Source organism: Bubalus kerabau, chromosome 6 (genome assembly GCF_029407905.1).
Source record: "Bubalus kerabau isolate K-KA32 ecotype Philippines breed swamp buffalo chromosome 6, PCC_UOA_SB_1v2, whole genome shotgun sequence".
Lineage (NCBI taxonomy): Eukaryota > Metazoa > Chordata > Mammalia > Artiodactyla > Bovidae > Bubalus > Bubalus kerabau.
Genome location: NC_073629.1, coordinates 111535142 through 111605871, shown reverse-complemented (window position 1 = coordinate 111605871; position 70730 = coordinate 111535142). Strand labels below are relative to the sequence as shown.

At 49.0% G+C, this 70730-nt stretch overlaps 3 protein-coding genes and 1 long non-coding RNA gene across 10 annotated transcripts in view; all 4 read left to right on the top strand.

Annotated features, from left to right (window-relative positions):
- Positions 1–8895: 8895 nt before the first annotated feature.
- On the top strand, positions 8896–11750 carry LOC129656318 (uncharacterized). Its single transcript, XR_008716322.1, has 3 exons — positions 8896–8973; positions 10127–10374; positions 11038–11750. It is a non-coding gene; the product is annotated as an uncharacterized LOC129656318 (long non-coding RNA).
- A 6761-nt stretch (positions 11751–18511) lies between these two features.
- On the top strand, positions 18512–45102 carry GJB5 (gap junction protein beta 5). Of its 6 annotated transcripts, XM_055586458.1 has the most exons (4): positions 18513–18752; positions 22082–22231; positions 27744–27825; positions 43911–45102. In XM_055586458.1, the coding sequence occupies exon 4, from the start codon at positions 43935–43937 to the stop codon at positions 44754–44756; it is 822 nt and encodes a 273-aa protein (XP_055442433.1). In that variant the 5' UTR covers positions 18513–18752; positions 22082–22231; positions 27744–27825; positions 43911–43934; the 3' UTR covers positions 44757–45102. The 6 variants fall into 6 exon arrangements, with proteins under 6 accessions (XP_055442436.1, XP_055442433.1, XP_055442432.1 ...); XM_055586461.1 differs by lacking the exon at positions 22082–22231 and having other exon boundaries at positions 18512–18752; positions 43914–45102; XM_055586457.1 differs by lacking the exon at positions 22082–22231.
- A 1215-nt stretch (positions 45103–46317) lies between these two features.
- GJB4 (gap junction protein beta 4) lies at positions 46318–49064 on the top strand. 2 transcript variants are annotated; one of them, XM_055586465.1, is made up of 2 exons: positions 46318–46433; positions 47966–49064. In XM_055586465.1, exon 2 carries the CDS (start codon positions 48032–48034, stop codon positions 48830–48832), a length of 801 nt encoding a protein of 266 aa, XP_055442440.1. In that variant the 5' UTR covers positions 46318–46433; positions 47966–48031; the 3' UTR covers positions 48833–49064. The 2 variants fall into 2 exon arrangements, with proteins under 2 accessions (XP_055442440.1, XP_055442439.1); XM_055586464.1 differs by having other exon boundaries at positions 46329–46433; positions 47736–49064.
- A 21086-nt stretch (positions 49065–70150) lies between these two features.
- The window catches only part of GJB3 (gap junction protein beta 3), a 5078-nt gene continuing 4498 nt past the window's right edge, over positions 70151–70730 (top strand). The window contains exon 1 of the mRNA XM_055587022.1: positions 70151–70730. This exon is cut by the window's right edge and continues 8 nt beyond it. The gene's annotated coding sequence lies outside the window, so the exon portion shown is untranslated.

Below are 70730 nucleotides of genomic sequence, written 5' to 3'. Positions count from 1 at the left end.
TGTTTCCACTGTTTCCCATGAAGTGATGGGACCAGATGCCATGATCTTCGTTTTCTGAATGTTGAGCTTTAAGCCAGCTTTTTCACTCTCCTCCTTCACTTTCATCCCCCAAAGATGCCCACATTTTAGTCCTCGGGATGTGTGAACGTAACCTTGCAAGGCAAGAGACTTGCAGGTGTGATTCCATTAAGGCTTCTTTCCAGATTATCCTGGGTCTTCTGTGCGGGCCCAATGATATCCTTATATCAGGATTCTGCAGGATCCTTATAAGAAGGGGGCAGGAGAATCAGAGTCAGGGAAAAAGAGATGACAGTGATGACAGAAGCAGAAATTGAAGTGACGCAAGGCCATGAGCCAAGGAATGAGCGAGGCCTGGAGAAGCCAGAAAAGGCAAGAAGACAGATTCCTGCCCTCTCACAGAAGTAACACAACCCACTACCCATGTTCTACTTCTGAACTCTAAAACTGCAAGGCCATATATTTGTTGTTGTCTTCAGCCACAAAGTTTGTGATAATTCATCACAACAAGGATAGGAAATTCATACAGAATCCAGGGACTTCTCTGGTGGTCCAGTGGTAAGACTCCACACTCCCAATGCAGGGGGCCCAGGTTCAATCCTTGGCCAGGTAACTAGATCTCACATGCCGCAACCAAGAGTTCACATACCGCAACAAAGATTGACACTCCCACATGCTGCAGTTAAGACCCAGTGCAGCCAAATAAGTAATTTTTTAAAAAATACAGAATCCATAACTGATAGGAGAGTGATTGATTTAACAAAGATTTATTGAAGTCCTACCCTGTGCCAGGCACTGCCCTGGGCACTGGGGAGATGGACAAAGTCACTCTCCAAAGCTTCTCATTCTAGTGAAAAGAGACAGATAAATAAATGAATAAAAAGTACATAGGGAAAATAAGAAAGGGGGACATGAACGCTACTAGTTACAGAAAGGGGCTCCTGTAGATTGCGTGGTCAGGGAAAAGTGTCATAGGAAGTGGCCAGAATGATGAAGAGCCAGCCATGTACAGATCCAGGAGGAGAGCATCTCAGACAATATGGTTAGCCTTTGCTCTGTAACAAACTACCCCAGAACTCAATAGTATAAAACTACCCTGTATTTGCTCCCAATTTTGCAATTTTGGCAGAGTTCAGTGACAACAGCTCATCTCTGCTCCACGTCGCATCAGTTGAGATGATCCAACTGGGGCTGGAGAGGGTACTTCCAATATGGCTCACCCAGATGTCCCAGCAAGTTGGGAGCCAGACGCGGTGCTAGGCGCTTCCACATCCACTAGCCTCCCTCTATCTTCCCAACAGCAGCGTGATTAAGAATTGGGGGCTTCAAATGCCAGGCAGAATCATTTATACCAGGCACCCAAAGAGCTGCATGATGTGGTCCCTGGTGTGTCACAGACACACAGTCGCCAGTTGTCACCCCTGCTGCTTCTAGAACTCATATCGGAGGAGCCACTTCCTGCATGCCAGGCACACATTCTAAACTTTCCAGATGTGCTACCTCATTATATCCTCACAGTAGCCTTATGAAAAAAGTCCCCACATGACAGATGCGAGCACTGAGACCCAGAGTCACACAGTTAGAAATTGGCAGATTTAGAATTTGAGCCCAGGAAGGTTAACTCCAGGGACCATAACCTATACTGCCACACAGCCAGCATCTGGAATACCCAGATCTAAGGATGGCTTCCCTCTTATGGGGGGAGGCACAGGAGATACCACAGACTTTGCTGGAGAGGGGCACGGACCAAGGCAGCATGATGCTTCAGGAGGAGAACCTGTTTGGAGTAACATACACACACTTACTATATATAAAATAGACAAGCAACAGGACATACTGTATGGCACAAGGAACTACACTCAATATTTTGCAATAACCTCTATGGGAAAAGAATCTGAAAGAGAGCTCAGATACATATGTGTAAAACTGAATCACTTTGCTGTGTACCTGAAACTAACACAACACTGTAAATCAACTATACTTCAATTTAAAAAAAAAAAAAAAAAAGAACCAGCTTGAGAATAAGATCGATGTGAGGCCAAGGTCTGACTGCCACTTCTTAAACCACAGCGAAAAACCTTATATTCACTGAGCCTCCACTTCCTTTCAATAACAGGGAGATCCTCATTTATCCACTCATGCATTCATTCAACCAATAGATATTGTTGCTGTTGCTGTTGCTGCTAAATCACTTCAGTCTTGTCCAACTCTGTGCGACCCCATAGACGGCAGCCCACCAGGCTCCTCCATCCCTGGGATTCTCCAAGCAAGAACACTGGAGTGGATTGCCATTTCCTTCTTCAATGCATGCATGCATGCTAAGTCGCTTCAATCATGTCTGACCCTGTGCGACCCTATGGACAACAGCCCACCAGGCTCCTCTATCCATTGGATCCTCTAGGCAAGAATACTGGAGTGAGTTGCCCTTTCCTTCTCCTGCAATAGATACTGAGAGTCTCTTATATGCCAGGAGCTATGCCACGAGTGCCACACATACACTCTCCCCTGTCCTCGTGAATCTGACATTCTAGCTGGGAAGACAAATGGGAAAACAGGTGAACACACAAAACAGAGTTAAGCCCTAATGAGCACCATGAAGGAAATCAGCAAGGAACGGAGGGGAAAGAGCAGGAAGGGGATCTCCTTTGGATGAGAATGGTCACGGTAAGCATGAGAAGGAGCTGGCCACGCAGAGAGGAGAAGCGAGAACACCCAGGCAGGGGAAAGGGCAGGTGCCAGAACCCCAAAGAAGTTTGAGAACAGCCTAGCAAAGCTGGCGTGCAATGAAGGGATCATCGCGGAAGACGCTCATCACTCTTCCCGGCTTGTCATGAGCTTGAAAAGGGATCCTGCTTGGAAGGCAAGCAGCATGACAACACCTGATACGCGGTAGACACTTAATAAATGTAAGCTCTCTTTTCTCCCTCCGCGAGCCGGGCGCTCTGGGTCCAGAGAGAAAGGCTCCTTCTCGGGGAGGGGGTGGGGGCAAAACTTCTGGGCATCTTCAGCCACGAAGCCCCGATGGCTCCTCGAGGTCCCCGAGCTCCAAGCCTGTTTGCCACCATCCAAGTGCGCACTTTCTCCCTTTGTCTAATTATTCCTAATTGGGAGAAAAATTGTTTGGCAAATCAGCTGGCATCTCCTCCGCTCCGGTGTCCTAGCAACCCAGCTCTCAGGGGTGACACGAGAGAGGAGAAGCTTTGCCGCCTCCGCAACCGCAGGGAGCGCCAAGGCAGGGCGGGTGCCTCCGCGACGCCCCCAGACTGGCGGCTCCCCCGCCCCTGCGTCCCTATCCGCTGCACCCCCGTCCCCTCCCGCGTGCGCACACACCCGCGCACAGACGCGCGCACACTCCCTCCGCCGAGGCCACCCGCTCCGGCCCTCCCCGAAACGTCACCTCAGCCTTTCCGGAAAGCAGAAGGTGTCTCAGAAATAGATTTCTAATTTTCCAGCCACCTGCTCGGCTGAAAGATATTCTGGAGTTTATAATTACTTTTTAGGCACTTACTAGAGTCTAGTTTCTAGGGCAACTCGGTGCACCTCTTAGTACGTGTATGGATAAATCGCAGCTTCCGGCTTAGCTGGGGTGGCCTGAAGGGCCCCAGCCAGGCCGGGGGAGGAGACTGCCTTCCAGCTTCGTTCAGGCTGTTTAAGAAAAGCAACACTGACCTCGAGGGGTGCGGGAAGGCGTGAATGAGATGATGTGGGTACAGCTCCTGGAACAGGCCCCAGGAAGTTCGCCGAGATTATTTAGCAGCTGTAGTAACGGTTTTAATGAAAACAGATGGCGTGGCCTCCACCTTCTGGAAGCATGCAGACTCGGGGGCCAGGCCTCCGAGGCAGAAACGCCTTTGGAAGCCAGAGAGTGTGGTGGCGGGACCAGAGTTCAAATCCCCACCGCACCATTAGCTGGCCATGTGATCATGGCGAGTTATTCACCGCGTCTGTGCCTCAGCCTCCCCTCCCGGGAGGTAGAGATAATAAGGGCTTCCACCTCAGAGGGCTGTGAAGGGGCTTAAAACAGTTAATTCATGGAAAGCGCTTAGCGTGGTACCTAGCTTATGGTGAGCACCAAGTATTCTATTACTGTTACTATTTAAAAAAAAAAATCACAGAACAGCTCCCCAGGGCCAAGAAAGCCCTTTGTGGGTAACAAGAAACACCAGTGGCTTCAGGGAGCTTACAAACCAGAGCAGAGGTCTCCCGGGGGAGGAAAAATACCCACATATTGTAATTTCCTCTTATATTTTTATCTCATCCTTTTTCATTTATATTTCTTGTATGTCTTACAATGAGTATATTATGTATAAATAGCCTCATTTAAGCATGTTTCAAGGACAGGGAAACATGATTTTAAAAAGGTAGGAGAGAGGGTGAGTAAAACAAATTATTTCAAATGGAAGGGGCCCTAGGAGTCATTCAGTCAACCTACAGACACTTTTCACACGTGGAGACACTGAAGGCCAGCAAGGGAACCACACTCAACTCAAAGTCTCACCAGAAACAAGGAGCCAAAGCCCCGAGAAATCCACAGAGAGCCAAAGAAGCTGGAGCCACAGGACTCCTGGGAGACAAGGGCGCCCATGGGCAGTGCAGTCAGGAAGGCTTCCTGGAGGAGGGCATGGGAACCAAACTTGGAGTGAAAGAGCAGGGTCACATCTGGGCAAGCCCAAAACAGAGAGGAGGAGCCATTGCTTACAAAGCCCCCTACAGGGGCTCCCCAAGGGTCATGATGTGGGTGGGCACTCCCCCAGGTCCTGGTCCACTGACCGTGGCAAGCACTCACTCTCAGTTGCCACCTCCTCCCCTCCTCCCCTTAGTCTGCCTGTCTTCTTTGGGTCAATCTCTGTCTTTTCTGAGGTCTGTTGTCTCATTCTCTGACCTGGGGCAAGGGGCCAGGGGGCGAGGGGGTGGGGGTCTCCTCCCTGGATCTGTGCTGTGGGTCCTGTCTCTCTGGGTCTCTCGACCTCCTCAGTCTCTCTGCCTCAGAGCAGAGCAGGCCTATGGGTTGACTGGACTGTCTGTCAGCTCCTGGGCCTGTTTCTCCAAGTCTCTCTCTCTCTCTGCTTCTGAGTATGTATGAATGGGGGCGATACACACCTGGGTTTCTTCATCTCAGAGTCGGTCTGTCCATCAGTCTGTCTGCCTGAGTTCTTTCTGGGCCTCTCTTTAAGCTGGTGATTCTCAGTCGGGAGACCAGTAGCATTTCTTGGGAATTTGATAGAAATATATATTCTCGGCCCCTCCTCCCCACAAAGATTCTTTCTTTGACCAAACTCTATTCACACTCCTTTGAACTTGTACAACTGAGCTCTTTCCCAGTGGTTTCCACGTTCATCTCTGCATTGTCTGATTTTAGCAAGAATCCTGCTAAGTCTGTGTAACCAGAAGCCCTTACTCTCTCGATAGATATCTGATCAGTTTCCTCATCCTCCACCATCCCTCACGGGATGTCTGATCACCCTGGTCTGCCACCAGCAAGAGTCCTGCAAAGTTGATTTAGCCAAAATCTCCCTTCACCCGTGATGTTTCCGCTTAGCAGTTTTTCATCCACTGACCCTGCCCACTCTGCTCTTTGGCTGTAAATTCCCACTAGCCCAGTCTTTCTCCCTCGATGCAAAATCCCATGGCAGCACACTTGGTACCTATCTGGGTATCACCCCCACACCACACCCCAAATAAAGTCTTCCTTACTGTGCTCTAAGAAGCAGCATTGAATGTTTTTTTGCCTTTAACACCCCAGACAGACTGAATCTGAACACTGGAGATGGGCCCAAGCAATCTCTGTTTCTATAAGCTCCCCCACCCCCACCCCCAGGTAGCTGGGGGTGTCAGATAAGTTTAAGCATCAAGTCAATCTTTCTGGTCTGTTCAGAGTGAGGGATGGAGGAGGGCTCCTTACTCTCGGCCTTGTCTGTCACCGTGTCACTGTCCCTCTAGGTCTGTGTCTGTCACATCAGAGGCCACGAGACAGGAAGCATCTGCATCCCCAGGGTGTCCCTCCCTTGCTGCCCGCTGTCCGCAGTGGCTCAGATGCAGACAAAGAGTAGACAGCTGAGAAAAGGAGAGCTGCCCAGTTAGAAGCGCTCAGCAGCTTGTTGACTGACCACAAAGGCTGGGAAGTCTGCTCTGGATTAACTGGGAGAAACATCCACTGCTCCTTCTGCTGGAGAGGGTCACACGGCTCTGGTCAGATCACCTATTCCAGCTGCAGCACACAGTCACCTGGAGCTTTAGAAAAAGCTGCCAATGCAGCAACATGGACGGACCTAGAGACTGTCGTACTGAGCAAAGTAAATCCGCCAGAGAAGGAGAAATAGCTTATGACATCCCTTATATGTGGACGCAAGAGAAACGATACAAATGAACTTATTTACAAAACAGAAACTGGCTCACAGACTTAGTTGCCAGAGGGGAAGAGACAGTTAGGGAGTCTGAGATCAACATGTACACACTGCTGTATTTAAAAATGAGTAACCAACGAGGTCCCACTGTACGGCACAGGGAATTCTGCTCAATGGTAAGTGGCAGCCTGGATGGGAAGGGAGTTTGGTGGAGAAGGGGACCATATATATGTATGGCTGAGTCCCTTTGCTGTCCACCTGAAACTTTCACAAAATCGTTAATCAGGTATACTCCAATATAAAATAAAATTTTAAAAATAAATAAAGCTGCCAGGAAAGACTGCTGGAAATTCTGATACATTTGGTCTGGGTGAAAGCCTGGGCATCAGCATTTTTAAGCACTACCTGGGTGATTCTAATGTGCAGAAAGCAAAGTCGGAATGTAACCCTCGTTACATTCCCCTTAGAGATGGAGATTGAGATCCCCCTTTTACAGATGGAGAAACTGAGGCTCACAGAGGGAAAGGGCTTGAGCAAACTCAGGTAACTACAGTGGCATAGCTGAAGTCTGAACCCAGAGCTGGTCCTCGGTCTTTATCCCCCTGGGTGCTTGCATTTGGCGTGTAACACTGTCATTCCGTGCGACTCGCTCACTTTCAGTCTCCCAGAGTGGTGTATGCTTCTCTTTCCAGCCAAGACAATGGCAGCCCCCACACACGACCACAGTCCTCTGCCCTGGCCCTGGACCACCAGCTCTGCATCTCGGAAACAGCTGACCCCTCCCAGCAAGTGAACTCTCCTCCCTGGGCTGCTTGCAAGATTATTATTTCCCCACCACGGAGATTTCCTTCCTGATAACCCCTGGAGTGCCTTCCTACATCCCTACTCCAAGTAAACACTCTTCCCCAGGCCCAAGCCCCAGAATCTGGCTGGCAGATTTCACCTGATAAAAGGCTGGTGTTTGCTTTCTCTTGGAGTCCAGCACCCCATGCTTTGCAGCTAATAGCAGCGTGATTGCCTGACAAGGGTATCTTAGACCTACCGCAGAAATGCCCCAATCCACAGGAGCGACCCCAGACCTGCGCGGGGGTTGGACCACAGGCCCTCTTAAGCTCAAAATGTCTTTGAAGCCTCATATTTTCTCTTTAAAGCCTTGTCAACTTTGCATTCTACTCCATCATGCATCACAGTTTGTTTCAATATAAAAATCATGCCGACTGATTGAATGCTGACAAGGACCATGTATTACTTTTGTAATGTAAAATATTCAATTAGTAAGTAAATAAAAGGCTTCTAATTCCTTACCATCAAGTAAAGCTGATGATCCAGTGAGATACCAGATTTACTCTGTGGCTTTATGAATTCCCGACACACCTGGGGACATCCCATGATGTATTTATTCTTTCTTTTACTGACTCATTCAACAAATATTCTTAGTAACTACAGAGTCCCAGGCATGGGGCTCAAGTCTGAGGATATGATGGTGCCTAAAACAGAAATGCTCCCTGCCTCCAGGGAGCTTCCAGTCCACTCAGGGAACCAAGATGTTACAACACACACGTACACACACAAATAAAAGTGTAATTAATAACATAATAAATGCACTGTAGAAAAAGCAAAGGATGCACTGAGCAAGATTAATGGAGGGAACTAAACTTAATTCCAAAGGAGTGACATATAAAAGATTGACATGATTTAGGCAGGTAAAAGGGAGCAGTGGGAGAATGTTCCAGACATAGGTAATAGCCCAGGGGAAGAAGGAAAAAGAGATAAACCCAAACCTTTCAAGAGGCTCAGAGATGACTCCTTCATCCTCTGCAGCCAGAGCTCCCAGGCTGGAAGTAGGAGCAGGCCCCTTCACAAGCCCTGGGAGACAGCCAGGCACTCTGCCAGCCACAATCCAGCTGCAGTCTCTGGGCACAAGGCCACCTGTGATCACACAGCCAGCTTCCAGCTCCACACCGGCCCTGAAGGAGAACCTAGAGCCAGGTGGGGTGAGGTCTGCTGAGACCCACGGATTAAGCCCTTGATGGCAAAGCACAGGACTGTGTCAACTCTAGATCAGGGCCAAACCCAAAGAATCCTCTGGGCTTCCCCACATCTTCTCTGAAGTCTGACAACAGTATTTGCAGGGCACATGGATATAGGAGAACAGCCTTTAGGCACCATAGGCCCAGCTGCCCTCTGAGCCCAGGTCTGGTCAGAGGTTCCATCTGTTGCCAAAGTCAGCACCTCACCTTGTGCTCCGAGTGTGGACCTTTGGCCCCCGGTCCTGATTTGCTCCCCTGATGAACGAGTGAAAGGCGCTTAGTCATGTCCCACTCTTTGCGACCCCATGGACTACACAGTCCACGGAATTCTCCAGGCCAGAATCCTGGAGTGGGTAGCCTTTCCCTTCTCCAGAGGATCTTCCCAACCCAGGGATTGAACCCAAGTCTCCCACGGATGGATTACTTGCCAGAGAGAATCCTGGAGTGGGTAGCCTATCCCTTCTCCAATGGATCTTCCCAACCCAGGAATCGAACTGGGGTCTCCTGCATTGCAGATGGATTCTTTACCAACTGAGCTATCAGGAAAGCAGCTCTGATACCCTCCTGGCAAACCAGTCCAGGTACGATTGGGGACTGCCCCCGTCCTGTCTGGGCCAGACCTATGTCCTGAGCACTCAGAAACCACAGCAGTGATGGGTTTCTTCGGGGGACCTAACTGAGCCCAGTTCCTCCCCAGGGTGACTCCCACAGTTACCTAGAGGCCTGGCTGGTTCCCCTCCAGGACCCTCGCCTCCTCCCAGCTGGACTACTGCCCAGCTTCCTGTCTGGACTTTCAGTTTCCATCATCCTGCCTCCCGAAGCCAGAGTGACCTTTCTAAAAACACACATCTGATAGTGTTACTTCCCTGCTTCAGATATTTCTGTGAGCTTTGTATCCTTAGAATAAAGTCCAAGCTCCTTGGTAAAACTCAGGCAAATTCTGCACCCCCAGCCCACCCTTCTTCTCCCATCTTCCAGAAGAAAAAAAAAAAAAAGACTTGTAAAGGAGGAGGGGACATAGGAGAAGGCTGAGGGGAGTGTGTAGGAAAGCATTCAGAGGCAGGAGCACAGGCTGGAACGTCCCAAATCTTGGGCCTGAGCGCCCCTCCACCCACCCAGCTGGCGGCAGAGAATGGCTCCTCTGCGGGCTCTGATGGTGGCCAACCTGGCCCTCTGCTGCCACCCAGAGGCTGAACAGATCAGGACAGGCAGGTGAACTGGCCACAGCGACCCAGAGGGGAGCCCCTCTCCCCAGGACTCCTCAGTGGTGAACAAGGTCGGGTCAAGAAGGGGAGAGGACAAAAGCAATGGTCTCAGACAAGGGTGACAGTGTCAGGATCCAGTTTAAAGGGTCCTAAGCACAGTTCTATTATGCATCTGCCATAATGTTTTGTAATTTACCTATTCCCACATCAGGAAGAGAAAGGGAGGACAGAGGATGAGATAGTTGGATGGCATTACCGACTCAATGCACATGAGTTTGAGCAAGCTCCAGGGGTTGGTGATGGACAGGGAAGTCTGGCATGCTGCAGTCCATGGGGTCGCAAAGAGTCAGACATAACTGAACGACTGAACTGTTCCCACATCTGACTCCCCCACTAGATCCTATAATTTAAGGTCTCTGCTCACAAAATAATCCCCTCCCCTCTGGTCAGCCAGCCTCCCCAGCCTCTCCTGCCCTTACCACTCTGCCTTTTTCTCTCCAAATCCGTGCATCCTGGGGAACCGTCTCAGGACAACTAACTCCAGTCTAGCTTCAGCCTGTCCACACACCACCCCACCACCACCACTCACCTGCCTGAAGTGGTTCCTGCCTCTCTCACCACCACCTGTGGTCCTGTAATTTATTCATTCATGAAATACGGAGAGCCTCCTAGGAACCTGACTACACACTAGACCCTGGAGTGACCATGGTGAGCAGACAGACAAGGCTTCCCCTCTCATGGAGCTTACCTTCCAGCTGGGGCAGACAAATGAAAAAGGTACTTTCCGGTGGTGATACACTGAGTGATGATCAGAGTACTAGGAGTGGCACTGAGGAGATAAACTGTGGTTGGGAAGACCTCCCTGAAGCCAGGTGTAATTTTTTTTGGTGGGGGGATGTATAATTGCTTTGTAATGTTGTGTTAGTTCAACTGTACAACAAAGTGAATCAGCTATATGTAAATATATATCCCCTCCCTCTTGGACCTCTCTTCGAATCCCCCATCACACCCTCTAGGTCTTCACAGAGCACCAGGCTGAGCTTCCTGTGCTTTATACAGGTTCCCACTAGCTATATACACATGGTGGTATAAATATGTCAGTCCTATCTCCCAATCAGTCCCACCCTCCCCTTCCTCCCCTAGGTATACATGTTCGTTCTCTATTCCTGCCCTGCAAATAGCTTCATTTGCACCATTTTTATAGATAAATATCATATGTTAACACATATATGTGGAATCCAGGTGTCATGGTTTTACAGTATGTCCACAAAGCCTATGAAATATTTCCACCCCTTTCAAAAAGTAGAATCTCTTTGGTGACTCATTTCTAACACGAAGAATAAGGCAGAAGAATGTGTTGACCAGGTATGACTTCCAAGATTAAAAGGCACTGTGGATTCCTCCTGACATGACTCTGTCTTGCTCTTGTTTTCATCCTAGGGGACCAGCCAGTCATGAAGATGCTCAGGGAGCCCCGTGGAGAGGCCCAGATGGCTGGGACCTGGGGCCTCCTGCCAGCAACCGTGTGAGCACATCATCTTGGAAGCGTATCCTTCGGGTTCAGTCAAGCCTTTGGATGGCTGAAGCCAGTGCCAATATCCTCTGTGCGGCCACATGAGAGACCCTGAGCCAGAACTACCTGGCTAAGCCACCCTGGGCCAATTCCGCCACTAGACACACAGGCCCAGTGCCCAGGGCCCACAGGACTTCCTAGGACCCACAAAAATGTTTTCATTTCCATTCAAGTTAGGAGAAAGAAAGAAATTTTAGGCCAAAAAAAAAATGCTTTAATATATAATATGAAGGTAACTATCTTTATACCAACACAGTCATAAAATAAAATTTTTAATATTCTTTGAAGAAGGACATGGTCAGCAAAGACAAACATCATAACGTGGTGCTGAAGCTGCCCTCAAATTCCTGACCACAGAAACTTTGAGATAACAAATATTTGCGATTTTAGGCTACTAATTGGGAGGGTAATTTGTTACGTGTCAAGAGAGCACTAATGTACTAGCCTCAGGAAGAGCACTGCAGACAGGAAAGAGCAAACATGAAGGCCCCCGGGGTAGATGTAATCTTGCTCAAAGATCAGATCAGATCAGTCACTCAGTCGTGTCCAACTCTTTGCGACCCCATGAATCACAGCACGCCAGGCCTCCCTGTCCATCACCAACTCCCGGAGCTCACTCAGACTCACGTCCATAGAGTCAGTGATGCCATCCAGCCATCTCATCCTCTGTCGTCCCCTTCTCCTCCTGCCCCCAGTCCCTCCCAGCATCACAGTCTTTTCCAGTGAGTCAACTCTTAGCATGAGGTGGCCAAAGTACTGGAGTTTTAGCTTTAGCATCATTCCTTCCAAAGAAATCCCAGGGCTGATCTCCTTCAGAATGGACTGGTTGGATCTCCTTGCAGTCCAAGGGACTCTCAAGAGTCTTCTCCAACACCACAGTTCAAAAGCATCAATTCTTTGGCGCTCAGCCTTCTTCACAGTCCAATTCTCACATCCATACATGACCACAAGAAAAACCATAGCCTTGACTAGATGAACCTTTGTTGGCAAAGTAATGTCTCTGCTTTTGAATATGCTTATCTAGGTTGGTCATAACTTTCCTTCCAAGGAGTAAGCGTCTTTTAATTTCATGGCTGCAGTCACCATCTGCAGTGATTTTGGAGCCCAGAAAAATAAAGTCTGACACTGTTTCCACTGTTTCCCCATCTATTTCCCATGAAGTGATGGGACCGGATGCCATGATCTTCGTTTTCTGAATGTTGAGCTTTAAGCCAACTTTTTCACTCTCCACTTTCACTTTCATCAAGAGGCTCTTGAGTTCCTCTTCACTTTCTGCCATAAGGGTGGTGTCATCTGCATTATTGATATTTCTGAGGTTATTGATATTTCTCCTGGCAATCTTGATTCCAGTTTGTGTTTCTTCCAGTCCAGCGTTTCTCATGATGTACTCTGCATATAAGTTAAATAAACAGGGTGACAATATACAGCCTTGACAAACTCCTTTTCCTATTTGGAACCAGTCTGTTGTTCCATGTCCAGTTCTAACTGTTGCTTCCTGACCTGCATACAAATTTCTCAAGAGGCAGATCAGGTGGTCTGGTATTCCCATCTCTTTCAGGATTTTCCACAGTTTGTTGTGATCCACACAGTCAAAGGCTTTGGCATAGTCAATAAAGCAGAAATAGATGTTTTTCTGGAACTCTCTTGCTTTTTCCCTGATCCAGCGGATGTTGGCAATTTGATCTCTGGTTCCTCTGCCTTTTCTAAAACCAGCTTGAACATCTGGAAGTTCACGGTTCACATATTGCTGAAGCCTGGCTTGGAGAATTTTGAGCATTACTTTACTAGCGTGTGAGATGAGTGCAATTGTACGGTAGTTTGAACATTCTTTGGCATTGCCTTTCTTTGGGATTGGAATGAAAACTGACCTTTTCCAGTCCTGTGGCCACTGCTGAGTTTTCCACATTTGCTGGCGTATTGAGTGCAGCACTTTCACAGCATCATCTTTCAGGATTTGAAATAGCTCAACTGGAATTCTATCACCTTCACTAGCTTTGTTCGTAGTGATGCTTTCTAAGGCCCACTTGACTTCAAATTCCAGGATGTCTGGCTCTAGGTCAGTGATCACACCATCATGATTATCTGGGTCATGAAGATCTTTTTTGTACAGTTCTTCTGTGTATTCTTGCCATCTCTTCTTAATATCTTCTGCTTCTGTTAAGTCCATACCATTTCTGTCCTTTATCGAGCTCACCTTTGCATGAAATATTCCTTTGGTATCTCTGATTTTCTTGAAGAGATCCCTGTCTTTCCCATTCTGTTGTTTTCCTCTATTTCTTTGCATTGATCGCTGAAGAAGGCTTTCTTATCTCTTCTTGCTATTCTTGGAACTCTGCATTCAGATGTTTATATCTTTCCTTTTCTCCTTTGCTTTTCACTTCTCTTCTTTTCACAGCTATTTGTAAGGCCTCCCCAGACAGCCATTTTGCTCTTTTGCATTTCTTTTCTATGGGAATGGTCTTGATCCCTGTCTCCTGTACAATGTCACAAACCTCATTCCATAGTTCATCAGGCACTCTATCAGATCTAGGCCCTTAAATCTATTTCTCACTTCCACTGTATAATCATAAGGGATTTGATTTAGGTCATACCTGAATGGTCTAGTGGTTTTCCCTACTTTCTTCAATTTAAGTCTGAATTTGGCAATAAGGAGTTCATGGTCTGAGCCACAGTCAGCTCCTGGTCTTGTTTTTGCTGACTGTATAGAGCTTCTCCATCTTTGGCTGCAAAGAATATAATCAGTCTGATTTCGGTGTTGACCATCTGGTGATGTCCATGTATAGAGTCTTCTCTTGTGTTGTTGGAAGAGGGTGTTTGTTATGACCAGTGCATTTTCTTGGCAAAACTCTATTAGTCTTTGCCCTGCTTCATTCTGTATTCCAAGGCCAAATTTGCCTGTTACTCCAGGTGTTTCTTGACTTCCTACTTTTGCATTCCAGTCCCCTATAATGAAAAGGACATCTTTTTTGGGTGTTAGTTCTAAAAGGCCTTGTAGGTCTTCACAGAACCGTTCAACTTCAGCTTCTTCAGCATTATTGGTTGGGGCATAGACTTGGATTACTGTGATATTGAATGGTTTGCCTTGGAAACGAACAGAGATCATTCTGTCGTTTTTGAGATTGCATCCAAGTACTGCATTTCAGACTCTTTTGTTGACCATGATGGCCACTCCATTTCTTCTGAGGGATTCCTGCCCGCAGTAGTAGATATAATGGTCATCTGAGTTAAATTGCTCAAAATGACTTACTTAATCCCTTTTGGCCTCAGTTTTCTCATCTGTAAAATGGGGGTGATATCATCACAGCTCCCCATTAGGCTGTTTTTGGGGATTAAATGAACAGGATCTGGCACAGAGTAAGCCCTCTATGTTTGCTATTATTATTCAGCGTCCTCCTGACCTCTTTTTCTCTTTTCATGTCCTGCTGGCCCCTGATATCTGAAGGCCTGAGCCATCCTCTCACCTCTCACCCAGCCTTCTCCCATCCTGATCTCCACCAACAAACACATCCAACAAAAAGGTTTCCAGATGGGATTTTGAGCTAGGCGAAGTAGCTGTTCCACAGATGGGGATGGGAGACGTTCAAGTTTTACAGCTCAGTCCTTAAATCACCACCTTCTTTGCCCATTACCCGCTTCTTTGTTAACTTTATTAAAAGTAACTTTATAAAAAAATAAAATAAAAAAATAAAAGTAACTTTATGTGTTTACTTATGGCTGTGCTGGGTCTTCGTTGCTGTGACTGCTCGTCTCTAGTTGCCGTGAGCAGAGGCTACTCTGGTTGCGGCTCACAGGCCTCTCGCTGCAGCGGCTTCCCTTGTCGCAGAGCACGGCCCTCGCTCATGGGCTTCAGCAGGACCAGCTCCCAGGCTCCAGGGCACAGGCTCAGTAGTTGCGGTGCATGGGCTTAGTTGCTCCACAGCTTGTGGGATCTTCTGGATCAGGGATCGAACCCATGTCTCCTGCATGGTAAGCAGATTCTTTACCACTGAGCCATCAGGGAAGACCCCACTGGCTAACTTACCCAGATCCACTGAAAGTCTCCTACAACCCTAGAAAATTCCTGATTCTCAGGCAAAGCCCCTGCTTTCTACTAAAACCCCACTGTTCTCCCATGCATCCCCCTGTGCTCTTCCACCACTGTGACAGTGTAAAGGCCAAAGCAGGGCCACAGCCCAGGGTCCCAGACGCAGGGTGGAGAGTGGGTCAAAGTTAACTTACAGGGACTTCCCTGGTGGTCCAGTGGTTAAGACTCCACGCTCCCAGTGCAGAGGACCTGGGATCAATCCCTGGTCAGGGAACTAGATTCCACACACCACAACTAAAGGTGCAGCCAAATAAATTTTTTTAAAAAAATCAGATCAGTTCAGTCACTCAGTTGTGTCTGACTCTTTGCGACCCCATGAATCGCAGCATGCCAGGCCTCCCTGTCCATCACCAAAAAAAATAGAATTGCATAAAAACAAACAAAAAAAAGCAAACAAACCAAAAAAGATTAGATATATTTACATACACTCCTGAAACCAGAAAGAAGGCTGAACTGTCCCTTTGCTTAGGACGAGTCCTTCCCACAGGATCACAAACAGATGAGATGGGAGGTCATTGTCCGTGGTGGACTGGCTGGGTGTGGCAGACATGTCAGTGAGGTTTGCCCCGCTTACTCCCCCTGCTCAGTAAACACACTGTATTCCATCACGGTAATAACAACAGCAATAATACTGATCAGTAGTCAGAGTGCTTCTTCTACACCAGGCACCATCGTACGGCATTTACATGCACTCTGTCCTCACAGCAACCCCATGGGGACTGGACCATTATTACCTCCAGTGATAAACTGAGAGTACAGAAAGGTGAAGTAAGTTGCCCAAAGTCACACAGGGGTCAAGTAGGAATTCAAAGCCAAGCACCCCATCAGCAGAGTGCAGCCTGAGCCATACCGGCCTGCATGCCCCGCCCATCTAGTCCTCAGTGGCTTGGAGCCCAGGGTGGCCAGTCCACAGGAGGAGGAGCCGAGTCCATCAGTCGCTCTGTTAGCTCACCTGGCAGCAGGGGGCACAGAGGTCACAGGAGAAGCTGAGCCTCCAGGATGTAGCGGGGACAGATGACCTTTGGGGCCCGGTGTCAGAGAGGACCAAGCAGCAGGGCAGACAAGAGCCAGGATGGGATGATGTGGGAGCTAGCGGGAGAGGAGCCTGGGACAACCTCAGTTCTGCAGCTCCCAAGTTCCAGGCTGCTGGAGGCCTGGTGGTCGAGTGCTTCTGCACTCGGAGACCTAGAAACCCCGCTGCATCTGAAACAGGAGGGAAGGAGACAGGGCACAACTTCTGAAAGAATGGCACAGCCCACGGACACAGCATAAACCTATTGGAATCAAATGGTTCCAAGATGGCAGACAGGCCAACTTCAACTAGACCTTGATCCTCAATCAGCAAGCTAAGTGACACATCCAGAGACAGTTCCAAGGCACCCTCAGAAGACCAAAAAATAGGCTGTGGCCCAATTCCTGGAAACCTCACCACCTCTCCAAAACAGTTGGAATAATCCTCCCACTCATTAGCCTATGAAATTACTTCAGTTCAGTTCAGTTGCTCAGTCGTGTCCGATTCTTTGCAACTCCATGAACTGCAGCACACCAGGCCTCCCTGTCCATCACCAACTCCTGGAATTCACCCAAACCCATGTCCATTGAGTCGGTGATGCCATCCAACCATATCATCCTCTGTCGTCCCCTTCTCCTCCCGCCTTCGATCTTTCCCAGCATCAGGGTCTTTTCAAATTGAAATTACTTAGCCCATTAGAAGTAACTACCCCACATTTTGGGGCTGCCGCACCCGCCCTCTGCAATGGCCCACACTCTGTCTGCGGAGTATGTTTGTCCCTAAATAAATCCGCTTCTTACCTATCACTTTGTCTCTCACTGAATTCTTTCTGCAATAAGACATCAAGAACCTGAGCTTCATTAGGTCCTGAAACCAGGTACTGTGAGTTTTGGCTGGGTTTGAGTCCCAGCACATGGATTCAAGTCCCAACCTGAGGTAAACAGTTTCACATCTTTAGGAAATCCCCTTCGTGAGGCGAGCTAGGGAAAGTCTCCCATCCTGGCTCTCAGAAGAGCGCTGAACGTACTACGTGACCTTGGGCAAGTTACCTAAACTGTCTGAGCCTCAGACTACTGCGTGGGATGGAATTTTTTGAGAATTCAGATACTGTGTGTGGAGCAATTTATCGCCGCCGGCACGCGATAGGTGTGAAGTAAATGGTAGAGACTTTCAGAAGATTTTGGTGTTTCTCCCCCACCTACTCTCTTTTAGGTCTTCCCTGGTGGTTCAGACAGTAAAGAATCTGTCTGCAATGCGTGAGACTCAGGTTCGATCCCTGGGTTGGGAAGATCCCCTGGAGGAAGGCATGGCAACCCACTCCAGTATTCTTGCCTGCAGAATCCCATGGACAGAGGAGCCAGGTGGGCTACAATCCCTTTTGGTGAACTGAATCCTGGGTGGGCCCAGTTCAGACTTGGGCTGGGGCCCTGGTGACACTCGGCCAATGGGACCCTAAGTGAGCTGTGTGGCCTGACTGTGGTACCCTAGGTGCCACCTCCCATGCCCTGTCTGGGTGAGAACATTGCTGTGGGACACCTGGGTCAACTGTCCACAGCCCAGCTCCTCTCTGGGGCCCTGACCTCTGCCCAGCCATCATCAACTCCCTTCCCTGCCCCAACAGCTGGAATCTGTCCCCATTATTTTCCTTTAATAAACTCGTTTGGAGATGATGTAAAAATTCACACGCAGTTCAGAGAGCTGTTGTATACCCTTTGTGCTTGCGTGCTCAGTCATGTCCATCCCTTTGCAACCCTTTGGGTGCAGCCGACCAGGCTCCTCTGTCCATAGGATTTTTCAGGCAAGAATACTGGAATAGGTTGCCATTTCCTTCTCCAGGGGATCTTCCCGACCCAGGGATCAAACCCACATCCCTTGCATTGCAGGCGGATTCTTTATCCCCGAGCCATCGGGGGAGGCTGCCGTATACCCTTCACCTAGTTTCTTTCCTGTTAACTTCTTACACAACGTGGTGGTATGCTTATCAAAACCCAGCTATTAACATTCACACGGTCTGTATCCCGAACTTCAGATGTATTCAGACTCCAATGTCACTGTCTCTTTTCCACGCAGTGTTTAACTTTACTGAGTGTCCTGTACCAGGATAGAAATGTTCCCAGCCCAGCTCTGCCCTCAAGGAGCGCACAGGCTGGGAAGGTGTGGGCAGGGCAGGGACCAGATATGGAAAAAAGTTGCTGATTAACGGTGGGAGGAAGCGTGCCTTGCCCTTAGCTCCCTCGGACGATGGTCTCAGTCTGAGCCAAGGTTTGAGAGACAAGTAATACCAGCCCCCTTTTCTTTCTTCACTGTCTCCAGAAACCAAAAGCTCTTCCCCAGGTAGTGGCCTGGGGGTTCCTGCAGACCCATTTCCCAGTTACTTCCCAGTGAAGACAAAGGCTTGAACCACAGAGCGATGGAAGACTAGGAGCTCTGGAAGCAGACAGACCGGCCAAAGCCCAGCTCTACCTCACTGCTGTGTGACTGAGCAGGTGACTTAACCTCTCTGAACTTCAGTTTCCTTGCTCTTTCCTTCCCTCTCTCTCTCCATCTCTCTTTCTGACCCTACTTTTGCAGACACTTTCAGACTCAGCGGCTTCCTGTCTCTAGTTCATCTCCCCTCAGTCACCCCCAGCCTTGGCCCTCCCCCATCTCAAACCCCTTGGAGTCCCATTAATTCTGAGAGGCTGTGTGTATGGATTGCCGCCTGGCCCAGTCCTGGGGCTCAGAGAACTGTGTAATTATCCACTTGGAGCCGAGGGGAAGCGATAACCAGTTCTTCCTCCCTCCTTCCCCGCCTGCCTTACGCTCATCCATTTCCCACAAACATCCCCAGGGAAGCTGATTACAGAGAAGCCGGAAGCTGATTACGGGAGAAGCCCGCTGGGCCGGGCGGGGTGGGGTCCTCATTAGGTTGCAGAAGGTCAGAGAAAGTGAGCAGGGGCATCCCTCCCACCTCTACCAGGACTACGGCCCTGTGTCCCTCACCCCTCCACCCCACCCACTCCACCCCCTGCCCTACCCCATCCCCCCTAACCCCCACCACACCACACCCCACTGCCCCCCAAAACCCCAGACTGGGCCATTTGTCTGCTTGTTCATCACAGCTTAATCTTTAGACCATTACCTCCAGCCTGGAGCTTGCCTGTGTTCCAGCCTCACTCAGCCAGCTCTCCCTGGAACATCTCCGCATGTACATTCATTCCACTGGCCCTTAACTCTCCAAATCTGGACACACTGTCTGCCCCTGCTCCTCCTGATGTCCCGAAGCACCAGCCACCCAGGTTCTCAGTAACACATCCGACATCATTCTTGCCTCCCTCCTCTCAGCGAATCCTCAATAACCACCCATTTCTCTGTTTACCACAGACACCAGCACCAGCTTCCATGTCCTAAAAGTCCCCTGGGAACAGACCCCTTTGTCTTGGACAGCCTGGGGTCCCTTCAAATTGGCAATGCTCAGGTCTGACTAGATCATCTTCCCCCTCCCCGCCTCTCCGATCTCTCAGCTTCTATCCATGGCACCCGTTCTTCCCAGTCACTGATCCCAAACCTCTCTGCCTCCTCCTCCTCTCTACCTGCAGCCAAACATCCCCTGTGTTTTGACAGAAGAATGAACTTCGGGGTCAGTAAGAATTGACCTACCATCCCAGCTTCATCATTTCTTAACTGTGTGATCTGGAGCAGATAGTTTCACCTCTGAACCTCCATTTGCTCGTAAAATGGGGCTAAGGGTACCCACCTTGCAAAACTGTTGGGAAGATGAGTTGTAAATGTCCAAAATTACCATCTCAAATGACTGTAGAGCCAGGCAAGTCCCGTACAGGAGTGTAGAGGCCTGGTGGGGTCAGTTCAAACTGGAGCGCAGAGGCCTTGTCAGAGGGGGGCTGTGCTGTGCTTAGTTGCTCGGCTGTGTCTGCCTCTTTGGACCCTATGGACTGCAGCCCACCAGGCTCCTCTGTCCGTGGAATTCTCCAGGCAAGAATACTGGAGCGGGTTGCCATGCCCTCCTCCAGGACATTAAACCTAGGCACAATGAAAATACCGTGCTTAATGTTAATGACTCTTAGACATGTCTATATTAGATTAGCAAACAGACATTAATACTAGATTTTTAATATTGAATATTTCCCAGTTCACGTGAACCTGAAATTCATTTAAGCTAATTTCTCTTGTATTTAGAATACAGAAGCGGGCAGCCATTCGTAACTCCAGCTATTGATGCCACAGGGAATATGGGCCCCATGTTGCTAAACTTCTAGTTTTTCAAGAGCATCCCCCAACCATCTTTTCATGTGGAATCTCCAGATTTGTGTACATTGGCAATTAGTGAAATGTTTCTTTAAGGTCTAGGAAGGCCAAACAAAACATTTGCCTCCAGGTCACCAGTTGGTATTCTCTGATGTGTGCAAGGAGTTAGACCCAGTGCACATTCATAAGTAAGAGTCAATAAACATTAATTTCCTTCCCTGCCCTGCTTATTGATTCTCTCAAAAGGAAGAAAAAAAAAAATAGTAATTCCCAGCTTCTCTTCCCACTCTACTCACATCATCATCATTACCTCCATGCAGTTCTTACTGGCCAGCAGGCCTGTCCAGTCACAGACCCAGCAGGACTCTGCACCCTCACCCAAGATGCCTCCCGTCACCAGCTCTTCCCTCCTAACCCTCACCACCCCTACCCCACCACCCCTACTCCATCCCTGCCAGTCTTCTGGGCAGAAGGGAGCTCTTTGCTTCTTTGCTTAGGTCTGATCCTTCAAAGCCCTCTCCGTTTCATTGTCTCAGTTATCCTTTCAACAATCTATAAAGTAATTATTATTGACCCCAATATGCAAATGAGGAAAATAGGTTCCGGAGAGTGTCTGTCAGTCAGCAAACGCTTTTCCAACACCTGATATCCACCAAACTCTGTTAAATGGCAAACCCAAGGTCACACAGAGTACTCTTGGTTGCAAATGTTGTTATTGTTCGGTTGCTAAGTTAGGTCCAACTCTCTGCGACCCCTATGGACTACAGCACGCCAGGCTCCTCTGTCCTCCACTATCTTTCAAAGTTTGTTCAAACTCATGTCCATTGAGTCAGTGATGCTATCTAATCATCTCATCATCTGCTGCCCTCTTCTCCTTTTGCCTTCAATCTTTCCCAGCATCAGAGTCTTTTCCAATGAGTTAGCTTTTTACATCAGGTGGCCAAAGTATTGGAGCTTCAGCTTCAGCATTTCCTTTAGGACTGACTGGTTTGACTTTTGGACTCCTTGCAGTCCAAGAGTCTCAAGAGTCTTCTCCAGCACCACAGTTCGAAACATCAATTCTTTGGCATTCAGCCTTCTTTATGGTCCAGTTCTCACATCCATTCATGACTACTGGAAAAACGGAACTCTAAACTAAACAGACTTGGGCAAAGGAACCATGTAGTAGGGAACAGGAGAAGGCAATGGCATCCCACTCCAGTACTCTTGCCTGGAAAATCCCATGGATGGAGGAGCCTGGTGGGCCACAGTCCATGGGGTCACTAAGAGTCAGACAAGACTCAGCGACTTCACTTTCACTTTTCACTTTCCTGCATTGGACAAGGAAATGGCAACCCACTCCAGTGTTCTTGCCTGGAGAATCCCAGGGACGGGGGAGCCTGGTGGGCTGCCGTCTATGGGGTCGCACAGAGTCGGACACGACTGAAGCGACTTAGCAGCAGCAGTAGGGAACAACACTGGGTTCCAAAGACAAATGGAGCCAGGGACACAAGTGTCTCCCAAGCATTCACTTGCTCTACTTTTGTTTCTGCTTTCCTCTCTGTCTGTGGATTATCGTCTCACCCAGCAGAGCAGCATTTCCAAACAGCAGGCTGCCAGCTGGTCCAGAGCCTCACTTCTCACAGTGTTCATCCCTGCCCATGTTCAAAAGCCTCAGGGAAGGACCCTTGGTAGATCAGCGTGGGTGACATTGTCACATTGGGCTGACCTACTGAGCAAGGTAAGTGTGACTCATGAGCTCAGTTTCAGGTCAGTTTCACCCTGGGCCAGTCAACAGTCCATAGAAGAGCAAGCTTATGAGGCTTGCTGGTGAGTGTAAGGATGGCAGAATCGAATTGGGCAGGAATGAGGCTGCTGCTTGTTCAACAACAGATGTCTTAGTTTGAGCCCCTCCAAAAGGCAAGTCTGAGATGCAGATTTGCAAGCCAGTTGCTTTTTGGGGAGGTGATCCCAGGAAACATGACCATGGGAATGGGGGGTAAGGCCGAGAATGGAAGGAAAATGGTGAAGGGTATGTAATTGAGTGAGTTTCTGTGAGCAACTGGGCTCGGTCATGCTGGGGATTGAACTCAGTCTGGGGAAGATTAGGATGTGGTTGAGATAGCTATCTCAACCCACCAGGGAGGAGGCTAGAGGAATCATGCCCTGACTTCCACCCATCAATATTTGAGGGCTGCCCCTGGGAAGGCATCAACCCCCTGGTACTTCCAGGCTGCCCCATACACAGACAGAGGGGTCCCAGAAGCCAAGAGAGCCTCAGCCAAGAGGCGGGTGCTGGCCACTGGGCGCTGGGGGCCCTCCTGCTATAAATCACCAGGCTTTACAAAAGTCCCCTCAACCATCAAAACAAAGCGGGTAAAGGAGAAATGGCCTGGTTTCTGACAGCACTCACTACCTGTACTGACCACCGGATGGAACAAAACTTAAATTCAGATCTGTCCAATTGTTTGCAATAAGCCATATGGTCCCCACACTAGGCTATGACTGCACAGAGGTGCTGAGCATCCAGGCCAGAGACCAGAGGGAGGTCCTTGGCCCTGGGATGCCAGCCCTGGAGAATGTGGTGACCAGTGGCCAAAACGGCAAGAACTGTACATCGGCCTCCCCACCCTCTGCAAAGGAGGTCACACAAGCTGCTCAAAGACAGCAGGACACCCGGTGACTGGGGCATCAGTTCAGTCTTACTGTGGGCCTGGCTGGAGGGATGCAGAGCCGTGGAAGCCTTTGGGCCCCAGCTTCAGCTATTGTGGGTCACACTGCTGCCAAGATCCAGTCTGCCCAGAGTCACAGAAATAGTAGAGAGGCCAAGGGGCAAAACCAGCTCCAGCCCCCTTGGCTGAGAATTGGAGCTTAGGGAGAACTGGCAGAGGGGGGCTTCCCCCTGCACTCCAGTGGTTAGGAGTCTGCACTTCCAATGGAAGGAGTGCAGGTTCAATCCCTGGCCTGGAAACTAAGATCCCCCATGCTGTGCAGTGTGGCCAAAAAGTCAAAGTTTGTTTGTTTGTTTGTTTGTTTGTTTCTAATAAAGAAGATGAAGAACCAACTGGCAATGGGTCTAGGGCCCCAAAGGAAGAGCATGGCTATGTGCCCACCTGGGGCCAGCAGAAAATAAGAATGTCCACCCAACCAACCAGATAGCCAGAGTCTACAGAACGGGAAGTAAGAAGGATTGCTGGGCTGGGAATTAAGGCAGCTGAGTTCCATAGCCTGAGCTCTCAAAACTGTATCACTTCAGCACCCTCGTGCCCAAGGATTTGGCAGTGTTGTGGCTTTTTTACTTTTGACAACCAGAATCATTCCTCCATTCATCTTCAAATATCCATAAAGCACTTACTATGTGCCAGGTGCCATGCCCGGTGGTGGAGATGCAGCAACGAGCATGGTTCCCATGGCCCAGCCTCTGGGCCTGGTCCTTGTGAAGATCATAGTCTAAAGGAGAAAAGGACATGAAACACACAAGCACACCGATAACTCTAGGGATGCAGCTGTGATAGGGACACAAGGGAGAAGCACATGCAAAGAGAATAAAAAGCAAAGAACCTGACCTAGTTACAAGGGTTGAGGATGGCTTTTCTGAGAGTGACGTTTATGTCTGGAACTTGATGCTAGCTAGCTTGTTCAGCCACTCAGTCATTTCTGACTCTTTGCAACCCCGTGGACTGCAGCACGCCAGGCTTCCCTATCCTCCACTGTCTCCCAGAGTTTGTTCAAACTCATGTCCATTGAGTCCGTAATGCCATCCAACCACGTCATCCCCTCTCCTGCCTTCATCTTTCCCAGCCGTCAGGGTCTTTTCCAATTGGTTGGCTCTTCACATCAGGTGGCCAAAGTATTGCAGCTTCAGCTTCAGTATCAGTCCTTCCAGTGAATATTCAGGGTTCATTTCCTTTAAGATTGACTGGTTTGATCTCCTTGCTCTGCTAGGGACACTCAAGAATCAAGCACCACAATTCAAAAGCATCAGTTCTTCAGCACTCAGCCTTCTTTATGGTCCAACTCTCACATCTGAACATGACTACTGGAAAAACCATAGTTTTGACTATATGGACTTCCCTGGTGGCTCAGACGGTTAAGCGTCTGTCTACAATGTGGGAGACCCAAGTTTGATCCCTGGCTCGGGAAGATCCCCTGGAGAAGGAAATGGCAATGCACTCCAGTACTATTGCCTGGAAAATCCCATGGACAGAGGAGCCTGGTAGGCTACAGTCCACGGGGTCGCAAAGAGTCGGACGCGACTGAGCAACTTCACTTTCACTTTGCCTATATGGACCTTTGTCAGCAAAGTGATGATGTTTCTGCTTTTTAAGATAGTGTCTAGGTTTGACATGGCTTTTCTTCTAAGGAGCAAGCGTCTTTTAATTTCGGGGCTGCAGTCACCATCCCCAGTGATTTTGGAGCCCAAGAAAATAAAAATCTGTCATTCTTTCCACATTTCCCCCATCTATTTGCCATGAAGTGATGGGATCAGATGCTATGATCTTAGTTTTTTGAATGTTGAGTTTTAAGCCAGCTTTTTCACTCTCCTCTTTCACTTTCATCAAGAGACTCTTTAGTTCCTCTTCACATTCTACCATTAGAATGATTTCCTTGTATATCTGAAGTTGTTGGTATTTCTCCCAGCAATCTTGATTTCAGCTTGGGGTCCATCCAGCCTAGCATTTCACATGATGTACTCCACATAGAAGTTAAATAAGCAGGGGGGCAGTATACAGCCTTGATGTACCCCTTTCCCAATATTGAACCAGTCCGTTGTTCCATGTCTGGTTCTAACTGTTGCTTTTTGACCTGCATGCAGGCCCCTCAGGAGGCAGCTCAGGTGGTGTGGCATGTTGTGACCCACACAGTCAAAGGCTTTAGCATAGTTGAAATTAAGCAGAAGTAGACGTTTTTCTGGAACTCTCTTGCTTTCTCTATGATTCAACAGATGTTGGTAATTTGATCTCTGGTTCCTTTGCCTTTCCTAAAACCAGCTTGTACATCTGGAACTTCTCAGTTCACGTACTGCTGAAGCCCAGATTGAAGGATTTTGAGCATTACCTTGCCAGAATGTGAAATGAGCACAATTGTGCAGTAGTTTGACATTCTTTGACATTGCCTTTCTTTGGGATTGGAATGAAAGCTGACTTTTCCAGTCCAAAATTTGCTGAGTTTTCCAAATTTGCTGACATATTGAGTCCAGCACTTTAACAGCATGATCGTTTAGGATTTGAAATAGGTCAACTGGCATTCCATCACCTCCACTAGCTTTGTTCTTAGTAATGCTTCCTAAGGCCCACTTGACTTCACACTCCAGGATGTCTGGCTCTAGTTGAGTGCCCACACCATCATCATTATCTGGGTCATTAAAACCTTTTTTGTATAGTTGTTCTGTGTATTCTTACCACCTCTTCTTAATCTCATCTGCTTTTGTTAGGTCTTTGCCGTTTCTCCCTTTTATTGTGCCCATCTTTTTGCATGACGTGTTCCCTTGGTATCTCCAATTTTCTTGAAGAGATCTCTAGTCTTTCCCATTCTATTGTTTTCCTCTATTTCTTTGCATTGTTCTCTTAAGAAGTCTTTCTTATCTCCTTGCTATTCTTTGGAACTCTGCATTCTGTTGGGTATGTCTTTTTCCTTTGCCTTTCACGTCTCTTCTTTTCTCAGCTATTTTAAAGTCTCCTCAGACAATCTTTACCCACTCCAGTGTTCTTGCCTGGAGAATCCCAGGGACAGGGGAGCCTGGTGGGCTGCCGTCTGTGGGGTCGCACAGAGTCGGACATGACTGAAGTGACTTAGCAGCAGCATCAGACAATCATTTTGCCTTCTTGCATTTTTTTTTTCTTTGGAATGGTTTTGGTCACTGCCTCCTGTACAATGTTATGAACCTCCATCCATAGTTCTTCAGGCACTCTGTCTACTAGATCTGATCCCTTAAATCTATTGGTCACTTCCACTGTATAATCAAAAGGGAATTTGATTTAGGTCATGCCTGAATGCTCCTGTGGTTTTCCCTACTTTCTTCAATTTAAGTCTGAATTTTTCAATGAGGGGTTCGTGTTCTGAGCCACAGTCAGCTCCAGGTCTTGTTTTTGCTGACTATATAGAGCTTCTCCATCTTTAGCTGCAAAGAATATAATCAGTCTGATTTTGGTGTTGACCATCTGGAGATGTCCATGTGTAGAGTCATCTCTTGTGTTGTTGGAAGAGGGTGTTTGCTATGACCAGTGTGTTCTCTTGGCAAAACTCTGTTATCCTTTGCCCTGCTTCATTTTGTACTCCAAAACCAAACTTGCCTGTTACTCCAGGTATCTCTTGATTTCCTACTTTTACATTCCAGTCCTCTATGGTGAAAAGGACAACTTTTTTGTGTGTTCTATAAATTCTTATAGGTCTTCATAGAACCATTCAACTTCAGCTTCTTCAGCATTAGTGGTTGAGGCATAGACTTGGATTACTGTGATACTGAATGATTTACCTTGAAAACGAAAAGAGATCATTCGATCTTTTTTGAGATCGCACCCAAGTACTGCATTTCAGACTCTTTTGTTAACTATGAGGGCTACTCTATTTCTTCCAAGGGATTCTTGCCCACAGTAGTAGATAAAAGGGTCATGTGAATTAAATTTACCCATTCCCCTTCCATTTTAGTTCACTGTTTCATAAAATGTAAATGTGCAAAATGTAACACATTCATAAAATGTCAGTGTTCACTCTTACCATCTCCTGCTTGACCACGTCCAATTTACCTTGATTCATGGATCTAACTTTCCAGGTTCCTAAGCAACATTGTTCTTTACAATATCCGGCTCGGCTCTTGAGGTACAGCCTGCTCTGTTCCCCTTTGCCTGGCAAAGTAATAAAGCCAGTCTTACTTCTCCTCCATTACTCTGTTTCTGTGTTTCTGTTTGACATGGATGCACAGAAAGCCAAGATTTTGGCAACAAACCTGGGGGCTTGTCCTGGATCTGATCACTGGCAGGCAGCCCCTCAGGGCCACTCAGCTTGATTGGATGCTTGGGGATTTCTCTCTGCACCAGCTTCCTCCAGGGGAGTAGAAGGTTGGAGGATTTCTCTGAGGTCAGATGGTCAGGGTTCCCCTGCTGTAGGGTTGGGCCTTGGTCACACCCCGTCCACCACCTTGGCTGTGGAACTCGAGGCTGCCGTGGAGAACAGGGCAGAGGTTGCCCTAGCAGCTGCCCGGGCTTTCTTTGTCTTGAGGATACTTTCGTTTTCCCTTCTCTGCATTGCCCCAGACTTCCACTCCGAGAAGACGTTACTTCTGGAGGATCAGAAAGAGGGCATTTGGTACCTCGCAACACACCTGCCAGCAATTTGGTAAGTCTCCTGGAGTGCACACCAGGGCTTCCTTGACCTTGCCTGTTTGGGGAAACTTTGATTCCAATTTGGGGAGCTCTCCCTGTGAAAGGCAACTCCATTTGTAAGGTGTGCGTTGGACAAGGTCACATGTCTAGTGGGACTGGGAAGTCACATTTGAGGGCATTTGTGCCATTTGGCTTTTGACTTCTGGGCATCTCTTTGCCATCCATTTTATTTCTAGTGTGACTTCCAGCTGGTGAGGTTCTGCTTCAGTTTGGTTGGCTTGGTTTGGCTCTTTTGGTTTGAGCACACTGACATCTGGTACAAATTGCCTGAGCTGAAACGGGGAGCACTTCCTCTAAGCTCCCACTCACAGCATGAGAAGCCCTTTGGAAACATTTTAAGTGACAGGTGGACATACAGCTATGATCCAATGCCCAAAAAAGAGGCCTAAAAATGACCCTCTTACAATTAGATTTTTATTGCCACAAGATGAGAAAATAGACTGAAGTTCCCTAAGGTTCAGGATTCTTCTATAATTAACAGTCTGGGGCTGATCATACCAAGACCCCACCTCCCCAGAGGAAAAATCCCTGCTGGGACAAGTCTGCTCTTGTTATCAGGGCCAATTTGACCACTGGTCTAAATTTGGGCTGTGAAACTATGACCACAGAAAAAGATGATTTTTTTTTTTTTTTTACTGTATTGCCACAATATTCTTTAGACTCCAGAGAAAACTGGTTAAAATTTTTATGAAATTGTCCTACTAGGAGAAGATGCTTTTCTTTCCTTGTGCCTTGAGACCATGGATCTCAGGGACATTTATCTGAACCATCTTTAATTCCTAAAAATGAAAAGAAAAAAAGAAAAAAAACAGGAAAAGAAGCCTTAAAATTTTTTTCTTATTCCAACTGTTATTTTTAAACTAGTGTTTTATATTATGATATCTGATTCATGACTAAGTTTGGAAAACAAAGTTATGAGATCTCTTGTTGTGTCTGTTTGGATATATGTATATCTCAGTATGTATCTTTGTCTCTTTTTATTGCTTCTGAGATTAATTTGTAAGTGAGCTCTATTTAATTGGCTTAAAGAAAAGTACGTGCATGTTTAGGTGTTCAGTTGTGTCCAATTATATGGGACCCCACGGGCTGTAGCCCACCAGGCTCCTCTGTCCATGGAGCTCTCCAGGCAAGAATACTGGAGTGGGCTGCCATTCCCTTCTCCGGGGGATCTTCCTGACCCAGGGATCCAACCTGTATCTCTTGAGTTTCCTGCATTGGCAGGCAGATTCTTTACCACTGGGAGGTAGGCACTTAAAAATCAAACAATTCTAAGTGCAAGAGAAATTAAGCTAAAGGATTTCAGGTTCATGTGAACTGGGAAATATTCAGTATCAGATTACTACTTGATATTAATGTTTGTTTGTTGATCTATATGTCAGTACTCGTAATGACTGTGGTAAATATTGGTAACAAGACAGGGCTCACACGTGGCAACAGCAGGAAACCCTTCCCCGTTGCTTCAGGCTCTGCCTGTGGCAAAAGAGTGGTTGGGATTTTCCCTCTTTGACCAGCCTTGTTATGGGTAAGATTTGTTCCATCTTGAAGCCACCACCCCTTCAGGGTATTTTTACAAGACTAGGAGATCTTCAACTATGCCCCCATGAAAAACAACTGGTATTTCTCTCCCTGTGCCCAGGCCCTCGGGAGAAAAAAATAGAGTGGGGAATGGGGAAAAGCCTTTTGAACTCAAGAGGAAAAAATTGAGATTTCTCATTCAGTCTTTATGTAAAAGTTAACTTGTAAATGGACTATTTTAATTGACTTGAAAGTAAGCACTTAAAATTAAATCTATAGAAAATTGGCCAAGATAAATTTTAGGACCCATGATCTGGGAAAGATTCAGTACTGAATTGATATCTACTATTGAAAGTGGCTTAAACTTGTTGGTTTGATTAATATAGAAATGTCCTTAGAGTTATCAATGTTAAGTATAGTATTATTGTTGCACCCAGGTGTATTAGAGGTCAAATAAGACCTTATTCCATCTTTTACAGATTTGTCAACAAGAAAAGTAACTCAACGTAAAAAAAAAAAAAAAAACAAAAGAAGAACTTCTAAGAAAAGTAAGATATGTGTTTTTCAGTAGAAGATGTAAGAAATCAGATATTGAATTATGTATGATTAGGATTCTCTGAGATTGGACCCAGTTTAGTTGGATAAATGGATTTTTTGTTAGAAAGGGACTAGAACAAGACTGGATTTGGTTTCTCCCTCAAGTATTCTTGAAACACTGCTTTTGATGAAGGATCATGTGAGTTTCTGTGCCTTTAAGTGATCTGTATGATTTACTTTTGATGACAGATCATGTGAGTTTCTGTGCCTTTAAGTGATCTGTATGATTTACTTTTGATGACAGATCATGTGAGTTTCTGTGCCTTTAAGTGATCTGTATGATTTACCTTTGAGATCTGTGGTCACTTTAAGGAAGTATATTGTCTCACACTGACTGATGATCTTAATCAAGTGTTTTAAAACTTTTTGACAAGCTTCCTAATATCAAATTTTAATTAAAGTTCTTTTGATTTCCAGCTAGCTTTGGGACACATGAGATGGCCCCCAAGTTGTCTTAAAGAGAAACATTTCGCTAGCATTATTTTGTATGTTAAATATGATCATTCATACTTCTGGCTCCTGTAACCCAGTTTCTTTATCAATTAATCAGATGTTTAACCATACCTTTTTGTACTCTGATGCTGTTACAAAAAGTGTTTCATTATCAAGGAAAATGAAAGTGTTAATCACTCAGTCGTGTTTGACTGTGATCTCATGGCCTGTAGCTTGCTTGTCTGTCCATGGAATTCTCCGGTCAAGAATACTGGAGTGGGTTGCCATTCCTTTCTCCAGGGGATTTTCCCAACCCAGGTATCAAACCCAGGTCTCTAGCATCATGGGCAGATTCTTTACCATCTGAGCCACCAGAGAAGCCCTTCATTATCAACACGATTCATAGGAAGGCATAGAAGCAGTTACAATAGCTCCTCATTAAGGTGATGGTTATGCAAGGATTCCAGCCCAAACTGACTAAAATCAGAAACCGCCCCGCCCCTGGGGCCCCCACATCGCAGTCCAGAGATTTTCACTCCCTGACAGGCAGAGTGGACACCCCTGCTCAGCCTTGAAGCAGTTACATAAGATGGACATCACCCTTCTGCTTCCAATAAGAGTATGGGAGTAAAATCTGGGGGTGGGGCATGGGGGATAAAATAGGAGGGAAGGGGCAGGGCACAAACTTTGAAGGAATGAGGTAGCCTGAGGACATGAAATGGATTAATTAGAAGCAAATCAGTCCAAGATAGTGGACTAATACTTGAGCTTCAGTATACATTCTTTATAACACATCAGCAAGCTAAGTGAAGGAGGTCACTTGGTTTTTGAAGGGGGTCGCCATTATCTTCCTTACCTCCACCATAGTTTGGCCTCAGGTCAAACAACAGGGAGGGAACACAGCCCCACCCATCAACAGAAAATTGGATTAAATATGTACTGAGTGTGGCCCTGCCTATCAGAACCAGACCCAATCTCCCCCTCAGTCTATCTCTCCCATCAGAAAGCTTCCATAAGCCTCTTATCCTTATCCATCAGAGGACAGACAGACTGAAAACCACAATCACAGAGAACTAACCAAACTGATCACATGGACCACAGCCTTGTCTAACTCAATGAAACTATGAGCCATGCAGTGTAGGGCCACCCAAGATGGACAGGTCATGGTGGAGAGTTCTGACAAAACGTGGTCCACTGGAGAAGGGAATGCTAAACCACTTCAGTATTCTTGCCTTGAGAACTCCATGAACAGTATGAAAGGGCAAAAAGATAGGACAATGAAAGAGGAACTCTCCAGGTCGGTAGGTGCCCAATATGCTATTTGAGATCAGTGGAGAAATAACTCTAGAAAGAATGAAGAGACAAAGCCAAAGCAAAAACAACACCCAGTTGTGGATGTGACTGGTGATAGAAGCAAGGTCTGATGCTGTAAAGAGCAATATTGCATAGGAACCTGGAATGTTAGGTCCATGAATCAAGGCAAATTGGAAGTGGTCAAACAGGAGATGGCAAGAGTGAACATCGACATTTTAGGAATCAGTGAAACTAACATCCAAAAAACGATGTCCTTTTCATTATAGGAGACTAGAATGCAAAAGTAGGAAGTCAAGTGATACTGGGAATAACAGGCAAACTTGGCCTAGGAGTACAAAATGAAGCAGGGCAAAGGCTAACAGTTTTGCCAAGAGAACACACTGGTCATAGCAAACACCCTCTTCCAACAATACAAGAGAAGACTCTACACATGGACATCACCAGATGGTGATAATTAGATTGATTATATTCTTTGCAGCTAAAGATGGAGAAGCTCTATACAGTCAGCAAAAACACGACCTGGAGCTGACTGTGGCTCAGAACATGAACTCCTTATTGCCAAATTCAGACTTAAATTGAAGAAAGTTGGCAAAACCACTAGACCACTCAGGTATGACCTAAATCAAATACCTTTTGATTATACAGTGGAAGTGACAAATAGATTCAAGGGATTAGATCTGATACACAGAGTCCCTGAAGAACTATGGACAGAGGTTCATGACATTGTACAGGAGGCAGGGATCAAGATCATCCCCAAGAAAAAGAACTGCAAAAAAGGCAAAATGGTTGTCTGAAGATGCCTTAAAAATAGCTCAGAAAAGAAGAGAAGCTAAAGGCAAAGGAGAAAAGGAGAGATATACCGATTTGAATGCAGAGTTCCAAAGAATAGCAAGGAGAGGTAAGAAAGCCTTCCTCAGTGATCAATGCAAAGAAATAGAGGAAAACAATATAATGGGAAAGACTAGAGATCTCTTCAAGAAAATTAGAGATATTAAGGGAACATTTCATGCAAAGATGGGCACAATAAAGGGCAGAAATGGTATGAACCTAACAGAAGCAGAAGATATTAAGAAGAGGTGGCAAGAATATACAGAAGAATGATACAAAAAAGATCTTCATGACCCAGACAATCACGATAGTGTGGTCACTCACCTAGAGCCAGACATCCTGGAATGTGAAGTCAAATGAGCCTTAGAAAGCATCACTATGAACAAAGCTAGTGGAGGTGATGGAATTCCAGTTGAGCTATTTCAAATCCTGAAAGATGATGCTGTGAAAGTGCTGCACTCAATATGCCAGCAAATCTGGAAAACTCAGCAGTGGCCACAGGACTGGAAAAGGTCAGTTTTCACTCCAATCCCAAAGAAAGGCAATGCCAAAGAATGTTCAAACTACCGCACAATTGCACTCATCTCACATGCTAGCAAAGTAATGCTCAAAATTCTCCAAGCCAGGCTTCAATAGTATGTGAACCATGAACTTCCTGATGTTCAAGCTGGATTTAGAAAAGGCAGAGGAACCAGAGATCAAATTGCCAACATCCGCTGGATCGTCGAAAAAGCAAGAAAGTTCCAGAGAAACATCTGCTGCTACTGCTAAGTCACTTCAGTCATGTCCGACTCTGTGCGACCCCATAGACAGTAGCCCACCAGGCTCCCCCATCCCTGGGATTCTCCAGGCAAGAATACTGGAGTGGGTTGCCATTTCCTTCTCCAATGCATGAAAGTGGAAAGTGAAAGTGAAAGTGAAGTCGCTCGGTCGTGTCTGACCCTCAGCAACCAAATGGACTGCAGCCTTCCAGGCTCCTCCTTCCACGGGATTTTCCAGGCAAGAGTACTGCAGTGGGGTGCCATTGCCTTCTCCAGGAAAAAACACCTACTTTTGCTTTAGTGACTAGGCCAAAGCCTTTGACTGTATGCATCACAACTGTGGAAAATTCAAGGGATGGGAATACCAGACCACCTGACCTGCCTCCTGAGAAATCTGTATGCAGGTCAAGAAGCAACAGTTAGAGTTGGACATGGAACATCGGACTTGTTCCAAATAGGGAAAGGAGTACATCAAGGCTGTATATTGTCACCCTGCTTATTTAACTTATATGCAGAGTACATCATGCGAAATGCCAGGCTGGATGAAGCACAAGCTGGAATTAAGATTGCTGGGAGAAATATCAATAACTTCAGATATGCAGATGATATCACCCTTATGGCAGAAAGCAAAGAACTAAAGAGCCTCTTGATGAAACTGAAGGAGGAGAGTGAAAAAATTGGCTTAAAACTCAGCATTCAGAAAACGAAGATCATGGCATCTGGTCCCACCACTTCATGGCAAATAGATGGAGAAACAATGGAAACAGTGACAGACTTTATTTTTCTGGGCTCTAAAATCCTTGCAGATGGTGACTGCAGCCATGAAATTAAAAGACACTTGCTCCTTGGAAGAAAAGCTATGACCAACCTAGACAGCATATGAAAAAGCAGAGATATTACTTTGCCAACAAAGGTCCATTTAGTCAGAGCTATGGTTTTTCCAGTAGTCATGTATGGATGTGAGAGTTGGACTATAAAGAAAGCTGAGCACTGAAGAATGGATGCTTTTGAACTGTGGTGTTGGAGAAGACTCTTGAGAGTCCCTTGGACTGCAAAGAGATCCAACCAGTCCATCCTAAAGGAAATCAATCCTGAATATTCCTTGGAAGGACTGATGCTGAAGCTGAAACTCCAATACTTTGGCCACCTGATGGGAAGAACTAACTCATTTGAAAAGACCCTGATGCTGGGAAAGATTGAAGGCGGGAGGAGAAGGAGATGACAGAGGATGAGATGGTTGGATGTTATCACTGATTCAATGGACATGAGTTTGAGTAAGCTCCAGGATTTGGTGATGGACAGGGAAGCCTGGCGTGCTGCAGTTCATGGGGTCGCAAAGACTTGGATATGACTGAGTGACTGAACTGACTGAAACTGAAAGCTAAATGACACTCCCACCAGTGGGTGGTGGCCCAATTCCATATAAAGAAACTTTTAAGGAAAGAAAATGTAAATGAGGAAGCTTTCAGATAAGCTGTTTAGAATGATTATGCTTTAGAAATATGTCTAAAATATTCTCTCCAGATTTTTGTAACTTGAAATTCTAGAGTTATACTAAATTAAGTGAGGAAAGTTTATTGAATAGCTGGGTCATTCCCAAATAAGATACCAAAACATTAATTACTGAATATTGGCTTCCTCTTACAGAGAAACTAAAGGTATTTGGGCATGCCAGTTGGTTCAGTGGTAAGGAATCTGGCTACAATGCAGGAACCACAGGAGAGGCAATTTCAATCCCTAGATCAGGAAGATCCCCCAGAGGAAGGCATGGAAACCCACTCCAGTATTCTTGCCTGGAGAATCTCATGGACAGAGGAGCCTGATGGGCTACAGTTCATCGATCGCAGAGTCGGACACCACTGAAGCAACTTAGCACACGTGCAACATTGTTATTTACATCATCAGACTTTCCTTTCACCACCAGGCACATCCCTTGTGCTTTGACCCAGCCCCTTCATTCTTTCTGGAGTTATTTCTCTGTTCTTCCCCAGGAGCATATTGGATACCTACCAACCTGGGGTGCTCATCTTCCAATGTCATATCTTTTTGCCTTTTCATTCTGTTCATGGGACTCTCAAGGCAAGAATACTGGAGTGGTTTGCCATCCCTTCTCCAGAGAACTCTCCATTATGACCCGTCCATCTATGGCATGGCTCATAGCTTCATGGGGTTGCACAGGCTGTGATCCACGTGATCATTTTGGTTAGTTTTCTGTGATTATAGTTTTCATTCTGGAGTCTGTGGATTGTAGTTCTTGCTTCTTCTGTCTCATAGATGAGGATAAGAGGCTTGTGCAAGCTTCCTGATGGGAGGGACAGACTAAGGGGAAAACTGGGTCTTGCTCTGGTGCTCTGGGCCATGCTCAGTAAATTTTTAATCCAGTTGTCTGCTGTGCTCCCTCCCTGTTCGTTGTTTGGCCTGAGGCAACCCAATCCTAGGGTCTACAAGCTCTTGTTGTTTTGTTGTTGTTTAGACTCTTTTCGACCCCATGGACTGCAGCACACCAGGATTCCCTGTCCTTCTCTATCTTCCAGAGTTTGCTCAGATTCATGCCTACAGGCTCTATGGGAGGGCTGTTGGCAACCTCCAAGAGGACTTATGCCAACCTCCCAAGACTGCTGCTGCTGGTGCCCTTGGCCCTGCAGCAGGCGACAGCTGACCCATGCCTCCACAGGAGACCCTCAAACACTCACAGGCAGGTCGGCCTCAGTCTGTTGTGGGTCACTGAACCTTTCCTCAGAGAAAATGAAGAAAGAGCATTAAGGTATGTGCAAAGGCCCTGAGATAACGAAGAGATTCCTCCATTCTAAGAACTAAAAGAAGGCCATGGTGCTAAAGCACAAACACGGAAGGAAACAAAGGGTGGCAGAGGCCAGATGGCTCAAGACTTTACAGGCCATATTAGCCAACAGGAGATTTTTCATTTATTTTGGGTTGGGCTTCGTTGCTGCACGGGCTTCTCATCTCGGTGGCCTCTCTCTTTGCGGAGCACAGGCTCTAGAGTATTTGGGCTTCAGTAGTTACAGAACATAGATTTGGTTGCCCCACCACGTGTGTGATCTCCCCAGACCAGGCTTGAACCCATGTCCCCTGTATTGGCAGGCATATTCGTAACCACTGGACCACCAGGGAAGTCCAACAATAAGACATTTTTTATTTCAAGACAATGGGGGGAGACTCTGAAAAACCTGGAACATTTTAAGGCCTGTTTTACCATGTTTTGCATTTTCCAAAGATGACTGCTACAAGTGGGCAACATCTTAGAGAGGGGTGAGGTAGTTCTCTCTCTTAGAGAGAGAAGAGTGGGCAGTGTTACACGCCTGATGTATTTAGAGGGTTTGGCCCAGTTTCTGGCACAGAGGAGGCATCCAGTGATGAAACTGACATTATTACCCAATCACCCAACCTCCCCACCTCCCGAGTGGGAAGTGAAAAGACACCACCTTGGCCCCACAGGCAGACCTAGCTTGTTACTGCAGGACCCAAAGTATGCTCGCTGTTAGGAATAGCAGTTTTAATAGGTAACTGGTAGGGTATCAGGTCCTGGTGCCTGTGCATTCAGAAGGGAGCCTGGGGGGACAACTGGTTGCTGGAAAAGACTCCTGCTCTCACCTACCCTACACCCATTAACTGGGAGAACAGGTAGGGGTCAGTCCAAGCCAGAACATGTCAGAGGTGATGACAAGAGTCGGGAATGCCTGGGCTAAGGACTGGGGGAACACAGAGGGCAGAGAAGGAGCCAGGGAACAAGAAAGAGCAGAGTGCGGAGGGGAGAGGATGGCAGGTCTATTTGCAGGTCAAATGGCTCTGCAGCAGCTCCTTTGACACGTCTGTTCCCATCTCCCCAGAAGGAGCAAGCCCTTCTCCAGCCCTGATTCCCACTGCCTATCTCCCTCACTTGCCGGCTTCCTGAACACGTGCAGTCTGCACTTTCCCCACCCACTGCTCTCTGGCTTCCGTCCCCATCACTCTGCAGAAATCCCTCTAGCAAAAGTCCCCAGGGACCTGACAGCCTCTCTGACACTAGGTCTCCTCCTCTCCGCCCTGTCTTTGCTTTCTCCTCCAACAGCATCTTTCTGATCTGCTTCCTAAAACGTCAGTGCTCCTGAGAGCTCTGCCTGGACCATCATCTCTTCTCACTCCACACACTCTCCCAAAGCCACCCGGTCCACTCCAGTGGCTCCCACCACCTCCTTGGGACTGGGAAGCCCCAAAGTACCTCCCCAGCTATTGCTGCCAACTGCTGGCTATGAACAGTCCACGTGACCGCCCTCCACACCCTCTCATCCAGCACGTGGAACACTGAACCCACTAACTCCCGAACATCCGGGAAGAACCTCCCATCATCTTCCCCTCCCCACCTCCAACAACTTGCTCTCCTCCTGTAAACTGTTTTTTTAAACTCGTCTCACATGCCTCTTCTCTTGCACAGAGGGAGCTTTCTACACATACAAGCATCATTTTTACAGATATTTACAAGCATCATGTTTACAGATTCAATATGGGTGAGTTCATCGAGTCACTAAAATTTACTTGTTTAACCCCAAAATCAATGCCTTCGCTGTCACCTGTGGACAGGCACAGGGCAGTGGAATGCTTGAGTTGCCTGATGTGCAAGGTCCCAGCTGAGGTTGAACAAGCAGATGCTTTGCCTTCCACTTTCAGCTGATACTGTAAACAAATGTCCCATGGGAGGTCAATTGGTTGCTATTTTTTTCACATTTTTGGGCTTGTGGAGGTGATTCTGCTGTTTAAACTGGCCTCCAAGTATGGCACTGAAATTGTCTGGTATTCCCAAGCACAGAAAGGTTGTGGCAGGCCTTGGGGAGAAAATACCAGTGTTAGATGAGTTTTTTGGGGGGATATTTGGGTCCAGTGGTTAAGACACTGTGCTTCTGCTGCAAGGGGGCACAGGTTCAATCCCTGGTTGAGGAACTAAGACCCTGCATGCCCAGGCCAAAAATAAAAAAAGGATAGAAGGATGAGCTTTGTTCAGGAGTGAGTTATAGTGCTGTTGGCTGTGAGTTCAACATTAATAATTCCACACTGTATATAAGTAAGGTATGTTTCAAGAGAAACACACATAAAACATGGTTATATATTGATCAGTTGATGAAAATGTCATGGTCAGAGGCTCGTAGGAACCATCCCCTATATTTCCCCTGCTGAAGTCTCTGGATTTGCTAATTCAGTGTTTGTGGTGACTTACAGAACATCACTACCACAGAGAATGAGAACTGACCATACTCATCTGATCACGTAGCCTCCTTCCTTCCCTGAGGCCTCCCTCTGCACAGGAGATAATCCAGACCACTTAGCAGAGTGTTCCAGATCTTTCTTGGTCCAGAACATCCTTGCTTTTTAGCGCCACCACTGATAGGGCCCACATGGGGTCTTATTGATAAGATGGCTCGTTATGTCGACTTCGCAAGCCAGCAAGCAAAGAATAAATCACAGTGATCTGTGAGACTGACCAAATTGCCCAAATGGCATCCTGTTATCTCACTGGCGCCTGTCTTCTCAAAGCTGCGAGATCACCAGATTCTAGACCTCTGGCTACGTGACATCCTTCCAGAGAGCTTTTCATGGGTGGAGTCTAAGGACTCTGTCAGAAAGGGAGGACACTGGTTCTCCTAAGAGCCAGTCACCCTCTCTCTTCCCTCTAATAAATTTCCTTTTCTTATCTGACTGCCCTGCTCACTCTCTTTTTCTCTGCACTCGCCTTACACCCACCACTCCCTCCTTCAACCCACTCTCCAAAGCTTTTCCATCATCTTTCACTGCAGGCTCTAAGCTCTCTGCCTCAAAGGCCTTTCCTCCTTGTTGCCTCTTGATGAATTCCTACACGTCCTTCAAGACCCAGCTTACATGTCACCTTGTCTGGGTCTTCCTCTGGCAGAACTTGACACTCCCTCTCTGTTCCATGTCTCTTTGGCTCTGATCACAGTGTCATATCCAATCTAGTCACGTGTCTCCTCTCTCCTGTACTCGGTGATAGCGTGGAGGAAGAATGCAGAGGGGGTAGTTGTGTGTGTCTCTCTCTTTGCAGAGTGCATGCGCTTCACACATCATTCATTCCATAAACGTAAACGGAGGCCTAACATGGTACCTAACAGGCCCCATCCTAGGCGTCCAGGGTCCAGCGCTGCCCCACACGTGTGTAGCACTGGGCCAAAGTGTGGCCTGTGTGTAAGAGCGTGTGCGTGTGGGATGTGCCACGCTTGCTGTGGACCTGCAGTGTTTGTGGCTCTCGGACACATCGTCCATTGAATTCAGGCCCAAGTGACCTGCTGATAAAGAACATCTTAGAAGCTAACCCAACAGGCTGCATCCAGGCACTAACGAGAAGCCCTCCAGGGTATGCCCTGCCTACCCTCCCCACTCCCCAACAGGCACTGCCTGACCCAGGTTCTGTCTTTTTGTCCCAAAGACATCATCCATCCCGTGAGATTTTCTCTGGTGAGCTGTCTGTCTCCCATCCTTTCTCTGCCTTCCTTCATCTCAGGGAAGAGGAGGTGAGGAGTAGGGAAAGAGAGGGGAAGCCGTATGGGGACCCACCACATGCCAGACGTGTGCAGGCAGCTCACACGCCAGAGGCAGTGGCAGGAAAGGCCTCCTCTGTGCCGGGCACTGTCTGGCACTGTGCCTTTGTTGGCTGGGCTAATCCTCGTGCCAACCCTCTGAGGTAGGTGGTGCTACCGTCGCACTGCACAGACAGGGAACTGATGCCCAGCAGGGAGAGGCAGCGGCCAGGCCGGATTCAGGCCACAAAGCCACCGCCCTGCACTGCACATGTTGTCCTTACAGGGCACACCTCACGGGCGCAATATGCCTCATTGTGCACCCGAGAGACAGACCTGAACGCACCAGAGGTGAGGTTCAAGTCCAGGGTTGTGAGGTTCCAGATCCAGGGCTGGACCCATATGTAGCGGTGCTTGAGCTCCAGCTGTAGGGGAGTGATACCCAGATGCAGATGTCCCCTGCCGTCAGGCAATTCCTTCATCTGCCTGCCCCATTAGACAGGGAGGCACCTGCTCTGGACAGGACTTGCCCACCCCAAGTCCCTTCTACTGGAGTTCCCCCTCAAGGACATCTTTATACCTGTGTGTCTCTGGGCCCATCTGTGTGCCAGGGGGTGCTAGTGGTAAAGAACCCGCCTGCCAATGCAGGAGACACAAGACGTTAGTTCAGTCCCTGGGTAGGGAAGATCCCCTGGAGGAGGAGGGCGTGGCAACCCACTCCAGTGTTCTTGCCTGGAGAGTCCCATGGACAGAAGAGCCTGGCGGGCTGCAGTCCATGGGGTCACAAAGAGTCAGACACGACTGAAGAGACTGAGCCCACACCCAAGTAGGGAGACCCTGTCAACCGCTCCTGATCCTCTCTTTATCCGTGTAACCTAGCGCCAAACACAGTACCTGGCTCAGAGCCAAATCTCAGGAATGATTCTTGAATTTAAAGAATGGGGTAGAGAGTAGCTCCTCAGGGCCAGGGGTGGAGGGTGAAGGACAGGCACCTGCGCAGGGTTTGGGGAGGGGCTCGGTGTACATATTTTGGGGAGAGATGGGGCTGTGTATGTAGAGGAGAGGTTGACTTTCTGTGTAAGCCCTTATGCGCTCAGTGTCAGGGTGCAAAGACTGAACTAGATTCCAGCAGCAATGGGAGCCTGGCCCTCACGACTGTTCTCTGTCAGGGTGCAAAGACAACTAGATTCCAGCAGCAGTGGGAGCCTGGGCCTTGCGACTGTCCCCTGACATCTGTGCAGTCGTAAGAGGCTGTGCAGCTGGTGCTGGACTTATCAGCTGGTAATTAAGACCAAGTGGGTGAGTTCCTGAGGGTCTGGGGCTGATGTGTTGCATCTTGCTGAGGACAAGCCCCTAAAAAATGTCCATTGGTGAGGACTGATTTGCTCATTCAACAGGTGAGTCCCACCTGGAGCAAGTTCAACTATTTCAATGCCATCCGATGATAATGTGAAAGCTCAGGGCCGTGGAAGCCCTGAGATGAGGCCCTAAGCCATCTGGGGCTGCACAATCAGGGAAAGCTTCTTGGAAGAGTAGGCCAGGCAAGGAGAAAGGTGAGGGAAAGGCATCCAGGTGGGGGCTATAAATAGGCAAAAGCATGTGGGCTGGAGCCAGAATTTGGGACTCAGTTCCACAGGTCACTGAAGCCGTGAGAACGAAAGGCCCTGAGGAGTAACTGGAGAGGGAGGAGAGTCTGGAGCAGCCCACAGAGTTCCAGGAAGAATCAGAAGGAATTTCTGGAGAGGACAGGCCTTGGCTCCTCCCACACAAGGCCAGGGATAGGAAGACAAGCCGGGGGTCAGAGTGGACCTGTGGTTGTCCCCAAGAGGATGCCAGGATTTTTAGGCTCAGCGCCCTGAAAGGAGGGCAACCATAAGTCTCCTGGGCCTCAGGAGAGGCAGTCCTGGGAGGCTGGGGCCCAGCCAATGGCAGTTCCCGGCCCAGCTGCTCCTCCTCCTGGCCCGCGGCACACCCAGGCTGCCTGCCGAAATCTGCGGGCTCTGTCCTAGGTTTTCCCAAACAGCCTCCCTGGTTCTGACATGAGTGCCGGCTGCCCGCCGAGTTGGAGTGCTGGCGGCCAGGACTCGGTGCCCAGAGAGCCCTGAGGAGTAGTCGCTCAGGTAAGGCCAAAGGCCATCTGTGTCCAGAGGTGCCCTCGGTACACCTGGCACACCCAGATGCGGGAAGACTTCGCTGACTGCGAGTCAGGGGAGTGGCCGGGGCACATGGCCATCCTGACGGTGGAGAAGGGAAGGGCGCCTCCCGCTCCTGCTCTGGGTTCTCCCCCTTTCTCCTCAGCTGTGAGCAGAGGTGGGAGCCGGGTACTGAGGGGGAGAGGGGCTCACAGAGGGGCCAGGAGCTGAGCAGGTGGGGCATCCCTGCCTGGGCCTGAGAAACCCCGCCCCTGCTCTGGGTTGGGCTGGGCAGGGAGCCCCTGGGCTGGAGCCTCCTCAGATGCTCCCTGAGAAGCTGCCAGGGGTTCTGCCCACCTCAGGCAGGACTGAGCAGAGACCGGCGGGTGATTCAGAGCAGGGGCCCCACGTTCAAGTTGTAGGTGGTATAGACAGGACAACAGAGAGACAGGGTAGAGGGCAGAGTCACTCCAGCCTCCCTCCCTGGGGATCTGTGGGGCTGGGGCAGGGACTGCGCACAGCAGGCAGCTTCCCAAAACCTGAGGAAAGGGGCCCAGACCCAGAGCGTGGGCCATGAAGCTAGCCTGCCTGGGTTCAAATCCCAGCTCTGCTGCTTACCATCTCTGTCACTGTGGGCAAATGAACTAACCTCTTTGTGCTCCACTTTCCGCATCTGTAAACGGGGAATAAAACCTGTACCCTTTTGCACAGTTGCTGTACTGATTCATGCCAAGTGCTCAGATAATCTGGGGGGCAGGGCGTGAAGGGGAGAACAGCATGGTGACCTCCGATATGGAGCAGACTTGGAAATGGCAGCAGGAACCCCTTAAAGCAGGAGGCTGTGCAGACAGGCTCCCTGAGGTTCTGGGGAGCCCAGGGGGCTAAGACCATGCTGCATGCATCAGTGGACCCCCCAGGAACCTGACAGAGTTTCCAAGAGCACACACAGGCACTCCTCACTCTGAACCATTGTCACGTTGCCTAATTGGAGGTAAATTGGATTCCTGTGTGTTCACAAACTCACCAGTAGAACTGACCAAAATGGCATTTCTCATTTTGGTGTCTTGACAAGGCTGTCCCACAAGATGACAAAAAAAAAGTTTCTGTGATCAGAAGAGTTGGTGCAGTGCTACCTATTCTGACCCCTTACTCATAATGTGAATGTATTCACAGGGTCAAGCAGAGGGACCTGTTTAACTTTGCACTGGACACAGTGCTTGCCTACGTCTCTTAAACATGGAATCCTCTCTTTGCTTCTGTTGCCAGGCCACTGAGCAGGGTTCCAAGGAATGCCAGTTTGGGAAGCACAAGAACACGAGGCTCCTCTATGAAGCCTAACATACAAAGAGAATCAATGTTCCCTCCTTTTTTTAGCTGGTTTGCCATTGGCCTTGCTTCAGATGAGTCACACATGAGCAGGACAACTGTCTGGATATTTCTAATGTTAGACCAGATGGGAGTTTGGGGACAAAGTTCCAACCTTCTCTTTAGCCCCATCTCCCAAGCCGAGTAAAAGGCACAGAACAGGCTCCCCTTGGGAGGAGGCTGCCTAAGGGGAGAGAACCGTGCTCAGAAAGGAAAAAAAAGTCATTCCAAAATCTGGACCACTGAGGAGAGGGAGGGGTCAAGATTAGGACAGAGAGGGAAGGTGGCATTAGCCACCCCCTTAAGCCCTGGGAGGAGCAGGTGGCTTTGCTTACTTTTATGGGGGAGAGTTGGTTCTGGGCTGAATTACCTGTGCTCCAGGCCCACCTCTGCACCTGATCAGGTGACCCTGCATAACCCCTCTGAACCTGAGTTCCCCCATCTGTAAAGGGGACGAGGATAGAGCCCAGCTCTGCCATGGCCATGAGGATCAAAGCTGATGACCCGGTTCTATAAAGCAGGAGAGGGAGTGCTCTCTAAACGTGGGAAATGACCATCATCCTCTCTCCGCAGTAGCTGCGAACACCAGGGGCCACCATGAACTGGGGGATCTTCGAGGGGCTCCTGAGCGGGGCCAACAAGTACTCCACGGCCTTCGGGCGTATCTGGCTGTCCCTGGTCTTCATCTTCCGCGTGCTGGTGTACCTGGTGACAGCCGAGCGAGTGTGGAGCGACGACCACAAGGACTTCGACTGCGACACTCGCCAGCCGGGCTGCTCCAACGTGTGCTTCGACGAGTTCTTCCCCGTGTCCCACGTGCGCCTCTGGGCCCTGCAGCTCATCCTGGTCACGTGCCCCTCACTGCTCGTGGTCATGCACGTGGCCTACCGCCAGGCCCGGGAGAAGAAGCACCAAGAGGCCATTGGGAAGGACGGCGGGCGCCTCTACCTGGACCCCGGCAAGAAGCGGGGAGGGCTCTGGTGGACATACGTCTGCAGCCTGGTGTTCAAGGCCGGCGTGGATGCCACCTTCCTCTACGTGTTCCACTCCATCTACCCCAGATACACCCTCCCCCGTGTGGTCAAGTGCCACGCGGCCCCGTGTCCCAACGTGGTGGACTGCTTCATCTCCAAGCCTGAGGAAAAGAACATCTTCACTCTCTTCATGGTGATCACGGCCCTCATCTGCATCGTCCTCAATCTGGTGGAGCTGGCCTACCTGGTGAGCAAGAGATGCCGGGAGTGCCTGGCAGCCAGGAAAGCCCAGTCTGAGAACCTGGACCACCGCCTGGACTGGGTCACCTCTTCTTCCAAACAGGGCGATCTCCTCTCAGGCGACCTCATCTTTCTGGGCTCAGATGTTCCCCCTCCACTCTTACCAGACCACCCTCAAGACCACGTGAAGAAAACCATGCTGTGAGGGGCTGCCTGATCAGGCCTGGGTTGGAAGGACCCGGAAGCCAAGGTGCAGCCTTGGGGATGGGGGTGCTGAGCTGAGAGTAGGGGCAGACAAGAGGGAGAGTCAGGTAGCCTGGGTTCAAATCCTTTCTCCCCAGGTTCCTGCCACCTGCACCAGCTGTGTGACCTTACGCAAGTTACCACCCGGAGCTGAACCTCGGTTTCCTTTTGTATACAACGGAGATGATGAGCCCTGCTGAACAGGGCCGGCGCTGTGAGGAGGGCTTTAATGAGAGAATATACGTGCACATGCCTCCAAAGTGTGGGGTCCACGGTCAGGGCTTAATAAAATTCAATTCATTCACTGATTCAAGGTGACCTTTGCTCCTTCAACCTTGGTGAGCTTTATTGACTCCTTTCATCAACTTTTTGGCCCCTGAACAGGCTGCACTTGATCTAGCCAGGTAAGGACTGATGTGACTTAGCAGCAGCAGCAGCAGCAAGAGGACCCCCAGCACTCCTGGGGGGTCATGCTCCTTGCTCTGGGTCAAGTCTAGCCTTTATCCCCAGTTGCAGTTTTAGGCCCGTGGATTGTCTGCAAAGAGAATGAAGCTTAGTGAATAAGCAGTTGTGTGTCTCAGGGGAAAGTTCATGGACTTCTAGTCAGAACACTTGACTTTGAACCCAAGTTCCACTGGGACTCTGGGAGAGCAAGTGCAGCTCCTCTCCAAAGTGGGTTAACAACATCGAGCCGGTGGGATGGCTGCGAGGTGGGATGAGCTCCCGGCTTCAGACGAGGTTAACCGGCTGTAAAAGGCCGCATAAACGTTAATCACTGGTATTAGGAAGTGCTCTATAAATGCTTGTGGGAAACGAGACAGAGGAGCCCCTCCCTGGCTGCACATTAACCTTCCCTATCCCAGGCTCAAGGCCCGTCTGCAGCCCCCGCCGGGTCAGGCTTTTACTTCCCCGAAGCCCAGGCCCATGAAGGGTGGACCGGGAGGCCGTGCCTGGCCCCATGCCAGCTGGAGAATCTCATGCTGCAACCTGCATTCCTTGTCTCCACCTGGGCAGCGGTGCCTTACCGAGAGGAACAGAGGGTGGGTGGATGGGTAGGCCCCCCCGCCCACATGTCTCACCACCACTCAGATACGTCCTGCCAGAAGCAGGGAGCAGGAGGAGGGGCAGTGCAATCCTGGGCTGAATCAAGATTGCCCCTTTCCATAGATGTGAGCTGCTGAGGGTCTCACCACCAGGCTTCCAGAGAAATGGGTAGGAGAGAGGCCTAGGGACAAGAGGATAGGGATATTTAGGCAATGGCGTGGGAGGCAGGGGCAGGAAAAATGCCATTTGGTGCTAACCTGGGCCCGAGCATGAACATACCAGGCTCTGGTGCCTGCTCAGGCAGTTTCACCCATATACCTGTCAGCATGGCGAGCCAGACCCAGCCATACCCACTGAGCTGCAGAGAAGGCGTGGGCCTGCGGAGAAGAGCCACAGGTGTTTACCCTGAATGCATGCCCGGGAAGTCCGCCCACCTGTCTGCCTGCCCACCCAGTCACTCCCGTTTGGCTCACTAGTTTGGAAAGCCCCACCCAGCAGGGGAGTGAGGAACAAAACCTGCCTCCGGGAGGTCCCCAGGCAGGTGGGCAGACACGCCAGCCCAGGGCCAGGAGAGCGGCTGCTAGAACCAAGCAAGGTGAGGACCAAATCGGGCAGGAGACTGAGCTGGGAGGCAGAGACCAGGTGGGCTGAGGATCCCAGGGGACCGAGGGCGGTGGGTTGGGCTTTGGGAGATGTAGGGGCAGACAGGATCTCTGGAGAAACTCCAGGGAAGCCTGAAGGAAGGGGAAGGACTGTCCTGCCAGACCAGAGGGAAGACAGGAGACTGGAGATGAGATAAAGTAAGAGGTGGGATAAGGAAGTAGTGGGGTTTCAATTGGGTTGAGGACACACAGAACACACAAACGTCTACTGTGTGTTCACTGGTCCAGGCTCTGTACTGAGTCCTAGGGAATCAGAGATGAATGAGATATAGAGGCTGCCCTCCAGAAGCTGCCAGTCTGGCATGCAAAACAGGTAAATAGACCATTTACGTACCCATGAGGCACTCTGCCAGGACAGATGGAGGGGGTGCTCAGAAAATGTCCCAAAGGCACCAGGTCTGAAGATGGCTGATTCCTGAGTTGGGCAGGGCAGGGGCCAGAGGCAGAGTAGGACAAGATGGCACTCCAGCTAAGGGGTGTGGAGGATGGAGCAAGCAGGACATGGCCTGAATGACACAATGGCCCACATGGGCAGCAAAAAGCCAGCAAGCCGACGGAGAAGGAAGGTGTCTCTGAAAGCAAAGGTAGATGGTGGGGGGAGGACCATGCCAGAATCTTGCCTCTGTCCCTTCCCCAGTGCCTCCCAAAGGCTGGAATGGTTAGAATTCCAGAGAACCCACTGGGGTGAGGACAGTCAGCCCTCAGGCCCAGCACCGAAACAGGAGGTGGCAGGATGATACCAAGCCACCGTGATTCCAAAGAGTCTGTTTGCTTTGGAAGGGAATGTCAGTTGGGGGATGTCCTGGAGCCAGAAAGAAGATGAGGGTAGATATTATCTGAGGTCTGCACAGGGCCTGGCTCAGGCCGGTGCTCACTTGGAGAAAGTTGAAAAGTAAAGATACATTTTCCTCAGACTTCCCCAGTGGTCCAGAGGTTAGGACTCCAGGCTTCCACTGCAGGGGGCATGGGTTCAGTCCCTGACTGGAGAAGTTCTGCATGCTGTATGGTGTATGGTGTGGCAAAAAAAAGAAAAAAAACAGATACACATCCCTCCCCTCCTGCCCGGTCCAGCCCAGCAGCTGACCAAACAGTGGATCATCCAATCCACACTTTTTTACTGTTTCTTTAGAAGTTGTGTGACACGTAGACACATAGAGCTGAAGGCTGGAGTCAGCAAGGTTGGAGGCACATCATTACAGGATGATTATCCTTCACGTGCACCTATTACTTTATAGAATGAAATACGTCCTGATTTTGGAACTGGAAGATGGAAGCTCAAGACCAGCTCTGCCACTTCCAGCCATCCACCTTGGGCGGGTGCCTCTCGGGGCTTGAGCTCCCTCCCTCTGAATCTAGGACAATGGCAATCCCTACCCCACCAAGTCATGGCCAGTGTGGACATGATAACACGATGGTTGTGAAATCATGTGCCCATCACACCCTTAATGAAGGTGCCCATTTCCAGGTTCTTCCAGCCCTGTGACGCCAGGGGCCAAGATCGTCCACTCAGGGAAGCCAGGCCGGGGTCAGCATGAATTGGGCATTCCTGAGGGATGTGCTGAGCGGGGTCAACAAGTACTCCACGGTGCTGGGCCGCATCTGGTTGTCCGTGGTCTTCATCTTCCGCGTGCTGGTCTACGTGGTGGCAGCCGAGGAGGTGTGGGATGACGAGCAGAAGGACTTCATCTGCAACACCAAGCAGCCGGGCTGCCCCAATGTCTGCTATGACCAGTTCTTCCCCGTGTCCCACGTGCGCCTCTGGGCCCTGCAGCTTATCCTGGTCACGTGCCCCTCGCTCCTCGTGGTCATGCACGTGGCCTACCGCCAGGAGCGGGAGCGGAAGCACCGCCGGAAGCACGGGCCCCATGCCCCGTCCCTGTACGACAATCCGGACAAGAAGCGGGGCGGGCTCTGGTGGACCTACCTGCTGAGCCTCCTCTTCAAGGCGGCCGTCGACGTGAGCTTCCTCTACATCTTCCATCGCCTCTACAAGGACTATGACATGCCGCGGGTGGTGGCCTGCTCCGAGTCGCCCTGCCCCAACACCGTGGACTGCTACATCTCCCGGCCCACCGAGAAGAAGATCTTCACCTACTTCATGGTGGCCACGGCCATCCTCTGCATCCTCCTCAACCTCGGTGAGGTCTCCTACCTGGTGGGCAAGAGGTGCCTGGAGATCCTTGGCCCCAGACCCCGGGGGTCTCGGCACCGGGCTCGCCTGCTGGAGGCGTGTCCACCATATGCCCTCTCCCCGGGGGAGCACCCCCAAGATGGGAACTCTGTCCTAATGAAGGCTGAAATGACCACAGTTGATGCAGCTGGGTTTCCATAACTGGTGAGGTCAGCAGTTGAGACCACCAGAGCCTCTGCCTGCTCCAGAAAGCCACCACAGGGCAGGTGGGGAAGGCAGGTGTGGAGCTCCAGACGCCCACCCAGGGACCAATGCTAGGAAGCAGTTTGGTTTCTGGGTTCTGAGCCCCGGGGGAGGCAGGTTGATAGCTGATGGGGACTTTTGTATATGGAAATAGGGTATGTCAAGTCCTTAATAAATATGATTTTCTCAGTACTTTGCAGATCGGGGACAGGGAGGGATGGGAAGGAAAGCGGAGGGGTGGGGTCATGATGGACCTTGGAGAGGCAGCCAAGACCATTCAGTGGGCATCTGAGTCCTGGAACCTCAGATCCAGGTTTACCCATCACACACACACACACACACACACACACTCCCACCACACACCCCACAGAGCATGCTTCCACAAGGTGGTGGGAAGCCCAGAGGTTGATCCAGTGGTCTCTGGACTCTGCAACCAGCTGGTCAAAGAAGGAGGAGAGATCCTAGGAGACCCTGTGCCAGTAAGAGTTGGTGCCCCTCAGCTAAGTGCCAATGGCTCCCCCATCCAGGCCTCCCTAACCCTGCCCAGCACAGGTACCCAGGGGTGAGTCCTTCGAAGGATGAGGGGGAAGGCCTGGTGTGGGTGGGACAGCGCTGACAGGGAGTCTGGGATGGAGCGTCTGCCTGCATGTTTAAGAGGCCCATCCCCACGGGCCAGGACCCATGGAGCGCCTCCAAGCTGACAGGTTCTTCACAGATCCTTAAGGCTGAGGGACTTCTCTTTACTGAACACACAATCCTTCCACCCTACACATACCACTCAGACCTCAACAGCTCCTGCGATGACCTGGACTAGCTAGAGTCCCAGCACCCACACCAGTCTGACTCATGGGACAACCCTCTGGGAGACCCCCAGGCACCTCCCATTCAGGAACCCCTAAGCTTACAATGTCATCTTTCCCCAAACCTGCTCTCCTCAAGCATCACCGCCCACCCACCCCCTAACACCCCACCATAAACAACACTGCCACCCACCCAGTTGTCCGAGCCAGGAACGGGTCTGGCATCCTGTGCCCCTCCCCACCTCCCAGCCCCTCATGGCCCACATCTCAGTGTGGCACCAAATCCCACTAATTTCAGCCCCTGAAAGTTTCCCGAGTCTGCCTCTCCTCTCCCACCCCATAGCCATATCCCTCCCACTGGGCCTCTCCCCCTGCCCTCCTTTACAAGGACAGAGTGGTTGTGTACAAATCTGACAACACTCCTCCGGCTGTGAAAGTCCCTCCACTACGACCACCATCCCCATTGCCCTCCACCAGGCCCTGTTGACCTCCCCAGCCTCACAACACCCCCTCCTCTCTCCTGAAAAGTCAAAGTCTTACTCACTCAGTTGTGTCCAACTCTTTGTGATCCCATGAACTGTAGCCCACCAAGCTCCTCTCTCCATGGAATTCTCCAGGCAAGAATACTGGAGTGAGTAGCGATTCCCTTCTCCAGGGGATCTTCCTGACACAGGGATCAAACCCAGGTCTCCAGCATAGCAGGCAGATTCTTCACCGTCTGAGCCACCAGGGAAGCCCCCTTTCTCCTGGTACCACCAATAACATACCAAAGGGCTTGAGGATCCTCAACCAGACACGTCATGCTGGGCCGTGCCTCCAGCCTTCAGACATGCTGTTCCCTTGGCCTGGAATGCGCTTCCTCCCTCCTCTGGGACGCTTCCTCAAACCCCAGAGACAGCCTTGACCTCCTCCGTGTGCCAGCCACTCTACCCAAACTGGAGGGGTCTGTTCTCCCCATCCGTCTGTGAGCCCTTTACACATAGGACGCTGAGTCGTCCAGCTCCCCAGTTGCCTTCAATAAATGTTTGTTAAATGACTAAATGGTCTATGAGCTACTTGACACAAGGGACCGTGTCTCGTTTATCTGAATCTGAACCCTCCACCACACCTAGCCCAGGGAGTTCAGCAAAGTGTTTCCTTGTTTGTGTGTTTTGTTGCTGGTGTTTTAATTAATCCAGCCTACAACATATTTTGGCCACCTGATGTGAAGAACTGACTCATTGGAAAAGACCCTGATGCTAGGAAAGATCGAAGGCAGGAGAAGGGGACAACAGAGGATGAGATGGTTGGATGGCATCACCGACTCCAAGGACATGAGTTTGACCAAGCTTCGGGAGTTGGTGATGGACAGGGAACCCTGGCGTCCTGCAGTCCATGGGGTTTCAAAGAGTCGAAAACAATTGAGCAACTAAATTGAACTGAAAGTTTGCTGTTGTTGTTTTTAAGTGTAACTCTTTTTGAGAACATATTTTAAAAGCAGTCTAGGAACATTTAGGACAAAGAAATAATAAGGATACCATAATTAAATGAATTCAAGACATCCTTAGGGGTATAGTTTATTCAGCCATCCCTTGATATCCATGGAAGATTGGTTCCATATCCTTTTTCTTTAATTAATTTTTATTGGAGTATAGTTGCTTTACAATGCTGTGTTAGTTTCTACTGTAGAGCAAAGTAAATCAGTTATATGTATACATATTAATACATCCCCTCTTTTTGGATTTCCTTCCCATTTAGATCACCACAGCAGTGAGTTTCCTGTGATATATAGTAGATTCTCATTAGATAGTAGTGTATATTTCAGAGAAGGCAATGGCACCCCACTCCAGTACTCTTGCCTGGAAAATCCCATGGACGGAGGAGCCTGGTAGGCTGCAGTCCATGGGGTCACTGAGAGTCGGACACCACTGAGCAACTTCACTTTTCCCTTTCATGCATTGGAGAAGGAAATGGCAACCCACTCCAGTGTTCTTGCCTGGAGAATCCCAGGGACGGGGAAGCCTGGTGGGCTGCTGTCTATGGGGTCGCACAGAGTCGGACACAACTGAAGTGACTTAGCAGCAGCAGCAGCAGTATATATTTGCCAGTCTCCCAGTTCAGCCTACCCCATCCCTTCCCCCAGCCTAAAGGTTTTTATAGGTGAGGAAACTTTGGCCTGGAGAGGAGACAGGAACTTCCAAGTCCAAAAGGATGAGCTGAATCTGTGGGGGGCTAGGTCCCCCATGACCCTTGGAGAGCCTCCACGCCCACCCCTGATTATGGGACAAGATCAGAGAGTTACCCCCATCTTAGGTCAGGGTCCCTGGAAGCAGGGCCAGTGGCAGGAGTTTGTGTGCGGGTGAGGAAGAACAAAGGAAGCAGTAGAGTGAGAGGGCAGAGCTGTGCAGGGTATGTGTTCTGGGAAACTCAGCCTTGGCCTGAGCCCCATGGCATGAGGGGACCTTTGGATCGTAAATCCCATCACAGAATTGTCCCCCCAGAGTAAAGAGCATCTGATTTTGGAACTCCCATAGCTGTCAGTCATTGGTTTCAGGCTTCCCCAAGCAGGAGGGCTGGTGGGGAAGGGTTGATGGGTCCCACTTGGTCAAGGTCAGTTCTCTGGGGGCAGCTATAAGCCAAGAGTGGATGTCCCCCAGGAATGAGAGTGTGGGCGGGGCACCAAAACCATCCACTGACCACCCGACCCCAGGAAACAAGATGGCCCCCACCACCAAGCCAGACCAGAGCTGTGACCACCCAACTGCAGAGAACAGGGCGGCCGTCTCAACCAGTTCAGAACCAGACGGCCCCACACTGCTCAGCCCGAGGCAGCTCCCGCATGTAGACCTGCAGACCCGCCATAGACAACTCCCTCTGACACTCCAGGCTCCTTACTCCAGAAGCTTCCAGGTCCAACACAGGGCAAGAGCATCATAGAACCTTGACTAACCCCACACCAGGCCTTCTCATGGGCGCTCTTCCCAGAGGTCTTTAAGTCCCAAGCCACTGAGCCCGGTGGAGACGAAACACCACATGACCAGCCAGAAGCCATCATTCTCTGTGCTTCCAGCGCCATCTTCCTGAAAACTCTTCCCTCGCTTTGGTCCTGCCATCTTTCTCCTCCACCTTATGCCCACCCCCACAGCCGCACCTACTTCTCCTTCACTAAAGACGGGAGCACGTGACTGTGGCCTTCTGGTATTCTCTCACGGCCCACAGCCGCAGGGACCACTCGTGTGTCACTCTGCCCTCTTCATTCCATGCCAGCCTCATGGCCCGGGACCTCCTCCTCCACTGCATTTAGCCAGCTGCTCACAGGACCGTAATGCGGTCCTGGCTTCCCCCAGAACTGCTTCAGCTCTAGAATCTCCCATCCAGTTCAGGTCGGTAACTATTTACTGTTCACTTCAGTCAGGTGCACAGGATTTCTCTGGGAAGAATCAGGCAACAGTCCCTGACCTCATGGAGCTTACGTGCTATGAAGAGGATGGCTAATGAACTCCTGACATGCCCGGAAGCCGCGGGTAGGGGGCGGGGCCAGCAGTGGCTGGGGAAGAGGGAGGGGAGTTCAGGCACCCAGGAAAAGCTTCCCCGGGACTTCTTAAACTGACCTAGAGAAAGAGGAAGATTTTGCCAAACACAGAGAGGAAGGGATTCCAGGCAGAGGGGAGAGTATATGAAAAGCCTAGCACAGAGATCAAACCTCATGCCAAGGATCGGAAGGAACCCAGGTGGGCTGGATTCAGGCGAGCGGGCTCATAGTAGGCGTCAGGCTAAAGTAGACAGCGGCTGGGCGTGCAGCTTTCTCTAGCAGTCTTTGTTAATGATTTCAAACTTTATCCTAAAAACAATGAAAAGTTACCAGGGAGACTTTGCACAGAGGCCATGTGATCTAATTTACAGGGTCTGGTCACAGTGCGGAGGAGCCAGGGCAGGGCTCTCTGTTTGAAGCCTGATGCAATAGTCCAAGTGAGAGAGAGCAGTGGCCTCAACCAGGGTGTGCACAGGGGTGATGGAAAGAAACAGCTGGATCAAAGAAATGCTTACGAGACCGAATCAAAACGATGTGGTGACTTGGTTGGGTGTGGGGATCAGGAAGAGAGAGGAATCAAAGTGACATCCAAGTTTCTGGTTCTGGGTGGTGCCACTTGCCGAGCGTAGGGGTAGGTGTGCGGACGATGCTGGTAACTTCTGTTTCAGATATGTCGAGTTTGAAATGCAAATAAGATGCCTGGTCACCCCCTCTCATTCACTGACCATATTACATCCTGGCTCGCTGCTAAGACACTTATTATTGTTCACACCCAAAACCTTGACCACTCACTTTCTGGACTTCCTTGTTTCCAATAATCTTTTTTCCTCCACCTGTCGAATCTCACCACATGCGTGCTCATAGCCTAGACCCCATTTGTAATGAGAACTGCACTGTCTCCTCTCTCTTGTCCCCCTCCAGCAATCTTTCTGCCACATCTACTGGTCAATAACCCCACTATCTCAATATCCATCACCCCCTTCACATCCCCACCTTCCCTCCTAACTCCAGTTAAATTCTCCAGGTGGCCCCTGTTCCAGAATATCTGGAGAATAATACCACTGGACTGGCTGGTTTCAGGTGCATCTTCTGGCCACAAAGCTCAAGTGGGCACTCCACATGCCTAAGAAATTCTGCATTTTCCTAAAACTTTAACCCTATTCTCCAAGATGACCTTATCATACCTCTCTTTCCCCAAACCTCGAGCCCCCATTCTCTTAATCCCCCATTTCAGCAGAGAGCCTGGCATCCTATGCCAATGGGCAATAGAAGCAGTAGGCAAGCACTGGCTCATCCCCGTCCACCAAGTCCACCTTCTCCCCTTAACATGGATGAAGCATCGTGCTCCTGGTAGCCCCTGCTGCACGTGGGCACCGTCCCCCGTCACCTATCACCCACCCCTACCCCCGACTGTGTTCCACAGCTATTGCCTCACTATTCCTTCTCTGTAAATATATCTTATAACATTTCCCTCTCTCTTTTTTTAAAATATCCTTCTCCAGCTACTACCCCACTTACAAAAAAACAAAATCCTCTAAAAGTTGTCTGCACTTGACATCTCCACTTCCTCATCACTTTAGCTATTTCTATGAGGACTGCTCTTATCAAGATCATGAATGGCCAACACTGTTGCCAAATCCACTGGTCATCCTGATCTTACTCCCTCAGCAACACTTGGCCATTGAGAGCTCCCTCCTTAAACACCATCTCCCCTTGGCTCCCAGGCAGCACCCTCTCCTGACCTCTTCCCAGCTCACTGATGGGTCTTTCTTGATTTCACTAATTGTTCTTGCTGATCTCTAAACGCAAAATGCCCCCAGGGCCCAGTTCTCCACCCTCTTTTCTCCTCTATCTACGCTGTGATCTTGTCCAGAAACATCCATAAAATCATCTCTAAACTGATGACTCTCACATTTATAGGTTCACACCTAACCACTCCCCTGAGTGCTAGACTCACGTTTCCAACTTCCTGTTGATCATCCAAAATGGAAGTCCTAACCTCCCAAAAGAGGATAGATTTATGTTCTGTCCTGGTCTTCCCCATCTTGGAAGATGACATTCCCATCCACCCAGCTGCTCGATTCAAAGACCTAGATGTTTCTTTCCTCATAATTGCGTCCCCACTGTTAGCGAGTCAAGCTGGATATAATTCCAAAATGTGTTCAAAGTCCATTCCCTTCCTACCACCTCTGAGAGCCACCTCATTGAACACTGGATACCTGAAGTGGCTCCCTGCCCCAACTCTTGCTCCTCCACACTTTCTCCTCCATATGGCAGCCTGAGAGATCTTTCTATCATGTAAATCAAACCAAGTCACTCCCTTCCTTGAAACCCTCCCAGTGACTTCCCATCGTGGTTGTCAAAATTATGATAAAATCTTTGCTATGGCCTGCAAGGCCCTACCTGGTTAGGTGCTGGCTTCCTCTCCAAATTCATCTCCCTAAGCCCTTTCCTTCTCGAATGCCACCTCCCCTCCCCCACACCCTAACCCCCCTCCCCCCACCCCAATCCCCCTCTCCCACACCCCAACCCCCTCCCCCACATACACCAGCCTTCTCCTACCACAGTAGAGTCTTTTTGCACCAACTTCTGCCAACCCTCTTCCCCAGAGCTTCACACGACTGTCTCCTTGGCATTCTCATCTCAAATCAAACACCCTCTCCTCCAGGAGGCCCTTTCTGACCCACACCTCCCGCCATGAAACAAACACACAGGCCACACAGTCACCCTCTACCACACGACCACATTTTATATCCTTCATGGTGGCTGCTAGTCTAGGACATTTTCTCATTTGTCCACATGTTTATTCTCTGTATCAGCCCACTAAGATGGACTCCTTGAGAACACCGACTCTGTCATGCTCACCCCTTTATCCACCCGCATCCAGGACGGTGCTTGACACACAGTAGGCACTCAACAAAAACGCTTCGACCCACTGAGTGAGTGGTACCCAAGTGAAGACATCTAGTAGGCTGTGGGTATAAGGCAGGAAGCCCCAGCCAGGAGATATAAATTTGGGAGTTGTCAGCAAAACATCTAAATGCTCTTAGACGCTCAGTCGCGTCTGACTCTTTGCAACCCCACAGACTATTGCCCGCCAGGCTCCTCTGTCCATGGGGATTCTCCAGGGAAGCATACTAGAGTGGGTAGCCTATCTCTTCTCCAGGGGATCTTCCCAACCCAGGAATCCAACCGGGGTCTCCTGCATTACAGGCAGATTCTTTACCAGCTGAGCTACCAGAGAATATATGAGATAAGATTTTGCTCCAAAATTATCTCTGAGGTAGCAAAGATCTGTCTCATATTCCAGTCCTTACAAAGTCTCCCACATTACAGGGCACGATCTCAATTAGCACATTTAGAACAACAAAATGCTCTTTGGGGAAAACTTGTTAGCCTGAAATAACCTCAATCAATGAAGTTTTGGATATGTATGGGGGTCACTTGGTAGAATCAGAAAATAATGGAGGCAAAGACATTTCAATTAGATTCAAATATTATTTCTGGGGGAATGACCTTATAATTGCAAGTATTCATCTTTTTAAGCAAGCCATTCTTATAAAAAGTCACTTCAAGAACAATAAAGAAAGTGGCTGTGTTGTGGAGACAATACACACCTACCAAATGTTTAGTGTATTTTAGTTCAGTTTATTTATGCAGCCTAGTATTATGCAATCAGGCTTTTATGGCAAAGAACAGAGTTTACAGCATCATACACTGATTCCAAAAGCACTATGACAAATAACTTGGGCAAAAATAAAGTTCATGTGTTCTATAAAAGGTTCATGATAACAAAGCTTTAGTGATACTAACTCAGGTTTTAAAGAGAAATATTAAAAGTTTAAATAAAACTACTTCATAAAATAGGAGGAAAAAAAATAAAATGTCTTGCTACAATGTCTTATACGACATCTGATTTTTTAAATGTATAGTGAACTAAGTTAATAAAGGACATTATTTCAACCACACTAAAAGTTTACAAATTCAAGTTAGCCCCCACTCTTTGGCAAGTCTCCTCACTGGGAATCTAGGGGATTGCTTTTAATTTGGTTTTTATCTTCTATCTGGACCACTATGGTAGGTGGTAACTTAAGCTCTGAGACTGGATAATACTATACAGAGGCTATTTGGGGGACAGATAAGAAGAAGCCCTTGGATGGATGCTTAAAGACCAAATGGAGTGGGACTGTGGGGTAAACTGTTATCATAAAAGCCCAGGGGATACAATGTCACAGAGGAGGAAGTTAATGTCAGAAGCAGGGAGAAGATTCTAGGAAGAGTTTCTAAGAGAAGAAGGTGCCCACTGGGGCCGAACACTGTCATGGGTCAAATAAAGACCGCCAAGTTTTCATTAGATTAATAAAGATGGTCATAGGTACCCGTGGCAGGAGTATCATCCACAGAGAATGGGCTGCAGAAACCAGGCCCCAGTGAACTGAGGGGACAGTGTGAAGGCCAAGCAAGTGGGGACAGCAAGAGAGGACAACTGGACGGAAAATGGGGGCTCAAATAGAATGGAATAGAATAGAATAGAAAATGAAAGGATATTGACTCAAGAGAATGGGGGCAGTCAAGCAATTTATTTATACATATATATATAAAATGAGAGAGACTTGGAAATATTTAGAAGTGGTGAGATGAATACAGTAGAGGAGAAAGAAGGTCAGCATCCCCAGGAGAGTCAGAGGGGATGAGGAGAGCCCTTGGAGGCTCAGACTTCGACAGGAAAAGGACAGGTCAGCTATTGTAACAGGAAGGGAGGGAGGGAGGGGCGGGGCAGGGACGAGTCACCCCACTCTCTAACTGAAGCTTCCCTCAGCCTTCACTCTCCCGCCACATCTGCCTGTGTGTGTTGACCTCACAGGCACCTCCAGACCTGACCCTGTGACCCTCTCTCTGTCTGCCAGCCCCTCCTACATTCCTGTCCATTTGTATCCAGCCTAGACTCCATAGAATCCCTCCCATCACCCTCATCTCACATGGGAGCTTCTAAATAGAAGTTTGCCCAACCCCCCACCCCCGCTAAGCAGAGACATTACTTTGCCAACAAAGGTCCATCTAGTCAAGGCTATGGTTTTTCCAGTAGTCATGTATGGATGTGAGAGTTGGACTATAAAGAAAGCTGAGTGCCGAAGAATGGATGCTTTGAACTGTGATGTAGGAGAAGACTCTTGAGAGTCCCTTAGACTGCAGGGAGATCCAACCAGTCCATCCTAAAGGAGATCAGTCCTGAGTGTTCATTGGAAGGACTGATGCTAAAGCTGAAACTCCAATACTTTGGCCACCTGATGCAAAGAACTGACTCATTTGAAAAGACCCTGATGCTGGGAAAAATTGAAGGCAGGAGGAGAAGGGGACAACAGAGGATGAGATGGTTGGATGGCATCGCCAACTCCATGGACATGAGTTTGGGTAAACTCCGGGAGTTGGTGATGGACAGGGAAGCCTGGTGTGCCACAGTCCATGGGATTGCAAGGAGTCCGACACAACTGAGCGACTGAACCGAACTGAACCGAACCCCTGCTAGAGGCCAGCCTCTCTGAGGGCAGGAACACAATCTACCTGGTTTGCCAAAGTGTCCTTAGGCCCCACACCATGCCTGGTGTATAGTCAGATGGTAAGAAATACTTGCTGAGATAAAACTGGATTGAACTGCTATCCCACCAATACCCTCATTGTCCCTCTGCCCCTCCTGCTTGGCCAATCCCCAGCCCAGATCCATCCAACCATGCCGTCCCATCTCCATACCCTGCGCTGGGCTCTACTGGTGAGAATCAGGCCACCAGCCCTAGGCTGCTGCAAATTCATGCTCTCCAGTCCACGTGAGTCTCCTTATTCCTCCCTGCTTCACTCTATCTGCTGCTCTTCTTGCTGGTTAGCCTTCTCAACTTTCTCCACTCTCCTTGCACCTTCTAGCCAGTTCCATCTTGTTTTCATCCGACCTCTCAGAGAAAGTAGAAGCTGTCTGAGAAGAACGCTTTCCTATACACAGTCACCAGAACTACAGACCTACCGTATCCATACAGGTCCTCCTCCTTCCCCCCAACACAGAAAAGGGGGTGAGCCTGCTCCTGCCAACACTCTAATCTGCCCCCCACCCCGTGATCAGATGCCCTCCCTCCCCACCTCCTCACTCTTTCCTGTTTCTTCAACCTCTGCTTCTTTCCTGGCTCTCTCAGCATCCAAGCATGTTCACCTCTCTCCCATCCAAAAACCAAAAACAAAATCCTTCTTTGAACCCCTATCTCCTGCAACTTCCTCCTCATCTCTCTCCTGTCTCTACATGCTGACCTCCCTCTGATTCCCACCAGCTATGAGCCAGTCTCTGGCCCAGCACCCCACTCACACCTTCCCTTGCCAAGCACACCAAAGATTCCTTTGTGAGTAAGCCCAGTGGGTGCTCCAAGGCCTTGTTTTAAAGCATGAGTCATTTTAGAGATTAAGCAGCCCTTCCTTCTTGAGCCTCTTCCCTGATGTATCCTGTCTACTCAGGATTCTCCTCTCCCTCTAATCTGGGGTGCTAAAGTGACAAACAGATTCAAGGGATTAGATCTGATAGAGTGCCTGAAGAACTATGGTTGGAGGTTCATGACATTGTACAGGAGGCAGGGATCAAAACCACTCCCAAGAAAAATAAATGCAAAAAGACAAAATGGTTGTCTGAGGAGGCCTTACAAATAGTTGAGAAGAGAAGTGAAAGGCAAAGGAGAAAAGGAAAGATATATGCATTTGAATGCAGAGTTCCAAAGAATAGCAAGGAGAGATAACAAAGTTTTCTTCAGTGATCAATGCAAAGAAATAGAGGCAAAAAATAAAATGGGAAAGACTAGAGAACATTTCAAGAAAATTAGAGATACCAAGGGAACATTTCATGCAAAGACGGGCTCGATAAAGGACAGAAATGGTATGGACCTAACAGAAGCAGAAGATATTAAGAAGAGGTGGCAAGAAGACACAGAAGAACTATACAAAAAAGATCTTCATGACCCAGACAATCACGGTGGTGCGATCACTGACCTAGAGCCAGACATCCTGGAATGCAAAGTCAAGTGGGCCTTAGAAAGCATCGCTAGGAACAAAGCTAGTGGAGGTGATGGAATTCCAGTTGAGCTATTTCAAATCCTAAAAGATGATGCTGTGAAAGTGCTGCACTCAATATGCCAGCAAATCTGGAAAACTCAGTAGTGGCCACAGGACTGGAAAAGGTCACTTTTCATTCCAATCCCAAAGAAAGGCAATCCCAAAGAAAGGCAATGCCAAAGAATGCCCAAACTAGCACATAATTGCACTCATCTCACAAGCTAGCAAAGTAATGCTCAAAATTCTCCAAGCCAGGCTTCAACAGTACATGAGCTTCCAGATGTTCAAGCTGGATTTAAAAAAGGCAGAGGAACCAGAGATCAAATTGCCAACATCCGCTGGATCATCAAAAAACCAAGAGAGTTCTAAAAAAAATCTACTTCTGCTTTATAGACTATGCCAAAGCCTTTGATTGTGTGGATCACAAAAAACTCTGGAAAATTACTCAAGAGATAGGGATACCAGACCACCTGACTTGCCTCCTGAGAAATCTGAATTCAGGTCAGGAAGCAACAATTAGAACAGGACATGGAACAACAAACTGGTTCCAAATCAGGAAAGGAATATGTCAAGGCTGTATATTGTCACCCTGCTTATTTAACTTATATGCAGAGTACATCATGAGAAACGCTGGGCTGGATGAAGCACAAGCTGGAATCAAGATTGCTGGGAGAAATATCAATAACCTCAGATATGCAGATGACACCACCCTTATGGCAGAAAGCAAAGAAGAACTAAAGAGCCTCTTGTTGAAATTGAAAGAGGAGAGTGAAAAAGTTGGCTTAAAACTCAACATTCAGAAAACTAAGATTGTGGCATCTGGTCCCATCACTTCATGGTAAATAGATGGGGAAACAATGGAAACAGGGAGAAACTTTATTTTGGGGGGGCTCTAAAATCCCTGCAGATGGTGACTGCAGCCATGAAATTAAAAGACGCTTGCTCCTTGGAGGAAAAGTTATGACTAACCTAGACATCATATTAAAAAGCAGAGATATTATTTTGCCAACAAAGGTCCATCTAGTCAAGGCTATGGTTTTTCCAGTAGTCATGTATGGATGTGAGAGTTGGACTATAAAGAAAGCTGAGCAGAGAAGAATTGATGTTTTTGAACTGTGGTGTTGGCGAAGACTCTTGAGAGTCCCTTGGACTCTAAGGAGATCCAACCAGTCCATCCTAAAGGAAATCAATCCTGAATATTCATTGGAAGGACTGATGCTGAAGCTGAAGCTCCAATACTTTGGCCACCTGATGGGAAGAACTGACTCATTTGAAAAGACCCTGATGCTGGGAAAGATTGAAGGCAGGAGGAGAAGGGGATGACAGAGGATGAGATGGTTGGATGGCATCACCGACTCAATGAATATGAGTTTGAGTAAGCTCCGGGAGTTGGTGATGGACAGGGAGGCCTGGCGTGCTGCAGTCCATGGGGTCGCAAAGAGTCAGACACGACTGAGCAACTGAACTGAACTGTACTGAAAGACAACTGCCCGTCATGCATCCTGGCCTGCTTACCTCAAGGTGGATATGTGCTCTAGGTGGGGCCACTCAGAGCTCTTCCCTGGGTTACTTGAATCCTTCCTGAGGGCGGTGTGTAGCAGCAAATCCTGGGGAGGTGTGCACTCAGAGCTGCTGCTGGCCATGAGCAAAAGCCTTTTGCAGAAGCCCATCCATACAAGGAGAGAGGAAGCTGGCAGCAGTCCCAGAGGAGCAGGGCTGATCCAGGCAGGAGCCAGGTCCTAGAAAACAGACCTGACTCTCACCAGGTGCTTGTGGGGCCCTCAGGTACCCCTGCCCGTCCCACATTTCTGCAAACCAATTAATTCCCCTTTGTGCCCAAACTCACTCAAGGTGGGTTTCTGTCATTTGCAATCCACGGCACTGACTAATACATCCAGGCTTCTAGAACACCATCATTCTTCCAGTTTTCTGCTGCTCCAATAACTCCCCCTCAATCTCCTTCTCCTGCCCTCTTCATGGGCAAGGTCCTCAGGGCTCTGTCCCAGGCTGTCCACCCACAATCTTCAATGGCCTGCCCTCTTCCATGGCCTTCATCACCATCTGGACAGTGATTACTCCCAAACCCATATTTCTTTTCCCCTTTTCTTTTACCTTCATTTTTTTATTGTGAGAAAATACATATAACATGACATTGCCACTTTAATCACTTTTAAGTGTAAAATTCAATAGTGTTGAAAGTATACAACCATCACTTCTATTTCCAGAACTTTTCCATCACCTCTGCAAAAAGTCTCTACCCATCAAACAATAACCCCTATGCTCCCCTCCACCCAGTCCTGGTGACTGCTGACAACTTATTGTCTCTATGAATTCATCTTGTATTTTGTATAAATGAAATCATGTGATATTTGTCCTCTGTGTCTGGTGTATTTCACTTAGCATGTTTTCAAGATTCATCCATGTTGTAGCATGTCTCAGAACTTGATTCCATTTTATGGCCGTCATGTACGGATGTGAGAGTTGGATTACAGAGAAGGCTGAGTGCCGAAGAATTGATGCTTTTGAACTGTGGTGCTGGAGAAAACTCTTGAGAGTCCCTTAGACTGCCAGATCAAACCAGTCAATCCTAAAGGAAATCAACCCTGAGTATTCACTGGAAGGTCTGTTGCTGAAGCTCAAGCTCAAGTACTTTGGCCACCTGATATGAAGAGCCAGCTCATTGGAAAAGACCCTGATGCTGGGAAAGATTGAAGGCAAGAGGAGAAGGGGGCAGCAGAGGATGAGATGGTTAGACAGCATCACCAGCTCAATAGACACGAATCTGAGCAAACTCCAGGAAACAGTGGAGGACACAGGAACCTGGCATGCTACAGTCCAGTAGGTCACAAAGCACTGGGCATGACTCGGTGACCAAGCAGCAACAATATTCTACTGTGTGGGGAACCACATTTTGTCCATCTGTTCTTCCTTTGATGGACACGCAGCTTGTTTCCAAACACTTGGCCATTATGAACAGTGCTATTGTGAACGTTCATGCCAGGTATTTGTCTGAGTCTCTGTTCCAGGATCTTTCAGGTATACACCTGGGCGGGGACTCGCTGGGTCAAGTGGTAATTCTATGCTTAACTATTTGAGGACACACCAAGCTGCTTTTGGCAGAGGCTGTGCCATTTTGCATTTGCACAAGCAAGCCAGGAGCGTTCCCAGTGTTCTTCTCTTTCCCGAGGCCCAGGCCCACGCATCCGGCTGCCTCCAGAGGCCCATGCACGTGTGTCTCCTGGGGAACTCAGACCACCCGGTAGGGCATTTGGCTGTAGAGGACAGCCTGGCTGTGTCGAAGCAACCAGTTCTGAGCACACCCCAGCTCTGAGGGTCCAGAACAGGCCAAGTGTTGCAAGTTCAGTGAGGTTTATGGATGGAATAGGGGATTCGGGCAAAACTGCCTTCTATGGGCTTCCATCATAACAAAGAGTTTCTACAGCCCATATCAGAATGTTCCAACAGCCCCTATCAAAAGGTATGCATCGGAATACCATCACAAACAAATACCATTCAGCAAATTCCAGGTGCAAGGTCACCGCCGCTGTCCCCTCCCCTCCTGCCCTGCTCCTCTTCTACTCCCAGCTCGGCTAACGGCCAGCCACCCATCTAGGCACCTAGCTCACGTCCTCCTCAGTATGCAGGAACAGTGAGTTCAGGAAGCACAGCCCTGCAACCCAGACCCATCCTAGGCTCTAGTCCCTGGCGCCCAATGCCCATCACCTCCTTGGCCCAGGATCATGGTTCCCAAAGCTCTCACCCTGCAGGGGACTGGCTGACTTCAGGCAGACTGCACATGTCTCACCCCAACTGGCTTCACCCGGTCCCCAAGAAAGGGCCCACCTGACCCTTGAGGACCAAGTGTTTGGGCCTAGTGGCAAGAAGAGAGAGAGACAGACAAGGCTCAGTCAGTAAAAGCTTCCTGGAGGAGGGTGCACGGTCAGACAGAGACTTCTGGAGGGCCAGAGGTTGGGACCATAAGCTAGAAGGGGCTCATTAAACAGTGGCCGCGTGCTGGCCCAGGACTGGGGCTTATTGTGCTTTGGTCTACAAAGTGCCCGACCCTGTTTCAGACACTGGGAATACACCAGTGGACACAAGACAAAAATGACTGTAGATTGTAGTGATGGGGAGACAACTAACAAGAAGAATAAGCAAAATATGCTACATGATTATAGTGCTAGGGAGAAAAATAAAGCAGGAGAGGAAGGAGCAGGGCTGTAGGAGGTGGGTTGCAACATGAACGGGGAGGCCAGGGAAGGCAAGGGAGCAAGCCAGGCAGAGGTTTGTGGGGAAAGTGTGTCAGCTAGAAGGAAGGGTGAGTTCACAGGTGCTGAGGCTGGGGAAGATCCAGCGTGCACCCAGGACAGCAAGGAAGTCAATGAGGAAGGGCAGGGGAGAGCCAAGAGGTGTGGGGAATGAGGCCAGACGGTTCCAGTGAGGCCTGAATAGGACCAGCTCACATAGGCTAAAAGCCACCCTGAAGCCTTTGGCTGTCACTCTGAGTGATCAAGAAGACAGTGGACCATTTTGAACAAAAATCACTAGCTGTGTTCGCAGTAGATGCATGGGGCAATGGATAAAACAGGGTGGCCAGCTGTAAGACTATTGTAATAACGCAGGAAAGAAATAACTCATGGCTTCACTGTTGGCAGAATAACACTAATGGAGTCAGTGAGAAGTTTCTCGATTCTAAAAATAATCTGAAAAGTAACAACAAAATAATTCACGGACATCAAGAGTTCAGGCTTTTTGAGCATGAGCCACCTGTTCTCCTTGCTCAGCCCTTGCAATAAACCTTTCTTGGGTCCAAACTCAAAAAAAGAAAGGAAAGAAAGAAGAGGGGGAAGAAAAGATTCATCAACATTGAATGCGCGGTATGAGAAAAATGAGTCACCATGAGGCCATCTGAGGCCTGAACAGGTAGGAGAGTAAAAGTGCTGTTTACTCCAAGAGTCCATGAGTAGAGAAGGCTGGAGAGGAATCCAAGGAATAGGTTGCCAAATAGAATACAGGACACCCAATGAAGTTTCAGTTTCAGATAAACAACTAATTTTTTTTTTTACTTTAAGTATGTTTCATGGACTATCTGAAATTCAAATTGAACTGAGTGTCCTGAGTTTGGGGTTTTGTTTTTACTTTTCTTTTGCTTTGTTTCTAAACCTGGCAGTTCTATTAAGAAGCAGCTGAATTTGGGAGGTGATAAGTTTGCACTCATTGGAAAAGACTCTGATGCTGGGAGGGATTGGGGGCAGAAGGAGAAGGGGACAACAGAGGATGAGATGGCTGGATGTCATCACTGACTCGATGGACGTGAGTCTGAGTGAACTCCAGGAGTTGGTGATGGACAGGGAGGTCTGGCGTGCTACGATTCATGGTGTCGCAAAGAGTCAGACACAACTGAGCGACTGAACTGAACTGACTGACTGAAGTTTTCAATACCTGCTAGACATCCAAGGGGAGAGGTTGATCTGGAATTCAGGGAAATTGTCTGGGCTGGAGATAAGTATTTAGGAGTTGTCAGCCTAATTTTGATATTTTGAACCCTGAGAGGGATGACATTACCAAGAGAGTGAGAAAGGACAGAGAAGTAGTCCTAGGAATAAGCACCCCGATATTTAGAAGTCAGAGAGATTGGGGATGAGGGGAGGGTGGGACCAGCAAAGTAGACCTAGAAAGAAAGACCAGAAAGGAAGGAGAAAAGTCAGGAGACTGATGTTCTGGCCATCAAACGCTGCTGGGAGTGCAAGGAAAGATACGCGCTGAAACTTGACTGTGGGGTTGATCTATGGAAACATTGGCTGGAATAATGTGGAGCAAAAGCCTGATTAGAGTTCCAGAGAGAGAATAAAAGGAGATGAGGCATTAAGACAACTCATCTGAGAAGTTTTGCCATTAAAAAAAAGGAAAGAAATGAGGCTGAAGGTGGAAGATACGTGGTCAAGGGAGTTTTGTCTGTTAGGATGCAGAAATACCAGGATGTTTATTGTCATGGGAAAAACTGGGTGAAGAACAAAAGGGTGATGACCAGAGAAGAAAGAGGGCGTGGTGAGAGGTCCTGGGGTAGGTGAGAAGGGACGGGAATCCCAGGAAACATGTAGACGGGCTGAACCCTTCCCCAACTCAGAGAAGCCCCGGATTACCTCTATTTGAGGATCAAGTTGAGCAGTAGAATTTCCAGGTCACTCAGGAAGTCCTGAAAGGAAAGTAGCATTCGAGCCTAGCTCTGGGACTAGCCCCTTTCTAGCCACAGCCCCAGACACGCGACAGCAGGATGGGAAAGCCCCACGCTCCCGCCAACCTGCTTTCCAGAGGGTTCCGTCTGCCCCACCTCTGTGCTCAAGAGTGGAGAGGGCCTTCAGGGCTGCCCACAAACACAAGAAAACCCCAGCAGGAGACAGAAGCCCCCGCGGGGGGCCCTGGCAGAGCTGCAGACTCAGGGGGTATCAGCAGCTGGGCCCAGCCTCGGTGGGAAGACCACAGTGGCAGGCTTCGGGCCTGCCGCCCCCGGAGAGCAGGTGCAGGCCTGCAGGGGAGTGGGGGTGGCAGGGGCAGCTGCCAAGCCCGGGTGCAACACAGCCCCACCCTGAGGCAGGAGGATGGCCTAGATGGCCTTGCACACACTCCCCTGTGCAGGAAGGAGAACCTCGGCGTGGACAGCACGGCCTGGAGGTCCTCTCTCTGGAATGGGGACCCTTCCAGCTCACTCCAGAAACAGCAAGGGCATCCGGCAAGGTCAGAGTGATAGGACCTGGGCAGTCAAATCACCTGGTCACTGGGCCAGAATAACCCCACCACACATACAGCCACACATGCACACAACCTCACAAAACCCTACCAGTCACCTCCACACAGTCACAGCCACACACACACACCAAACCTACACAGCTGTACTCCAAGCTGCCCCCTTGACACACAGCTACCCCACCCCACCGAGTAACAGACAGTCCTCACACACAACCTTTTACTTTACAAATAGGAACTGACATGGACAACCAGGGAGCTCCCTGCTCTCCTGGAAATAATTCCAAGGGATATTCTGCAGAGTGAGTGCTGAGGAAGTGGGTGAGGTCCCTTCAGACGGGCTGACCAGGGAATACCCCTGTGAGAAGGTGAGACCTGAATAAGGAGGAGGAAGCTGCCCACTGAAGAGCAGTCCGGGCAGAAGGAGCAGCATTGAAAGGCCAGAAGGGTAGACTGAACACAGCTGCTTGTAGAGCAGAAAGTAGGCCAGTGTGCCTGGGCAGAGGCAACCCAGGGAACATGTGATGGCAGGTGAGGCGGGACCAGGCCACTTGGGGTTTTGAGGGCAATGTCAGGAGAGGAGAGTGGGTGTCAGAATAAAAGTAATGGTACATCTCTCTAAGATTTTAACAGGGGAGCGATGTGACCTGATATATAGCATTAAAGCACTACTTTAGCTGGAAGAAACCATGGGAGAAGAACTTTTTTCAATTCTCAGAATGGGGAACACATGTCTAATTATAACCAAATCCAGAGGCCATAAAAGAGAAGACTGACATGACTGGACCACATTAAAAAAAAAAGTTTAATTCTGCATGGCAAAAACCCCATATGCAAAGACAAAATACAAGTGTCAGACTTAGAGGGGAGGGTGAAATCCTTGTTATTTGCATTATAGACAGAGGGTATATTTCTTTAATATGTAAAGAGCAACTAGGAAATCAATAATTTTAAAGACACAACCACCCAACGGAAAAATGGGCAAAAGCCAAAGCCAGCTCACAGAAAAAGAAGCACAAGCGGCCCTTAAGTGTACGAAAAGATGCTCATTCTCACTCATAATAAGAGAAATGCAAAATAAAAATATAATGAGATACTACTAGCAAAGATCATAAAGTCTGCTAATGCTCTACATTGATAAGAATATGGGGAAACAAGCATCTCTTACATAAACTAGCACATCTATGAAGCAGATTTGGCAATATCTATCAAAATTCTAAATGAGGGGCTTTCCTGATGGTCCAGGGGTTAAGGTTCTGCCTTCCAGTGCAGGGGTTACAGGTTCAACCCCTGGTCAGGGACGTACGATCCCACATGCCTTGCTAGCAGCCAAAAAAGACAAAACATAATACAGAAGCAATATTGTAACAAATTCAATAAATGCTTTTAAAAATTTTTAAATAGCATACTTTAACTCCAAAATTCCACTTCTAAGAATATCCTATAGACACAATTTTAAAAACGTGTTCAGTGATGCTTGTCTAACTGTACTTTTGCAATGATGTTTACAACAGGAAGAAATACAAGATTGAAAACATCCTTAATTTTCATCAATACAGTAGTGATTAAATACAACACGTATGCTATTCAGTTGTTTTTGTTTTTTTTTTTTTTTTAAGAAACAGCTTTACATACACTATAGGGGAAAAATGAAATACTATTCAAATATTTTTTGATCTGATAGCTCTATACCTCCTGACAGAGGAAAGGTCCTATATTTTGTTACATGAAAACAGCCAAGTGCAGAACTATGTACCCAGCATACCTCCATAGGGTAAATGAAAAAAGAGAAATATCTATCAAGTGGAATACGCAGTTGATCTCAGGAAGGAAAAAACAATAACTAGAACTGGTCAGGTGGGCAGCCCTGGTACATAGTCTGGTGGCCAGGGAGACGTCGAGACTGGCACTAGGAACATGGAACTCAGCAGCCAGCAGACAGTACTGCAAGCCCCAGGACTGGACGAATTCTCCCAGGAGGGGAGAGGCTGAAACCAGGATGAGAAGGCACAAGGAAACTAGGAGTCCAGGAAGCGAAGGGAAGAAAGTGTTTTGAGAGGAAAGGAGCGGTCAGCTGTGTCAGGTACTTCTGAAGATACAGGAGGAGGACAGAGACATTACTGCCTGGGAATCCGTGTTGACCTTGACAGGGCTGTCTTTAGTTACACAGTTGGGAGGGAACATTGTTCAAAAGGATTGAAGAGGGACTAGGAGGTGAGGAAGTGGAGAACGAGGCTTGCTCTGAAACGCAGCGCCAGAGGTGGCAGGGTGCTGTTCAGCCTCGGCAACAATTCTCAGAGTGGCCTCTGATGGCCTCAGCCCTGTGGTTTTGCCCAACCCAGAAACTCAACACGGCTGCAGCCTCCGGAGCTGGCTCTGCTCCTTCTTGTCTCTGTGACCCTGGACAAATCGCCTAACCTCTCTGTGCCTCAATTTTCTCTTTCATAACAGTGGGAAGGATTGTACCTTCCTCATCCGGCAGCGTGAGGACTAAGTAAAGCCTGCCCAATAGCGCTTGCACCAAAGATGCCTCTGAGCCCCAAGGCAGTGATAGTTTTCTACAAGGAGCAGTAAGTAGGGCGATGGTGTGATCGATCTTCCCAAGTTTCGGGGTACTTTGGAGAGTAAGAGGGGGTGCTGTTACTTATACCAGGGCTACAGGCCTAAGCCAGTACAGTCTTGGGGAGAAGCCATAAATAGTCACCCTCCTGCTAGCAACATCATCTCAGACAGGGAGTCCTTGGGCCCTTTGGTGACTAAGATCCAGACTCCTCAGGAGGCCGGAAACCCTGGAGATTCCCCGACAAGGCTGAGGCCCAGGGACTCCCACAGGTTCTTAGTCATGACACATTAGTCAAGAAGACAAAGCGGCTTTGTCGTCAGAGCCCAGCCTATCTCAGCCCAGTCCAACCTGCAGGCCCCGCCCGCTCCTCAGGGGGTCTAAAGTACAGGCGAGGCGCCCTCACCTCCCGCTTAACCACCCCCGCCCCCACCCCATCCCCCCTCCCCCCGCACACACAACCAGGATCTGCCCCTTGCAATAACTCCAGGTAACAACTTCCCCCCATCCCACCCTCACCCCTGGACAGAGGATCCACCCCGCTCCATCTCCTTTCCACAACAGAGTGCCTCTTCCTGCTGCGGGCACAGGTGTCCTGCCCCCCACCCTGGTTCTCCAGTACCCCTGCCCCTACTCCAGGACGTGGAGCCTGAGCCACGCGCGCGTGCGGGGAGGGCAGCCGCCCACGCAGGGTCGAGGCCAAGGACCAGGCGGGGACAGTGACCCGCAAGGGCGCGGACGCAGTCGCCGTGGTAACACACGTGGGCGAGTCCCGATTGCAGTCGGCCCGGGGACCACTTGGCACTTAACAGTGTGGAGCGCTTCACGCCCCGAATCCCATTGGAGCCTTTGCCACACAGCCCTGCCCAGGTCCACCGATGCCCCGGTTTCGCACACGAAGAAGAAACCGAGGCTCAGAAGAGCGAGCGTCAAGCCCCGACGAAGGTCTCCGGAGGAGCCAGGCACCGCGTCTGGACGAGAACCCGACCCTCGCCGCGGGCGGCTCGCGAGCTCCTCCCCCGACTCGCCCTCCCCCAAGCCGCCCCCGGCTGTGCTTGCCGCCACGCGCCTCCCCGCTACTGCAGAGACGCGGCTCCCTCCCTGCCCACCCGTGCTTCGGCTCTTGAGGACGCGGAGTCCTGGCTCCCCCGCTGGCCGCGC

Excerpts from the sequence above, each read along its gene's own strand:
- GJB5 (XM_055586461.1), top strand. The coding sequence starts at position 43,935 with ATGAACTGGGGGATCTTCGAGGGGCTCCTGAGCGGGGCCAACAAGTAC.
- GJB4 (XM_055586465.1), top strand. The coding sequence starts at position 48,032 with ATGAATTGGGCATTCCTGAGGGATGTGCTGAGCGGGGTCAACAAGTAC.